Consider the following 72,089-nt stretch of genomic DNA (forward strand, 5'->3'; position numbering starts at 1 on the left):
AATCTCCCTTATGTAGATACTAGAGACCATACTCATCAGTCCCCTTAAGATATCTAAATATCCTCTTAATTGCCACCATATGAGTCTCTTTTGGATTTGCAGCAAATCTAGCAACCAAGCCAACTGCTTGTGCTATATCTGGTCTACTATGCACTACATAATGCAACTTACCGATCATGGATTGGTATAGTGTCTCATTCACTTCATTAGCCTCATCATCTTCGGAGAGCTTGCAACCTATAACCATCAAAGTTCCAACAGGTTTGGAATCTTCCATTCCAAAGGTCTTCAATATTTCCCTTATATATTTTGTCTGGCTAATGAATATACCTTTCTTTAGCTGAGATACTTGCAGACCGTTGAAGAATTTTATTTCACCGATCATGGACATTTCAAATTCTTTCTTCATTTCTTCTGCAAAACCTCTCCTCATTTCATCATCTCCTCCAAAGATGATGGCATCTACAAAAATCTCTGCAATTAGATGTTTTCCTTCTTGTCCAGTCTTCAAATACAAGTTACTATTGTCACTAGTTCTCATGAACCCTATACTTATCAGGTATGAGTGAAGCCTCTCATACCAAGCTCTTGGTGCTTTTTTTAGCCCATACATAGCCTTTTTCATCTTACATACCATATCTCTTCCATCTTCTAAATAAAACCCTTCTGGTTGCTCAATGTACACTTCTTCCTCTAGAACACCATTCAAGAATGTCGATTTGACATCCATTTGGTAGACCTTGAACTTCATGTAGGCAGCATAAGCAAGCAAGATTCTGACTCCTTCTAGTCTAGCCACCAGTGCAAAGGTCTCTCCATAGTCCAAACCTTCTTCTTGTGCATACCCTTTGCAGACTAACCTTGCTTTGTTTCTTACTACTTGATCTGTTTCATCCATTTTGTTTCTAACACACCCACTTGGTGCCTATTACATTTTTGTTCTCTGGTCTGGGCATAAGGGTCCAAGTTTCATTTTTCTCAATCTACTCCAGTTCTTCCTCCATAGCTTTGATCCAGTCTTCATCTTTTAGAGCCTCATTTATTAATTTGGGCTCAATTTTAGAGAGAAGACAGGTACTTTCCCTTGCTTTTCTTCTAGTCAATACTCTTGCATTTTTGTCACCAATAATATTGTCAGCAGGATGATTGTTTCTGACATACCTTGGTTGTACCGGTTCATTTCTTGGAGCTTCTTATACTAGTTGTGCAATTTCTACTTCACATGTTTCTTCATTTGTAGCTACATTAGGATTATCTACAATAGGTTCAATTGGTAGAGTGTAATCGAATCCTTGATAGTCCTCTGGTTCACTCTTGTTGTCATGTTCATTTTTCTTAGAGAGCTCATCTACTCTGACATTTGCACTCTCCATAATCTTACCAGTCCTTTTGTTCAAACACTGGTATGCTTTACTCTTTGTGGAGTAACCTAATAAGGTTCCTTCATCACTCTTACGATCAAAATTTCCAGAGTACTCATCCCTCTTGATGTAGCACATGCTTCCAAATACCTTGAAGTAACTCACATTAGGTGAGTATCCACACCATAATTCATAGGGAGTCTTATTTGTCCCCTTCTTCACCTATATCTGGTTCAAGGTATACACAGCAGCACTCATTGCTTCTCTCCAAAAGACATGTGGAATATCCTTTTGTATCATCAAAGTCCTTGCACAATCAATTAGAGTTTTGTTTCTTCTTTTAACAACTCCATTCAGCTGAGGTGTTCTGGGTGCAGACATCTGCCTCATAATCCCCTATTATTCATAGTAATTTATGAACTCTTAAGAGGTGAACTCTCCTCCTCTATCTGATCTCAAACATTTCAGACTCTTACCAGTTCCTCTCTCCACTCGAGCCTTGAAGACCTTAAACATGTGAAAGGCTTCAAATTTTTCTTTCAAGAATACAACCCGCATCATTCTTGAGAAATCATCTACAAATAGCATGAAGTACCAATCCCCATAGAAACTCTTAGTCCTCATAGGACCACACAAATTTGTATGCACTAAGTCCAACAAATTCTCATATGAATAATATTTGTTGCTGAAACTAGATTCGGTCAACTTTCCTAGTTGACATTCTTTGCACATAGCATTCTCAGGTTTCATAATGTCAGGCATACCTCTAACAGACTTCATTTTACTAATCTCCGCTATGCTATTAAAATTAACATGACAACCACAACCAACTATCTTCTACCTTTTTCATTAGGCAGCTTCCTACAGTGGTGTCTAGGTAGAACATATTACCTCTAGTTTGTTTACTAGTAGCAATTAGACCTCTTGATTTATCACTTATTTTGCATATTCCTTCATTAAAATCCAACCGGTAACCCTTATTGTTAAGTTGTGCAACACTTAACAAACTATACTTTAGCCCTTCTACCCAGTAAACATCTTCATAATTGGTTTTATCATTTAGGGCTATGGATCCCTTACCTTTTACTGCACAGGGAGCATCATTGTTGAATCTCACTAGTCCTCCATCACAGTCCTCCATGTTGAGGAATTTGTTCCTGTCACCAGTCATGTGGTGAGGGCAACCATTGTTAATTACTCAGTCTCCACACCAGTTTGAACTAGAAATCAGTGCCATATCACTTTCCTCTCTGCTATCTTCCTTTACCACTACAAATACAATCCCTTCTCCATCAGATCCTTCTGATTCTTTATTGGTAACTCCTTCTTCTACAAGATAGCACTCCTTGCTCTTCATATCTTCTAAATTTATCCTTCCTATCATTGTCAAGACATCTGGATGCAATATGACCTATTTTATTGCATGAGAAACACTTCAGGGGTAGTTTACCTTTGTACTTCCCTTTTCATCTTAGCAGCCTTCTTGCTATTAGAGCTTCAAGCTCATCTTGTTCATGTTCTTTTGATAACAAGTTGTCATGAGAATGAGAATGACCAGTTCTTGCAGTAGAACTACTTTCGGTTTCTTTTCTTCTCATTGTTGGTGCAAGTGTCATGGAAGATTTGAAGGCAACATCAATCTTTGGCATATTGTTACCATAGTTGCTCAATTCAAAGGCAGTCAACTTACCGATCAGGGAGTCAAGTGTAACATTAACTATTCCCAAATATCTAAGTTCCTGAATTGCATAAACCCTTATGGCATATTGTGGTAGCAAGGTTCTCAAGATTTTGTTGACCACATCATCTTCTTCAAGTTTTCCTCCAGCACTTCTGATGGAATTTACCACATCCTTTATTCTTTTGTTGTATTGTTCTATATTTTCTCCTTCTTGCATCCTCATCTCATCAAATTTGCCTCTTAAACTGTCCACCTCAGCCTTTTGTAAATGAGGATCTCCTCCATAAACAGCCTTTAGCTTATTCCACATCTCATAGGATGTTTTTCAGATCTTGAACCTCAACATACTCGTTATCAGATAAGAGTACTAGCAATCACAACCATACTTGCAATGTTATCTTGCCTCTCTTTGATCTGATCTGTAGTGAGATCCCCTGTAGGTTCATTGTACTCTATGCTTACATGATTCCAGTATTGATCTCCTAGGGTTCTTAGGTAGAGCTTCATTTTACCACACCATAATGTGTAAATCTCCTTAGAGAACTTGGGGCCTTCCTTTTGCATCATCTTGTATCTTTCCTTAAACTGTTAAGCTCTTCTAAATCTAAGGACCAAGGCTTTGATACCAATTGTTAGACCCAACTGGTGCTGAGAGGGGAGGGGTGAATCAACACTATACTGGTTAACTCAGATTTAACCTTCAATCAATGTTTCTACTCAAACTTAACACATCAGAATAAGCAACATTAATAAGAAACATGCACACATAAAGTCAATCACACATGAACATCGAGGTTTATCTCGTGGAAATCCAAATGGGAGAAAACCATGGTGTGAGTAGAAACTCACAAAATCTGCACTCTTTTGGAGTACGCCCAGTGAGGAGCCATCCTTGTTAGGAGATTATAAATACACTGTTAAGTGCCACCCGGTTAAGGGATTTTCTTCAAGGCCTATTAGAACCTTTACCCTGTTAGAGGTAGCCTTGCTAAAGGACTTAGAATCATCAATTAAGAAGTCACCTAGTTAAGGGATTTTACTCTTGTAATTATTAGAAAACAATAGAGAGAATGATCTTTTAAAATAGCTACTCTTAGCTTAATCAGATCCAATATGAACTCTTGGTTTTGACCACCAATTATGCTTTCTCTGCACTCTGCTGGTACTCTGCACTCCTTCTCCACTCTATACACTATTCAATCTCTGCACACTCTCTTCACCACTCTTCTATTCACTTAGTAGTTGTGCCCTTCTTCTCACCTTGCTGGATCACCTTGCTTCTCGATTGCACTTAGCAATTTCACAATCAAAACTTTTTGGTTTTCACTAAAAACCTTTATACCATATTTTGCCAACACACAATTGTTGTTTCCTAAAAGAGTTCAAGCCTAAAACTCGGTAGATTTGAAATTCAAATCTTCCCGCACTTTCTATGTGTGCTCTCCATCATTCTCACCAGTAACTCATCCTTATCTGCCACCACAATGCATAATTTTAGCAACTTCTGAGTCATGTTCTGACCCCTTTTTTTTTATTAATGTGAACTGGAAAATCTGCACAAATCATGCCTTAACTGGTTGTTAACTATTGTAAACCTCACTAGGAGGACATCTCTCCCTGACTGACTCACCTTTGGTCATCGCATCCAACTTACTGGTCACCGCTCTGAGATTCTTGGTGGAAAGCATCCTTCAACCTGTATCACCAATTCACCAGTGTAATTCTTCATCTTTTGCACGATCGCTGATCATCAAGCAGATTGATCACCTGTTTGTCCAAAATGTTTTGGTTATACATAAGACTACTCAATTGCAATCTGAGTCACCTCCTATGACTGCATCATCATTTCAACTGACAACTTGAGAAACTAATATCAACACTTATCAGATGCTTGACTGATCGGTCAACAACCCTATATATCCTTCAGCCGATTAGTTCTTTGACCAACACACTGCTTAAGTGTGTCAATAATTTAGATTAGGGAAGCACTGAATCCTCCATACTAATTGTAGCCATGATTAAACCATTGAGGTTTACCACACCTCCTTGCCTATGAGTTTGGCCTTATTCACCGGTAAGTGTTTGTCATCAATGACAATACTAACTAATGAACCGATTGTGCCAACACTATTAGTTATGCCAAGAGATCAAGCATGGGAGATTATATTGCCAAGGTAAGGGGCCTAAAACACGGTCAAAATTGCAAGGGGTGCAATTTTATGACGCTACAGTTTCAATGGTGAGCCCTTCATGCTCCCTAGATATCCTTCTAACAAGATTGTGCTAATGGAGATTGCTCATCAAATGACTGCAGTACATGAGTCCCAATCTGGTTCTCATAAGAGAAGTTTGAAATTATCTATTTCTACTAGGAGATATTCTATCAATTCTATTTTCAAGGCCAGAGCCATGGAGGATGAGATAAGAAGAGTCACTATGAGATTCTTCAAAGCCAGGAAGAATTTTGACTATAGGGGTATGAGAAACAAACTGAAGAAGGCCTATGTGCATGTTCATCAGATTGAAGATGTTTGGGCTGATTGTAGATCCGAGCATGATATAAGGAAACTTGATTATTGCCACTTGACAGTTGAGCAAATTGAGAAATTTGGTATTGTTGATGTTCCTGATGGTCTAGAAGAGGATGATGATATCTTGGATCCTTCATATGAAAAGAACAGGGTTTCTTCTACTCTTTTGCCTCTTATTAAATGGTAACAAAAGGAGTGTATTTCCATTAGAGCATGTTTTCATAGTATTCTCACAAATACTAATATTTGGTTATCTTTGCATGGTGTTCCCCTAAAACCTTTCTCATATATTTCTGATGATGACACTACTGGCCCAATGGGAAAGAGATCTGAGATAAGAACTAAGAACAAACAGGATGTTGTGGTTCCAGCAAAAGCTCCTAAATTGAAATTCATAGTTGGATCTTGTAAAGTGGAAAATTGGGAGCTTAGACAATTCTCCACGTGGGAAGTGTGGAAGATTCACTAAGCTCAATTTTCACTTGGGGGACTTTAAATTCAAAAGAGGGGGATGAATCCACTAGATCCAATCCCAAAGGATGCAAGGATTGAATACTAAGTATATTGGAACATAATTAACCCTCTTTTGTAAGTGTATTGATTAAATTAAGACAAAGTGTTGATTATGAAGACAAAGTATGCAAAAATAGTGGGCTATAGATTCGGGATTCAGTCGTGCACCTGGATCTGAGAAGTTTGAGATGATTTGGAGTTTCTCTGTGAAATTTGGCAAAACTTGTAGAGACCATGTGTCCAGATAGGGGCGCCTTCCTATCGGTCCTCTGAACTTTCTGCACATCGAAAAGGGTTTTTTTGTCTCTACAAACAAAGCTTAATTATAGAATTACAACTGCACACCTTCTTCCTGCACACGGAAAGAAGAAGAAAAGGGTTGGGAATAGGGGTTTGCCTAAGTCAAACCCCGGTTTGGAATCAACCTTGAAAGAAATACTACAAATACTTGAAATAAATGATGGAAAGGTATACCTTCAGATCTACAATAGATGATAATGATGCTTTGCTTCTTGGATGTAATCATGTATGTTGTATGAAATGACATGAACATGACAAAACCCTAACACACATACATGCTTGCAGATGAATGATATAATATTTCTCCAATGGATGAATGAAGAGTATGCAGCCTTAAGGAATGAAGAATGCTTGATGTAGACTCTTGTGATCGCTATCATGCTCTCACCTTATGATTGTGTCTTATTATGTTCTATCAAAATGAGAGGGCAAGACCTCCTTAAATACTTGTCCATCGTCAAATATTGTTTAATTTTTTGACATAGGCCAACATAGGGGATTATTTACTGCTCACTTTTAATATGGGTCCAAGGGAGAGGGGCCAAGATATGTCTCTTTTAGGGGATCCTAGGGTGCCACGCTCTAGTCCTACCCTATTTTGGGGTAGGATAAAGGTGGCCATGCAAGGTGTAAGATGAAAAATGAAGTTTAGTTGCATAAAAGAGGCAAAAATAGGTCGCAATCAAGCATGGGGATGAGACCGATAAGGTGAGGGCCCAAAATGCGATCAAAATATCAAGGGGTGAAATTTGAGGATGCTACATTTAGCCCCCACTTTAGTGGGAGTATAAGCTTACACAAATACTGACAGTAAAGTAGAAGAAAGGGAGATGAAGATGACGAATGCAAAGCAAAAGCACAAAGAGTATAAGATATCACTAATTTGAGGAACTAAGCCCCCAATCTTAGGATCTTAATTGACTCAAACATATGCAAGGGCACACAAAACAAGACAAAAACAAAGGCAAAAATACAAACAAAGACAAAAAGACAAACAAAGGCAAAGACGCAAAGGCACACAAGACCTGTAGTGCCCGCCAAAATATCTTAGAGAAACTAAGGGTCTAACATACTAAATAGAGAAAAAAAATTTATTTTAACATCTAATGTTGCACATCATATCATCTATGCAATGTGAATCAACATTCATTGATATTTAAGCTTAAGAACATAGACCATTACACATAAGTTCATTAACCTTTAACGCAAGCAGAATAACATCACAATATTTACAACTATCTCTCTAGGGTACCTTAATGTCACTACTTATTCAACTATCCTAAGCAAAACATACTACTCACTTAATTTCTACACTTACTATCAATCAAACCATATCATGTTCATATGCAACTGATATATTTCCTTCCATTATGATATGCAAACTATTTGATTATTTACCGTTATGGGATGCACTCTACTCTATCATCTAACTAACATGATATGCTTACTCTTCCAATGCAAGACTAATCCATTTTCTTAAGTTCATTTTATAAATCAAATCCAAATTTTCTTTAACCCTTAACCATTTTCTATCTACATGATCTTTATCCATCTATAATGATAATGTTATATCCAATGCATAGACATTGTTCTTTCAATTAAACTACCTTATCCAAGCTACACATGCATCTATATTCCTAGCATGATCTTTTCCTTAAACATGAACTTCAATGCATAATGCAAGAATCCTATTGCTTTCCTTAGATGCATGCCATGCATAAATTCATATCTTTCCAATGAAATCCACATAATGACATCATTACCTAACATGATATTAATTAACAGCCACAATTCCTACATTATGAGCATTCCATTGTCTTAAGGTTCTTTCACATATTATTCTATCTCCTAATTGAGAACCATGAAATTTTCTTCTAAACTACTACAATAATAACATAAATCAAATCCCTTACGAATATAAATTTATTAAAAAGATGGCATTTTTATGAAACCATTTACTTCCATTATACAAGATCATCACCATACATCTCAAAGTTTCCTTATTACAATTCATGTCATAATCCTAAGATAGCAACTACAATACAATTAAAATTATAAACATATGAATAATACATCATGAGCATATCTCTTCCCTGATACATGATTTTATCAACATCTTTTACATGATAACACAATTCATGAATTCCAAGATATACATTACATAAATCTGCTACAAGAAACATCCATATCTGCTACAACGATGAGGAATCTATATCCACGTATGAATAATCCATAAGGACATCCCAATGTTTTAAAATCACCAACCACCTGACCATGTGGAACCAAAGGAACCACCCCCGTGCTAGCAGTTGACATAAGGTCCCAACACACACTCTACATCTAGGCTGGAATTTGAAAACCAAAGAGACTATACAATGCAAGGACTCTCAAGCATGACCCAACTACAAGCAAACATGAAATAAATACTCCCAGAGGTGTACAAATCAACAAGATATAAATGAAAACCAACAAGGAATGAAATGCAAATCAACAAGGGGACACATGTAGGAGTGAAGTGTCATCACATGTCATCCTCTAACATAACAAATACTATAACACAAGGCACTAGCCTGATGGACATGTGGAGCCATCTCAACCTATGAGAGACTAAGAGAGATTGAATTGCCATAGCAATGGCCTTCCCATGCCTATCCTAAAAAATCCTCCCTAGGATCAAGTCATGGGGCTCGACTATTCATTATCTTGATTAGTGAATTATTTACCCATCCCATTAATTTATTATTATGTTATCACTTGTTTACATCATGGTAAACTTCCATTGTGCCTTGACAATCTAGACTTCATGCATCCTTACAAGGAACCTCATGCAAGCCTATCTGCCATGACCCTAGTCATCACAAGGAAGCCTACTCCCCCTAACATGGACCCAAACAATAATAAACCACAAGAGGTTCCAATCCAGTACAAAGATCTGAAAACATAAACATCCATATGTAGCCAATTACCTTCGTACATACTCTTGAATATATAAATGGTCGTACCAACAAGTAACAAGGGCCACAACAAGGCCATCCAAATCTACCATGAAATAGAAGATAAAGCTACAACAAGGCCTAATCACTTGCTGGTTCAAGAACAACAATACATCCATCTCTCTAACATGGCTCATCAACATGGAAGAGAGTACAAATTTAACAACAACAAGCATAGGAAAGATAAATGAGCATAAAATCATAGAAATATATCAAATCTGATCAAGGACCAATCTGGAAATGTCAATAGACCCTTAAATAAGTCTCTGGTACAAAAATCCCTCTGGAAAAATAATGACAGAATGAATAAAATAGTGAAAAACACATAACCTAGGCAGAGTCGCCCACACACACAATTTGGTTACGTATACACACAATTTGGTCACACATACACAAAATTTGGTCGCACATACACACAATTTGGTCGTGCATTCATTATTTTTGCGCATTTGTTCAAAATGACTCTGACGCTCAGAAACTTAGGGCAAAGAAATATAAAATCAAATACTATGCAATAAACTTCGATAAGTATATAAAAAGGGTCACTCAGACCTTAGGAACAAGTAGATAAAATCAAAATAAAGATTGATAGACTATAGGCAAAGATTTAACAAAACTTGCCTCACGGCTATGATATCCATAATACACTTGCAAAGACTCTCCATGAGTCCAGAGTAGACAAATAATAAACACAAATGAGACAGAACATATGAAAAATCCAAAGGACTCATAACACAATTAAAAATAATGCATAAGTATTGAAGAAGGATCTCTATGAAAGCTACCGTATGACATGGCCAGATGGAGAGTTTCATAGAGAGCTCCTCCAATACCCAACAACATAAATCTGGGTAGTGAAAATGATACATACATCTAGCAAGGTAATTCATAGTGCAAGATAGAAATGCAATCAATCTCCCAACCAAAACCAAAGAGAATATCGTGAATGGCACAACACAGAGAGTGCAAATATATTTTCGCAAAACTATACAAACAATTATATAACCCAAAGTTTCAATCCCCAAATATTTTCTAAAAACTATACAAAACTATATGAAATGAAATATCTTCTACCCAGCTTCCGGAAAACATTTGCAGGCACGAAGCATACAGAATAAACCAAAAACTAAAATGCAAAGGCAAAAAGGGCTCCAACTTGCACCCTGTGTGATGGAAGAAGGTTGAAGTAGAGCTCCCAAAACCAAAATCCAAACCAACAAAAGCTCCGAGAATCCAAACCAAGCTCCCAAAATCAAAAGTTGCAGAAAAAGTTCCAATAGAAGAACCCAAGAATAAACTCGAAAACCAACTAAAAAGCCATACAATAATCCAAAACCCCTAGCCACATTTCCAGCCAATCAAAATATTCCATTTTGGAATATATTTTACCTTCCCTCTTAGGTTAAAATTTTATTCCTCATTTCAAATTCAACCAATGAGGATAAATGGTAAGTGGGATTTATAATAAGGCATATTTACAAATATAAGTGGGACATAATAATATTATATTCTAAAGTATTTGTACACACCAAATACAAATAAAAGTCAAACTATATAAATAAATCATAAGCCATAAATTAAATAATCCAAATGGGGATTAATAACTAAATAACTCAAAAGCTCATAAAATAATTAAATAACCAAAACAAATATTGAACACTAAATAAATAATTAAACCATAAACAATAAATAAATAAACCACAAATATTAATTAAACAATAAATATTAAATAACCCATGAATCGATAATAATTATCAAAACATAAAATCATAAATAATTAAATAATCAAACATCAATTATCAAATAATTAATCTAGACATTAATAATCACATTATCTCACATATCAATAAACACTAGCATACTCACAACTGGGAGAAGACCAAGTTGATTGACTAACATGGTAGAATACGCCAAGATGCTAACGACTCACAGTAATCAACTTAGACCTAAAGTATGTGAGGGGAACTTATGTCAACTCCGAACCACATGCCATTGGCATTTAAAGACACGCTTATACCTGTGGAGCTAGGTGGAGTCGGTGTCTGGTACCTGCAAATCCTGCAGCCACAAAGAAACGATAGAAAATAAGAACACACACACACACACACACACACACACACACACACACACACACACATATATATATATCATAGCAGGCAAGTGATAGGGAATCACAACGTTACATCCTACTTGCCATGAGTGATGTGACATCGTCCCTATCACGAAGACAGACATTCAGTAATCAAACACCTTGTGAAATCATCTCCTCATATGTGATCAAGAAATAGGGTTAGTACATCTAAAAACATCATCGAATGCATGATCTATATAACCCATCAACATAGAAATGTACATGAGATCCATCAAGCATATGAATACACATAAGATCCATCTAACACATACGATCAATAATGTTGGTACCATAATTCATATAATCATCAAAATGATATAAGTCAACATAATGTCCAACATCATAAATGAGTAACTGAAACACACATAGCATCATAAAGAGTCTAAACAACTCTGTCATGCATGAAACAAAATTCCAATCAAGGGTGGACACTACAAGAACTAAAAGCTAAAGACCAAAAACAAAACCTCAAGTCAACTAGCCGAAGAGACCTCGATATCAAAATGTCTCAACAACTAATGTCATTCTTGAAAATTGTCATCTCATGAACACAAGTGATCACATAAAAGAGAAAAACAAGCACCATCCATGAACTACCAATAGCCAAGCTATGAGTTCATGAGAGGAATAAGAGAGAGCATGAATACACACTATATGTGTTTATCCAGGTGATCCATGAGAAGAATGATGAGAGATAACATGGACTACTCGCCCCTAGATGTTTTTATCTAGGTGATTCACAATAAGAAAAGGACATGGACTACTCGCCCCTAGATGTTTTTATCTAGGTGATCCATGGTAAGAAAAAGAACATGGACCACTCTCACCTAGATGTTTTTATCTACATGATCCATGTGGGGAGGAGAGTAAGAATAGTCTAGCTATTTTTAGCTAGTTCCACCCATCCTTGTGCGTGTGTGCAAGTGATGTTTGGTTTCAAGTGTATAGCACCCCGTGTAAGAGTCTTTGCTCTATTTTTTAGTGTGCTTCAACTTGTTTAATACATGTAATGTAAATGTAAATGTTAAGGGGTGATTGTGTGTGCAAATGTGTAAATGTCAAGCGGTGAAGATACATGCCTAGTTTCGAGGCCAACTCATTTAAGACTATTGTTTTTCGGTGATGTGTTAACCCCATCTAAGACATATATCAAATGTTACATCTAGTTTTGAGTGTGAAGCATCTCGCTCTAAGATTTTTTACTCTGGTTTCGAGAATGAACACCATGTTTAAGACATGCAAAAATGATATGCAAGAGCATATTATAATATGGTACAAGGGAGCGATATGGGTGCCCCCCCAATAAGATGTCAACATAGTTCCATGTTGATGTCTTAAGGAATCTAGAGACAAGGATACCTTACCTTCAACACCAAGGAGATATCCTTTAGGCAACAATGTCATAAATCCAAGCTAGAGAGGGATTACTCTTCAAGCAAGGATAAGATAGTTGAAAAAGAGATATCTTGCAACAAGTGTAAAGGGGATCCTTGGAGGAGAAGAGATCTTTTCTCAAAAGACATCTACCTCCAAGAGGAGCTATCTTTAACAAACATAACATCTTCTACCAAAAGAAGGGAAGGAGAAAAAGAATTCCTACCTTCCTCCTATTGCTAGGTGAAAGAGATTCTTGATGAAGGATGACACACTTTTGACCCAATGTGAGGGGTAAGTTTATGATAGATATACATTGCCAAGTGGAGAAGAGGTTGTATCCAAGGACTTACACCTCTTGTATAAGAGAGAATCCTTGAGAAAACAATAACTTCACACAAGGAATGACACCTAATCATGAACAAACATCACTCCACAAAGGAAAAGTAGATCCTTAGAGAGGAGAGAGATAGAGGAGGAGAAATCAATCATTGCCCCCCAAGTGTAAGGACAATGAGAAGAATTACACAATCTTTGAAGGAGAGATTAAGCATAAGGAAATGCACAATAAACTCACATGAATGAATATCCAATGGAAGAAAATACATTAGTTAATGTAAAATGCATCTCAAAAGAAGTGGTAATATTCAGAGAGAGAGAGAGAGAGAGATCACATATTCACCTAAGGAGGTATTAATCACAAGACACATTCCTTTGGAAGAAAGTATATCAACACATGAAAAATGCAACCCATAAATGGAATAGTGATATATTAGATATAAAGAGAGAGAGTGAAAAATCTATCCTTGCCCCACAAGCAAGAGGACAAAGAGGAAAATTACACATCTTCTAAAGAGAGTTTATTCATAAGAGACAATCTGTTTCAAATAAAGAATAGGTCCCAACCAAGGAACAAAAATGTGCTCGCATGAAGGATAAATCTATGCAAGAAAAGACATCAAGTGATGAATAACACAATACAAAAGAAGAGATAATTTTCAAAGAGAAAGGAAGAGGAAGAAGGAGGAAGGTTTATAAAAGTTCTCTAGGGAGAGATTATTCATAGAAGATGTACCATCTCAATCAAGAAATAGGTTCTGATCAAGGAACAAACATGTGCTTGCATGAAGGATAATTCCATGTAAGAAAGGACATAAATTTTTGAATAATGCAATCACAAAGAATATAGTGAAACCTCTTAGGAAGAGGAGAGAAAGAGGGGAAAATCATGTTGCTACCCCAAGATATTTGAAATTGAAGAAACACCACCTCTAATGACAAAGAGCCCCCAATTAAGTTTACTTCTTGTGTCATAGGGTGAGGAGAAACATGAGGGTGAAAGGAGTTCTAAGGCACTACCTTTTCACCTAGAAAGAGAGCAAGATCTGTTGAAAGACATATACGAGCACGATCGTATTTTTCTTGAACAAATTCCTTAAATGATTTACACTTTCCAAGAGAATGAGAACTACCATGATGAAAAATATAATATCCATTTCCTTCTTTATGTTTATTGCTAAACTTCACAAACGTAAAGACAACATTCTTATCATACTTCAATTTCCAAAAGATTCTAGTTGTTAAGCTTTCTTGGTCATTAATAGATGTAGGTTCATTATTTGGAGATTGGGGACAATAGTTGTTATTAAAAGAAGAAGGATTGTCATCCATTATTCTAACTTTACCACTATCGATGACTTTTTTTATTGAATTTTGAAAATCGGGACAATCATCGACATGGTGACCATGGGTTTGATGAAATGAACAAAAATGAGTATTTGAAGAAGAAGCTCTTTTACGAGCACTAATAGCTTGTTGTCTTGCAAGATGATTTTTGAAATCTTGAATCCTAAGGAGTTCATCCATATGAGATTTATTATCATTTCCTAGGCCTTCTATGGTTATTTGTATGAGAGGGTTTATAGGGACTCTAAATCCTTGTTCAAATTTTCCAAGTCCTTGTCCTCTAAAACCTTGTTTTGATATTATGTTAAATCCGCTCCTACAAGAGTCTTTTAGTTGAGAAGGCAGGGGAACATTATAATAAATTTCTTTGAAGTTTGTAGTGTAAGGATGTTTAGAAGGAACAAAAGGATTAGTAGATGAAGAAGGAATATCTTGTGGAAATGGACTTTCCTTTCTTTCATCATGCATATCCTCTTCGATAGATTGGGAAGGAAGATGCTTATCATCTAAGGCCTCATCTTTTCTTAATGTTATATGGGGAGATAGATCATGAATTAAATGCATGTCATCATCTTATCTACAAATGTTTTGATGTTTAAGATAGGCTCTAGGAAAATAAGGAGGATCTAGAGAGATAGAAACACTAATATTTTGACCTTGCCCCCCTTGCGCAAGGGTATGTGTATGAGAAGAAGATGGGGCCATGTTTCTCTTCAATGATTGCTCTCCATTAGAGAGATCATTGATAGGAGTATTATCTCTTTCTTCATTCACATTAGATACCCTAGGGGAGGTACAAGTATTAGGTTTCTCATTGTCATCTCTAGGATTAGGATCTACAAAAGCTTTTAGGTGATCTATGTATGAAATGCATTTGCCCAAAATATCACCATAGCACAACATAAATGAATAAAATGAAAGCTTTGGGATCTAATCTATGAAAAGGAATCAACTTGGAAATTCGAAAAATGCAATATGTCCAAGTGCTATGAATGAAAATAAGTAACATGAAGTGAAAGAAGCCATTATCCAACACATGATTATAATAAATGTATGTAAAAAGTAATGTAATGTGAAATAGCAAATTGGTCAAGTCCATTAATTGCCATGATGAATATTGAAATTTAAGTCCAAGCAAATTATTTGAAAATAAATTAGGGTTTTATAAATAAAATCACTTAATTTATTTAAATTAATGAGATTCAAATTTGATTTGATTTTTTAAAATTTTGAAAATTTGAAAATGAGAATTTGAAAGTTGAGATTTGGAAATTGGAATTTGAATGGTTATTCAATTTTTAAAAAATTATGCAACCTCCTAGGAAATTTAAATTTATAATTAAGGCCTTGAAAATAACCTCTTAATTTAAATTTGAAATTACCCACTAGAGGATTTGAATTTATCCAATAAAAAATTAATTTTAAAATTAGGGCTTTGTTAAATAACTTCTTAATTTTAAAATTTGAAATGTTGAAATTTGAGAATTGAAAGAATTAATTTAATTTTAAAACTTAGGGCTCTTTTAAGTAACCTTTAAATTTTTATAAAATTTAAATTTGAATTTGTCCACAAGAGAATTAAATTTAAAATTAGGATCTTGTAGAAAGAACCACTTAATTTAAAATTTAAATTTGAAAATAGTAAGATTGAAATTTGAAATTTGAAAAAATGGAAAGACTTAATTTAAAATTTAAATTTGAAAATAGTAAGATTGAAATTTGAAATTTGAAAAAATGGAAAATGTACAAGACTAATTTAAATTTAGAAATTAGGGTTTGTTTAATTAACCACTTAATTTTAAATTTTAAAATTGAAATTTGATCCTCAAGGTTGTATTTTTTAATTTGAATTTGAATTAGCAACCAAATTTGAAGGGGGGGAATTCAAAATTTAAACAACCCACAAGCTCAATTTTAAAATTTTGAAAAATTAAGGTTTTTGAAATTAACCACTTAATTTTAAAATTTGATTGTGAAATTTGACTTGTAGATGAAAATTTGAATTTACAAATTGAATGAATGCTCAAATCTGAAATAATTAATCCAAATTATGCAAGTCACAAGCTCAATTTTGAATTCAAAAATTAGGGTTTTAGTGAAATTAACCTCTAAATTTTTAAAATTTTCCAGGAAATCAAACTTGTAAATGAAAATTTGAATTTTAAATTTCACATACTCAGATCTGAAAACAAAAATCAGAATTAAGGGTGTAAGGAGTCAAGTTCACAAAAATGTAAAGTGGAAAATTGGGAGCTTAATTGTTGGCATTTTTGATGATTATGTTGTGATTGTCATTGATGGACACATACTTGCTATGAGATCACCTGTTGTATGTATGAGTTAAAGCTCAACCAGTATTTGTTCCAATCGGTATGATGTATTATAGTCTTTAGACTATCGGTGTTTTGCAGAAAGTGTTTACTGATCTCAAGCGGTATGAAGACCCCAAGCGGTTCGAGGATCTCAAGTGGTACGAAGGAACGAAGTGGCACAACTCATATTTCCCAGTCTTCATTTTTGTCAAACCGACAACCGATATTTTGCTTAAAGCGATATTTTGTTTAAACCGGTAATACTCTATGATGAGTTACCAACCGACATTTTGTGATGAGTTACCATCCACTGATTGTTTGGTGGTGCCGACACTCTGGCGGTGCTTTTTGTGTCGTGTTACCAAATATGTCTAGATGCATTGAACCTAGGAAATTGTATTGTAATCCTATTGGACCGACATGAAATCAAATTCCTTTATAAGGACATCATGTCTAGGGTTTTAGGTTGTTGCTAGGGTTTAAGGTGGTTGATGAGTTTTTGTAAGTGTGATTATAGAAGAGAAGTTACTATTTGTGAGAGAAGATAGAGTGTGAACGTGTTGAAGATTGAAGTAATGCTGGAATGCATTAGGAACGAGCTATCAAGGATCTAACCAAGCAATCTGTTCTATTTGCTAGATCACTCACTTGTTGATTACTCACATCTTTGACAAGTTTGAAGCCCTTAACCGGGTAGGCCCAAAAAGCCTTTTGTAAATCCTCTAACAAGGTGGTTCACATCTATAGATCTAAAATCCTCTACCAAGGTAGTCTTTAATCGGACTTATCTCCTAACAGAGATTGAGATTCCTAACAAGATTTGTTCTGGTAAAGAACATTGTATGACCTTAACCGGTCTGGTTCCTATTCTGCAGATAGTTACTTGTGAGTTTCATCTCACCGTGGTTTTTCCCATTTGGGTTTCCACATCAAAATATCTTGTGTTATGGTGATTGTGCTTCTGTGGGTGAATGCATTATTTGCTATTTGGTTTGCATGTGTGCTAACCGGTTTGTTTGCTAAATTGTTTTACCAGTTTACTATTAGAATAGTAAAGTGTTTAAGTACAGTAATTTTTGGCATACTAATTCACCCCCCCTCTTAGTATTCATCAATTGGTATCAGAGCCAACCTTTCTATAAGTTTAACCACTTGGAAAGAGATATGGAGGAATACACTGTGAGGGAACTTACTCATCGACTCACTCAGTTTGAGCAAGCCTATGATGATCTTATGGTCAAATATAAGGCCTCTTAGGCAAAAAGGAGAGAACATGCTGAAAAACTTATGTAGCTATCTGAAAATAGTTCTTCTGATGAAGCTGTCATGGAAGCCCTAATTCAAGAAGTAGAAAAGCTGAATGAATCCAATTCCAACCTAAGAAAGGAGTTGGAAGGATTGACTATTCGAATGTGCCAAGAGATTGAGAACTGGAGGAAAGCTGAAGGTCTGGTAAAAGACAAAGATCATGAAATCTCCAAGCTGAAGCAAGAGATCAGCGCACTTACCACTCACCTTCATGAAAGAAAAATGGAAAAAGAAGAAGTACAAGGTGAACTAAACATGGCTACTTCTGAGAATGCAACCTTGAAGGAATCCAATTCTGCTATTTCCAAAGAACTCACTGAGTCAAAGGAAATACTTGCCAAATTCAATAAGAGTATTGTCAAACTAGAACAAAAGCTTGAATCAGCTAAACCGGTAAAGAATACCAATGGACTTGGTTTCTCTGATTATGAGAAAGGTGAGACCTCTGGAACAAAAGATGGAGCATCAAAGAAACAACCGACATCAAAGGATAAAGGTAAGCAAAAGTTTAAACCTGTTTTCTTTAACTGTCTCAAGGAAGGACACACTACTAATGTATGTAGAAGTAAGGCTTACAATAATTTTCCTTATTTTCTAAATGATAAGCCTAGATCCAATAGATTCAATGGTAATTGTTATGCATGCAACAAGTTTGGGCATAGAGCATTTGAATGCAGGTCTGTCATGCACAATACTGGAAGGTATCCTCAAAGGAATCAAGGAGTTTTTCCTGAACCCTCTGGGAACCGGAACCCAAACCGGTTTAATACCTATAGTCATTAGTCAGGTAGTGGTGGCCATCAAGCGGCAACCAAAAGGAGAGAAAACTATTTGATTTGTCATTGTCATGGTCACACTGCTGCAACATACAGGAGGAAGAACGGTAACATGAATAATGGACCATGGAGAGCACTTGGAATGGTCTGCTATCATTGCAACAAACCGGGTCACATTGCCAGATTCTGCAGAACAAGAAAGAACATATCGGATGACATGTCGGTCACTCCGGAAGGAAAGATTGATATTGAAACTATTCAAGTGGATATGAACAAAACCTGGAAAAAGAAACCAGCGGTGTTGCATGAAGAACTGGTTTCTGCACCTAGTGTGGAAATCACGGAACCGACAAACTAAGCATCAAAAAAGCTTAGGGGGAGCAAACAGTGAAATACTTCGAACCCCCGGTTGACACCGGTAAAAGACCTTAACCGGTATGAGATGCCTGTCAGTCGGCAGAAGACCGGAAATGGTAAAAGGAAAATTAGGGTTTACGCCTTAATTATGGAGCATTTATTATGGTAGGTAGAGAACCTGTTTAAAAGGAACTTTCAAATCATTTCTCACTTATTATTTTTCGAGCGAAGAAGTTTTTCAAGTGCAAAGCGAAGAAAAGCGATTTACACGGCGATTCAAGGAGTCTATCAAAAACCTGAAGAAGAATCTGAAGCTAACATCTGCTGAAGGAGAGTAGAACGCAAAGCGATATCTCTGCAACCGAAGGAGTGTGAAGCGTAGTTCAAATTGCGAAGCCCTAAATTTCAATCTACAAAGGTATTCTTCAAAATTCTCTGTTTATCATGGCTTCCGCATCACATGATAGCTCTAGTACACTAGTTGATTATATGGACTTCATTAAATGAAAGTCGGAATACAATGCCTTGTCTCAAGTACCTGCTGGTGTTATAGTAGAAGGCATTTCCAATTACATAGACTGCAAAATCAAAGACCTAGGGTCTCTTGTGATCCATTCACAACTAAGCTTATTCTGTGGAAAGGATAAGAAGATTAAATCGGAATTCAACATTCTGGAAAGGAAGAAACTTCACAATGCAGTTTATTTTCTTGAAGAATTTTTGGATGATCACATTCGCATTATTCTAAGTAGGGTACACAGTGATAAGATGTACCTAGAGCAGACGCATGATATCACACCTAAAGCGATTCATGTCATCACCAGTTTCTGTAACACAGGGGAAGTGCCAGCCCTAAGGAAGGTCAGCAAGACTGAAATGTCCAAGCTCACTGGTTCAGTGAGCGACTCATGTGGGAATGATAGTCAACTCAATCAAGGATGATCTGGTCAAGTATGCCTGCATGGTGATAGGTTACTGGATGTTCTCTACTAGCATAATTAATTCTGTCTCTATTGCAGTGGTAAATGTCGCTTACAGGATGATCAAGGAAGATGCATCGTTTGATCTGTGCACTTGTATGCAAAGATAACTTATGTCAAATCTTAAGTCGATCAAACAAGACAATGCACTAAGATTTAAGTTCGGACAACTACTGGTTGGTTTGTTCTTTTACTTCCAAGGCTACTTTCCAGGAGTAGGTGACATTCAGTGGTCTTCCGACCAACCAGCGATAAAACAAATCAAGGAAAGTCTACAAGCAGTTGGAACTGGCTATCCGAAAGCACTGAACAAATACTTTCATGAGTTCAGATGCAAGATGAGCCAAAGGATAAGGATATCCGGTGATATAGTTAAAAAGTATGAGGAAGACATCTTCTTCACCATCAAAGTGGATGAATGCATAATGGAGGCTGTTGAGCCCAGATAGGAAGAAGTGGAGCATATGGGCTATGAGGTAATGTATGATATGTTGGACGGGTATGCTTCTACCCTAATCGCCTCACCCCTTGATCCTAAGGCAAAGAGAACCGACACCTATTTGGAAAGGGTTACACCGGTTGTAGAACCCTTAGAAAAGAAAAGGAAAGGCAGTGCCTTTAGCATCGACACCGGTTACTGCAGCCAGTTCCAAAGTGACCAAGTGGTCACCAGCTAAAAAGAAACTGGAAGCTGCACCTGCCAAAGTCTTTGAAAGGAAGCGGAAGACAAAAAGCAGTACACCGGACTCAGAAGAAACTGTGTCAAAAGAACCGCCTAAGAAGAAGACTAGGCAAACGAAGAAAAATAAAAAGAATGAACCGGCAACATCTGCACCGATAAATATTGATATTTCTTCTTACAAACTTTGACACATTGTCAAAGAACTATAAAGAATATTAGGAGAAAATTGTTGAATGATTTAATTGATTGTTTTGATGACTTCAATGATAATGAAAAGGAAGAAGTTGAATAGGAAATCATTAAGTATTTGTGTGTAAATGACCGATCGCCTTCATAAATTAGATCTGAGACACCAGATTCTTTGTATAATTCTTTAGACAACAAATGGCGCATTGCCATAGAAAAGGAACAGGAAATGAGGGAGGAAATATTTGCTCAATATTTTCTTGATGTATCAAATTCAGAACTTTTCGAAGTTATGAATAAATACAAAGGCCTCTTCTTCATGAGAAGAAGAAGACTCCTGTTACTGGAAGGAAAGGTTCATGAAGTGATAAAAGATACACATACTCATGCTCAAGAAGCTCTAAAGATGCATCAAGTGGCTGAAGCCAATAGGAAAGCTGAGCAAGAACCGGAAACTGGCAAACCGGATGAGGTGTATAACAGTGAAGGAGAACCGGTCATAGAACAAATGGACCCCATTGATGTTGACGCCTTAGATGGTGAAAAAGTTACTCAGGGTACACTATCAGAAGGAACAGGACAGGAGAAGCAGGCAGAAGAAGAAAAGAAGCAACAGGAAGAAGAGAAGAAGAAATAGGCAGATGAAGAGGATAAGAGACAAAAGGAGGAAAAGAGGAAAGAGGAAGAGGATAAGAAACAAAAGGAGGAAAAGAAGAAAGATGAAGAGGATAAGAGAAAAGAAGAAGAGAAGAAGAAGCAGGAAGAGGAGAAGAGAAAGAAGGAAGAGGAGAAGAAGAAGGATGAAGAAGAGAAGAAGCGAAAAGAAGAAGAGAAGAGACCAGAAGAAGAGAAAAGAAAGAAAGAAGAAGAGGAGCAAAGGAAGGCTCAAGAAGATAAGCAAAAAACCAAGAACAAGGAAGCAGCAAAAAAGAGCACACGGGTGGAGACCCTAATGGCAATCGGTAGTCAGGCTAAACTGGCTGACATTACCAGTCTTATTGACCTCCAGTTTGCAAATGAATCAGAGTTGTTGTAGAGCATTAAGCTTGCTCAAGAGCGGTTGGATGCTCTAAGGAGGAAAAAGGAGGAAGATGTTATCCAAGCTGTCATGGACACTCTTACCAGTTTGATACCCAGTATGAACCTTCCCAGTACCGATTCCTCACTTGCACAATTGAAGCTCCTATGTACAGTTGTAGAAGACTAGGTGCAAAGCCTGGAAGAGGTCGCAGAAGCAAATGCCAAGAAGGTACATCAAAAGGCTCTGGACACTGCCTTGGTGAGAAAATTAATAGAGCTCCGGTTTGATCTCCAGAAGGCACAAAAGGACATTAGAGATGCAATGAATGAGGGAAATCTACTACTCGGCAAGATTTGTCAACCTCATTTATTCTGTGATGATGTGCTCACTCAGAAGGACAAACTACAAACTGATATGTAGTCATTTATTAGCACCTTCAAGATGCCCTATGACTCCTTCTCCACATATGGTCAAACTGTTCATCGGCTTCAACTTCAGTCTACAAGACTAGAGGCAAAGATAAGCAACCAAACATAAAATTTGCAAGAACTTCAACTGGTCCTACTGCCAAGACTGCAAATTCTCCAGAAATGCTATCTAAATCTTGATGCCCTAACGGTCACTCAAGAAATGAGCACAATAGATGCCATGGAAGAACAGGTCTCCTAGATGCAAAAAAAGAAAGAGGTGCCTACATCCCTACTTGAGTCATGGTCCTTATCCATGAAGCAATTTTTGGAGGACTTTAAATTAGTTTTTGACAAGTTTTACTCTTTACTGTCATAAACACTTATTATTTTAATACTAATGAAATAGGGGTTAGTCTACAATATTTTTGTCATTGTTGGCAAAGGGGGAGAAGTACATAAATTTTGATGTTCTGATGTATACTTTCATGTTATTTCTATTAAGAAGTAGTATACATTGTATTTTCTGCAATAGGGGATAGTGTATATGCTTAGGGGGAGTAATTTTGATTATGGCATATTCTTTATTGTAAAACACTTAGATGTCAAAATTTTCCTAAGTGTTGCCATCAATGCCAAAGGGGGAGATTGTTGGCATTTTTTATGATTATGTTGTGATTGTCATTGATGGACACACACTTGCTATGAGATCACTTTTTGTATGTATGAGTTAAAGCTCAACCGGTATTTGTTCCAACTGGTATGATGTATTATAGTTTTTAGACTATCGGTGTTTTGCAGAAAGTGTTTACCAATCTCAAGCGGTATGAAGACCCCAAGCGGTTTGAGGATCTCAAGCGATACGAAGGAACGAAGCGGCACAACTCATATTTCCAGTCTTCATTTTTGTCAACCCGGCAACCGGTATTTTTCTTAAAGCGGTATTTTGTTTGAACCAGTAATACTCTATGATGAGTTACCAACCGACATTTTGTGATGAGTTACCATCCACCGATTGTTTGGCGGTGTCGACACTCTGGGGGTGCTTTTTGTGTCGTGTTACCAAATATGTCTAGATGCATTGAACCTAGGAAATTGTATTGTAATCCTATTGGACCGACATGAAATCAAATTCCTTTATAAGGACATCATGTCTAGGGTTTTAGGTTGTTGCTAGGGTTTAAGGTGGTTGATGAGTTTTTGTAAGTGTGATTATAGAAGAGAAGTTAATATCTGTGAGAGAAGACAGAGTGTGAATGTGTTGAAGACTGAAGTAATGCTGGAATGCATTAGGAATGAGCTATCAAGGATCTAACCAAGCAATCTGTGCTATTTGCTAGATCACTCACTTGTTGATTACTCACATCTTTGACAAGTTTGAAGCCCTTAACCGGGTAGGCCCAAAAAGCCTTTTGTAAATCCTCTAACAAGGTGGTTCACATCTGTGGATCTAAAATCCTCTAGCAAGGTAGTCTTTAATCGGACTTATTTCCTAACAAAGATTGAGATTCCTAAAAGGGTCTGTTCTAGTAAAGAACATTGTATGACCTTAACCGGTATGGTTCCTATTCTGCAGATAGTTACTTGTGAGTTTCATCTCATCGTGGTTTTTCCCATTTGGGTTTCCACGTCAAAATATCTTGTGTTATGGTGATTGTGCTTCTGTGGGTGAATGCATTATTTTCTATTTGGTTTGCATGTGTGCTAACCGGTTTGTTTGCTAAATTGCTTTACCGGTTTACTGTTAGAATAGTAAAGTGTTTAAGTACAATAATTTTTGGCATACTAATTCACCCCCCCCTCTTAGTATTCATCAAACCAATTCTCCACGTGGGAAATGTGGAAGATTCACTAACCTCAATTTTCACTTGGGGGACTTTACATTCAAAAGAGGGAGATGAATCCACTAGATCCAATCCCAAAGGATGCAAGGATTGAATACTAAGTAGATTGGAACAAAATTAACCCTCTTTTGTAAGTTGATTGATTGAATTAAGACAAAGTGTTGATCATGAAGACAAAGTATGCAAAAACACTGGGCTACAAATTCGAGATTCAGCCATGCACTTGGATCTGAGAAGTTTGAGATGATTTGGAGCTGATCTATGAAATCTGACAAAAGTTATAGGGACTGTGTGTTCAGACAGGGGCACCCTCCTATGGGTCCTCTAAACTTTCTGCGCGTCGAAAAGGGTTTTTCCATCTTTGCGAACAAAGTTTAATTCCAGAAGTACAACTGTGCACCTACTTCCTACACACATAAAGAAGAAGAAAGGGGTTGGGAACAAGGGTTTGCCTAAGTCAAACTCTAGTTTGGAATCAACCTTGAAAGAAATACTGCAAATGCTTGAAATAAAGGATGGAAAGGTATACCTTCAGATCTGTAATAGATAATAATGATGATTTGCTTCTTGGATGTAATCACATATGTTGTATGAAATGGCATGAACATGACAAAACCCTAACACACACACATGCTTGCAAATGAATGATGTAATGTTGCTCCAATGGATGAATGAAGAGTATGCAACCTTAAAGTATGAAGAACGCTTGATGTAGTCTCTTGTGATCACTATCGTGCTCCTTATGATTGTGTTATGATGATCTATCAAAATGAGAGGAAAAGACCTCCTTATATACTTGTCCATCATCAAATATTGTTTAATTTTTAGACATAGGGGATTATTTCCCGCTCACTTTTGAGATAGGTCTAAGGGAGAGGGGCCAAGATAGGTCTCTTTTAGAAGATCCTAGGGCACCACGCCCTGAACCTGCCCTATTTTGGGGCATGATCAAGGTGGCCATGCAAGGTGTAAGATGAAAAATAAATTTTAGTTGCATAAAAGAGGCAAAAACATGTCTCGATCAAGCATGGGGATGAGACAGATAAGGTGAGGACCCAAAATGGGGTCAAAATTGCAAGGGGTGCAATTTTAGGATGCTACAAATTCAAGAAAGGTAAATCTTAGGGAGAGCCTTCAAGTTCTAATGTTCAGGAGATATCAAAATTGGATGCACCAAATGATCAGGAGGAGGGTGAACTTCTCGATGAAGAGTTAGTTAATGAACATGAGGGTGATCAAGAACAAGATGAGTTGAATGTAGAAGAGTTGCCACAAACAAATGAACCTTTACTCTAGGTATATTCTCCTACATCTACATTGCAAGTTCCTATCTCTACTTCTGATCTTGAGCCTCTGATATTTGCAAGTGTTGTTTCATCAAGTATTATTCATGTATCTTCCACAAGTGCTAGTGAGTCAGCCCTGATGATTTTGATAAGTTTATCAAGATTCGGCTCCTAGGTCAAATGAATCTTCATTAGAAAATCCCACCAATGTGATCACCATAGCCTCTCCTTTTGTGACTACTACTATTCAGGATTCTATCAATCCTTCCCAAGATGTGGTAGTTAGTGGGGAAGATGATTCTACCTTGCCACCTTGGTTGTTTCTAATGCCCCGAAAAGGAAGAAGCAAGTTGTTTCCCCCAAAGATTTTGATTTTAGTCAACTTGTTCCTGTCAAATCCATAACTATCAAGAAGGCTAAGAATCTATCAAGAGTTAAGGTCGATAAGGATAAGAACAAATATGTTGAGGTTGTTATTCCTCCCCAAGTTGCAATTATTGGTCAAGTATAGGATACTGATTATACTATTCAGAGGGTTGAGTTGGGAAAACAGACTCATGATTCTGTTTTAGGAGATGCAATACGGCTTTGGAAGCTCTTGTTGCCAAATATGATGAAGACAAGGTTAAGAAAGATCAACTCAAAGCAAGGATCAAGCAACTCACTTCGATCTTGATCAAGGTGAATAAGTCTTCTGAGACTGTTGAGCCAATAACTTCTTTCTTGGATGAGTAGGTTGTTAAAAGAGTTGAGAAAGTGACATCTCGTGGTAGAGTTGTGGCAGAATGGATGGATCATATTTTGAGTCAAGGCACACGACTCATAGGTTCAACTAGTACCATCATCAATAACCTTGATACCATCAAGACAGAGATAGATAACACTATAGAGGTCTTCTCCCAGGAGCTTGAAGCACAAGAAATAGACTTTGAGGCTTGGTTGAAATTTGAAGATTATGATCCTGATGAACTCATACAGAATAATGTTATTCCTTCACGACGCATGTATGTGGACCAGAAAGAAGCCTTAGAACATAAAATGAACATTCTTGAGAGTCTAGTCAAGGATATGAGGAAATATTTAAAGGAATGTGTTGACAAGAAGGAAGAGATTGTTACAAAGGCTTCAAAAATCCCATGTGTGTTCCTTGATCAGGATGGGAAAGTGTTACTAGTAGATGAGATCATTGAAGAATTCAATTTACTTGTTGATGTAGAGCCCTACCCACACACCTAAGGACAAGACCAAACAAGATTAGACTACTGACCCCTCAAATGATCACAAGGGTCCTGCAAGGAAGGACTCCACACCTTGGATGAAACTACACACACATTCACTAGGCTTGGGCCTACTCAAGATGAGTAATTACCTCAATACCTATCCTATAAAATCCTATGGCTCCCTGCTCCTAAGGGCTTAGGATTTGATTCATTTATGGTTATTAGAAACTGGTCCAAGCATGGGTTTTGAGATTAGGATCCAATTCCTTATACCTCCTTTGGAAACCTACCCCCTAGGCTCGTAGCTCTAATTGGCGATAGAATGGACCTTAACTCAAAAAATTTCCACACACCCATACAAAAAAATTACCATTTCAAACACCCTTTTGGAAGTTGTACTGATCCCCAAAATGGTTTGACTAGGTCTGCAATTACAAGGTCTGATCCCTTTAGGGGCTAAGAGACCTAATAGGGGTAATTAGCCCTATTTTCCAAAGCAACTACCAATAAATGAATCCAAAATGGAAAAAAAATTCTATGGGAATGTGCGGGATGGTGAGTAACCTTTAATTCCAGGGTTGCACTCCTGGAATCCGCTGCTATGACTTTTTATAATGACTGTCCTAAATCTTGTCCTAGGTAGTCACATAAAGATGCCTACCTAATTTTGCTCCTTTCTCCACACAACCAAGTTTCCCCTACAAAAACCCATGAAAAATCTAAAGTAAAGAGTCTTATCTTGCATCCCTCCAAAGGAAGAGTCTTCTAATGGACTAGAATGCAAGATAAGGCCATTTTCATCTAAAACCCTCTCCAAACCCTCAAATTTCAGGTTGCAGTTAGAAGAATGGAGGGTTCTCTCTACTCCGGAACAGTTAGGACCTCAGACCACCACCAAAATAAAGATACTTCATCCCCCTATCTATTCCATGGATGGTGGGATTCAAATCAATCCGCACAAGCACGTGCAACTCCCGCAAACTCATAATTTATGAGAAAATTATAGTTTTTTTGTGTATTATTGCTTCACAAACTCCAATTACAACAACAAAAACCTTGGGAACCATGTCCACAAGGATTATAAAACTCTCCAATAGTTTCCCACCGAATTTGGATTAGGTTGGAGCTGTTGAAAGGCTTCCCCCAACCGATTTTCAAAAAGTTGTACTTTTGCTCCCAAAAGTTGCATTTTACAAAAGTTGCATTTTTGCAATTTTGCACAAAAATTTGTCATATTAGCTAAGGTTGGAGTCCACATACATGGGTCAACCAAACCCTCATGAAACATTTCTAAAACCTATCAAACACAATTCTAGACCATCTACTACCCCTATTGACCACATGGTCCCAATTGGTTTCTCAAATTGCCTAATTGGTGACATGGGCTTACATGGTGGGGTTTATTGCATACATGAAACACAAGACACACTAAGACACCCTAATGATCCTAGTCTTCATCCTTAGGGTCATGAGTATATTGTTGATGAGGTGCTCCTGCACCACTTGTAACTACTAAAGTTGACAAAGAGGATTTCTCTTTATCCTCGATTGATAAATTGGTTGACCTTCAATTTGTCTTGGATTTCTTAGATACTATTATGAGAAATCATAAGAAATGTTGTACTAATTCAGAGGATTCCATTACTAGAATCAAGATCATCACCAGTAATACCCAATGACCTAATGCAGTTCAGTTGAAGCATTCTTTCTAGAAGTTTGAGGAATTTCAAAAGAATTCTACCTAAGGAAAGTGACACTTAGTCATTTTCATGATTCTCCAGTGGCTTTTTGTTTTATCCAGTGACACTTCAAGTGTCTTTTTGTAATTACTCTTGTGCACTTGCTGAGTGCACAAGTCCTAAGTCAAATCGAACTCTTCTTTTGACTTAGTCATAGAATTAGTTATATTTTCCTATTTTCATGTTGCACCCCTCTTCTATATATATGAGGGTTTTTATTGTAATAAGGATTTTTTTCCATCTTTATTTTATGCAACAAAACTCTGCCCAAGTGAAGAACAAATTGAGACTTTGTGTTCTTTTTGTGAATTTACAATTTAATCAAGAAGAATTGAAGCTTGGCATTCAAACTTTGTTTTGAATTCAATCTTTGTGTGATATTTATGTTCTTATGTCATTTAGTATCATATGCTCTCAATTGATTAAAGTTGGTGAAAATTTATTGGTGGTATATATTGAGGAACTTGGGATTTTTATAAATAATCTTTGAGTTACTTTGAAGATTCAATAATTGGAATCTAGTTAAGATAATATTGTTTCAAGTCTTTGTGCTTTTGCAAATTATTCCTCGAGTTAAATTTAAAAAGATAGAAAGTAAAGTCTTTGTGCTACGTAGACTATCTAGCTAGAGTAGAATATCTTTCACTATATCTATCAGACTTTGAGCTAACAGTATATTTGGGTTACAGTGGTGATAGGAGTTATAACACATAAAGAGAAACTTTGAGTTTTCAAGTGTGTGTGTTCCTATCCCGAGGTCATTTTTAGAAAAAAAGGAAAGTAACGAGAGACTTTGTTCTTTCATGGACACTTTACTTTCCAAAATAATTAGTTTGAGTATTACTACAAGTTTTCAAGCTATTTAAATTAAGGGAAAAGTTTATTCTTAAGAGATAATTAGATGGAACTGGTTCTAAAAAAAGAGAACTAAGTTGTTGTTGTGCCTTTGATTACTGTAAAGTTAGCAGGTAGAAGAAAGTAGAATAATTGCAGTAGAAAGGGGGAGCCTTCCCTTATAATTAGGAGGGAGCATATCTTCCCTCCTAAGAGATATTATCCTGAGTGTTGTCGTGAAACACTCTTTTTGTAACCCTTTACAAGTTTACAAAATTTTCACCCAACAAAATAATATAATGAGATGAATCAAACAAGGAAAAATATAAGAGAAACACCTTAACTTTAGAGCTCAAACCACTCCAATTTAAACACCATAAATATAGTCTTTGGTTGATGCAAATACAAGCCAACCAATCCTTCAATAAAGCTTTCCTTCCATTTCTTTCAATTTCCCCAAGAGAGGGGGATTGAGATCATTCCTTTCAAAATGTAAGAATCCATTAAATAGAAGCCCCTTTTCCCCACTTTTCCCTTTTCCTTTTCTAATTCATTTTCACTTTTTCTTTTTACAATATAAAATTAAAAATAAAATTTCATCTAATAAATTAAGGCATTTGAGCCAATTTTATCTTTTTTAGTAGCCATCAATCCATTGATGCACATTGCAATGCTAGTTTGGTGTTAAAATTCCTCTAGGTGTGTATATGTAGTACTCTCCCTAGGGATAGCCAAACAAACCTCTTAGGATAATAAATCATAAACTAGTAGTGCTATGTTGGAAAAGAGTCACATTAGGGTGACACTAAAACTCAACCCCTATGAATATAGAGCATGTGGCAATGACTAACACTAGTAGGGGTTAGGTTGATTCATTGCATGCATGCAATTTCATTCATCCAAAGAGGCTAGTGAAAAATAATATCCCCTTAGAGATTGTTTTGTTATGTGATTTCTTCTTCTAGATAAAAGCATGAATACAATGAGAGAGCTATGATGCCTTGAACTTGGATATATGTGTCTAACAATATATGTCACGAGACTAGGCCTTTACACTCTCCAATAATCTCAAAATTAAAGATCAACATTTTGTGTAGCAACATATTAAATTAAGTAGTGCAAATGGAGATATATCTATGTCCATTTGGTACTTGTTACATGCAAAAATTATTTATAATGATAGAGCCATTAGATGATAAAACATGTGATTAGTGTGAATCTAATATGTTGACGTTTATTGGTATTATGTGAATGTATAAATACATAGGTTACATGGGAAAATATGTTCTTGTGATCAAGTAGGAAAAAACATTCACTTGATTTATTAAGCCACCTTGAAGAGTACAACTCATGTTAATGGTGGTTTTGCCAAGTTATATGCATAGGCCCATATTAGAATGTATTCTACATAGTGAGCTAGAGATATGCTCTATCTCTAAACTTGTGTATATAGGTTATATTTATATAGTGGTTATTAGCTAGTATGACACGTAAAACGTTGATAGATGTCATGTATGCATGCTGTGCTTCCCATTTGGCTAGGGCTATGCTAGGTGTTGGATCCATATGATTCTAGTTGGTTGATACAATCATGTGGAGCTAGGTTTTGGATGCACATGGAGCTAAACTAAATGTATTGGTCCACAGGCATGTGCTACCAATGTGTAGGTCACACGTTAGTGTTCGAGGTCGAGACTTCACCTGCTTGGTATTTTGATCTATATAATTTATGCTTTATGTTCTTGCAACCTAAATATTTTATCATTATGTACTTTCAAGTTATCAAGTATTTCTAGTTTACATTCATAGTTTAGTATAATTAAAATTTAATTTCATAGCACCTTATATTAGTTCACTTGAGCTATGTTGCTCAAGGTAGTTGAGAGTTATTTGGTCTTTTAGACATCATTGTCTTGAGAGTAGTGAATCCCCTACTACACATTGATGTATCATAATGAATAATTGGTGTAACTACAACAAGTGAGGATGTCATTTTATAATTTCTATCAATTACACCATTTCTATTCATTGTTTCATATCTACAAATGACCTAAAATGACATCTTTAAATACACAGAATGTGAAAAATTGGTATTGATACTTACACATAACAACCATAATTTTAAAATATCAACTATTTAAATTCGAAATTAAAAGCTAATAAATATATTGTTAGAAGTTAATCTTAAGAAAACAAAAGAATATAATATTAAATAATCACCATAACCATATATTGAAGACATGATCCCAAATATAAACTTTATGCTCTACAACAAATTAACAGCTCAATCCAATTAGATCACCTTTAGATGTAAATTCGTTGAATATTGACAGCCGCCCTCTTTAATTCGTCCACAAGTAGAGACGATTTAAAGCCGTCAGTCACATGGGCGACCCAAAAAGTGTGTCGGTAATTCAAGCCATTGGACAAAAGCTGTTTTGCAAATGGCCGCCGGTTCCGGGAAGACCAAAAAATGACGGTTTTCTGGGACAATTCGAAGTTTCAAAAATGGCCGCGGGTTCAGGAAATCCAAAATGACGGTTTTGTGGAACTATTGGTGGTTTTCTGATGCATACAGCAGAGGAATAAGTTCGTAGCACTCATTACTAGATTCCAAGCGTACGAGGCAAGGCAAGGAAGGAAGTTTCTTCCCTTGCGCTATAAGGACTCGGCAGCGACGTGAGCCCCACAAAAAGCATTATATACACTCTCCCAATTTAACTATTATTGACAAAGAGCGGATCGCAACTGAACACGACGAAGAAAAAGCCATTTTTTAAATCTATCGAGGTAAAGATCTGGACAAGTTAGGGAAAAACTGTTAATTTTTTGAAATCAGTTACGTATTCTAAATATTTCCAATGAAATCTGGGGCTTGGTCAAGGGATCTATTCCCCGAAGAAGAATCATGGTCAAAGAGATTAAATGAAAATGATGATTAAGTTAGGGTTAATTAGTATTCCTCAAGATTGATTGATACATCCGCAAGTTTAGCTAGGGTTAAGGACAATGTTGACGTTTTCTGACATTTTTAGGTTGAACGAACACAATCGGTGGTTTGATTGATTTGAGAAAGCTCTAGGGTTTGGAAAAGGAATCCAAGCTTTGGAAGGAAATCATGGTGTGAGGTTATAAATAGTTTAGTGAATTAATTCGGGTTTAAGGTTTATCGTTCGGACCAGAGAATTTATCAAGGTTCGGGACATGTATGATGAGTGCTATTAAAGAAAAGAAAATTAACTTTTACTGTGAATAAATAATTTTCTTTTCCGGGGGGTTAAAGTATAGGTGCTCGTAAATTTAAGGGTACGTGATTTTTTTTTTCTTTTGTGTATAATTTTGGCGTGTGTGGCGTATTGGAGATCGCGTGTTTGAGTTTCCTGGCATTTTCTCTCAACTTTTGTGCTGTTCTGTCTGGAGTGTTTTAGCGGTAATCATTTTATAAGGCTTTATTTGAGATTCAGCATTCATAAAATATTTTCTCTGTAAAGCGGGAATAACTGAGGTATTGCTTAAGTCTCTGACACGGGCGTTGGATTTTTGAGGCTTTGAACGAAGATCCGCTTTTAGAGGTTCCGTCTGTTGTGCTTTTTTAATATTTTTCTGTCGAGTGCAGTGATTATAAATGGGGATTTAATGAGCATGATGTTTGATGCACTGTATTGTGTTTTTGTAACTGGATCTGATGTCGGCTCATCTCTGGCAGCGGCAGTAAATGCCATTATTTATTTCGGGTGCTTGACGGGCTCATTAAAATCATTTTTATCGCTCGACGGGTTCATTAAAATCATTTTTATCAAGTAAGAACGCTATTTTGATCCTCGGGAAAAACAGGTGACAGGTGATTCGGAGTTTTCTAAATTTTAATGATTATTTTTTTTTTCCCCCATTTTTGATTAGGAGATTCTGAAGTCAGGCATTTGATTAACATTTGAAGAATATGGTTGCCCCTGTGATGCAGGTTTTCTTTTTGTGGAGGGATCTTCCATAGAGAGCATAGTTATGGTGAGTTACCGTGTCTGCAAGTTGTTTGAAGATGATTTTGTTTTTCTGCTTTGCCTTCTAATGTTGAATCTTGGCAATTAGAGACATGGCACATGCACGTGAGCACACAATGAGACACGAACTAATCGAATTGAGGATGTGCTTCTCTTGTGATCTGCCCTTCTTATCAATGTTATAATAGCTTCATGGCAAGATTTAATTGTTTGGGATGTTCTGTTCAAATTTCATGGACTTTATATGCATGTCCTTCGCCATTTATGGTTATAGCTTCTGAGGGATTCCTTATCCCTTTTGTTCACTTCACAGGTGATTGCCATTCAGGTCGTGTAGATCACGTCGGAAATTTAGTTTGTTTTCTTTGCCACTGATATCCACAGAAGCTTCTTACTGAAGTGAACTATGCAATGTATACAGAGGGAGAGAGACCTAGATTTAGACACAGTTACAAAAGTATGGAAACATACATCCATACATACAGATACAGATGTGGATATATAATACAAGTATATTCGCCCCTCCTTACTATCTCAGTTCAAACGGAATATTTAGTGGATTTGTGTGAAAATATTTTAGTATTGTGCTGCTTATTAGGTATAGCTTTAGTCTTAACCTCTAGCTTTTGGTAACTGTACCGTATGTTTTTTTTTGTAATCTGCAAAACAACTATCCAATGTAGTCTTAGTTTTCAAGGCTTTTCAAGATCGCATGAAACCATCTCTGAGAAACAGGAGTGTTGATTGTGTTTATATGAAATTATTTTAAAATTGGGGACTGCCAGAGCTTTAAATTGCTGTGCAAGTTTGTTAGGGCAGATTCTTTGCTAATCCACAAATCATATTTTGTAGACTTGTTAAATTTTGTAGATTTGTTAAATTGGGTTTCCGTAAAGAGATTTTATTAATTTAGGTCTTAATGGAGCGTCGAGCATTTGTGAGACTAGACTTATAGATGGCTCTGCTACTAATAGTTATGGAATAGCTATTGTGGGTTTATTGAATGTTAAGACGAACTTATATTTTATATATCACTTGTAGGAATGGTAAACAGCATGCCATGTCTTATGAGTCAGTTGCTTTAGGCACTATTCCTTCCTTTGATAGCTAGCTGTATAAGTTTTAGTCTGCTTGTTTTGTTTTTGTCATATGTGATTTTCTTCTTTTATTAATGACTCAAAAACTTTACACATAATCTGTAATAAGAGTGGCTATGGGCCTTTCGAGGTTTAGAACAAAAAGTACTTTTGATGTATAATTTTGAAGACCCTAGTTCTTTATAGAGTTTGTATTGATCTCTTCTCAAGTTTTAAGTCATCTTGTCATTGTTTTGTTGTTGTTTTCATTTGAAAACTATGATTGACTTTCTTATTTTTCACTTTTCTCCATAGATAAAACCTAAGTTATGTTGATGCAGGGGGATTTGCAACGATGCATTGAGGAAGATTATATAAATATCTTGGGAAATGGAAATTGTCCAGAGGCTAGATCTTTTCACTCATCTACTGCTGTAGGTAAAAGAATAGTAAGTATCCAGAGATACCAAGGAGTTGTAGATGAGCATCTGCAGTTAATGTTTTCTTGAGTATTACATGTTTCTGAATCCTGATATTCTTTTTTGTGGAATTATGTACAAGGCTTCCAAGTAGTCATTGTCCTTTTGCCTTTTTGACAGTATATATTTGGAGGGGACAAAGGAGGTATTTTGTCTAATGATGTACAGATTTTTGAGACCTCGACTGGAAAATGGTAAAACAAACTGACTGGTTCCGAGTCATCAGTGGGCTGGTTCCACTTATCATGACACAGTTTATATCTGTTTTGGCAGGATTACTCCATTAGTCCTAGGCACTAGACCATCTCCTCGTCGGGGTCACTCTGCCGTTCCTCTGAACAATGACCGGATACTGATTCTTGGTGGCAGCTCCAAACCAAAGGACAATATCTGGTTTCTTGAGGTCAGAATCCTATTGAACAATATGTTTAATTAAAATGAAGCTTGACAAGATCAATATTGACTTGTATGAATATGGGTAGGTTGACACTTCTTTTGTCAAAGAACAAAGGAAAATTCAAGGCAATGAAGTTGTAGCATGGAGCAAGGCAATTATAGGTGATACTCCTCAACCTGTGGTCATTAGTGGACCATCCGGTGTTGGAAAAGGAACCTTGATAAACAAACTCATGAAAGAATTCCCAGCTACCTTTGGATTTTCTGTAAGTCATACAACACGAGCTCCAAGAGAGAAAGAGATGGCTGGAGTACACTATCACTTTACCCAACACAAAGTAATGGAAATGGAGGTTCAGGAAGGAAAGTTTCTCGAGTCTGCAAATGTCCATGGCAATATGTATGGAACTAGCATTGCAGCCGTAGAGGCAGTAGCTGATGCTGGGAAGGTATAGAATTGGGTGGTAGTCATTGTAAAGTAGATTAAATTTTGGTTCACCAAAGAATTTCTATTTGCTTTGGTTTCTGACTGTCCTTTTCCATTCTGATGGGATTTGTCTGGTAGGTGATATTGGTGTAAATATACTCCAAATTAATCTTATGTGGAAGCGCCAATGGTGGTTTTCTTTGCTTTGCAGAGATGTATTTTGGACATTGATGTCCAAGGGGCAAGGTCTGTGAGGAATAGTACATTAAATGCCCTGTTCATCTTTATCTGCCCACCTTCACTTGAAGAGCTAGAAAAACGTTTGCGTGGGAGGTAAATATAAGAATGCTAACTTGCTTTTAGTGTCTTGGTCAAGCTCTTGTTTTGCTCTCATAGAAGGGAAATGTGTAATGTTTTGGAATTTTATATAAGGCTCTTATTTTGTTCCAGAGGAACAGAAAAGGAGGAAGATGTCCAAAAGCGTTTAAGAACTGCCAAGTCAGAACTCGAACAGGGGAGAAACTCAAATCTATTTGACCATATATTGGTTAATGATGACTTGGATGCATGCTATGACAATCTCAAGGTAAGCTACTGTTGGAGGGAATTTTTTGTACTTGGGGTTTTGGTTTGGATGCAAATTTGCTTATAATTCTGCTTTCTTCTTTAAAGGATTTTCTTGGCCTCAGTAATGTGTCCTTTCCATTGGGAGCAGCCAATGGTCTTCCTGATCCATGTGCGTACCTACCTTATTCAGTTTTTTTGTATTTTCATTGTTTCTGTCTGGATGGTTGGCTATTAGATGCGTACTAATTGTTTGACATCCTTCTCTGGCATATAAAACAAATACAGCAGTGGTAGATGTTGAATTCCCTTATGGTCATTCTGCATCATTAGTGAATCAAAAAGTAATAGTTTATGGTGGTATTTCAGCAGAAGGAAGAGGAGCAAAAACAATGTATGTAGCCCCGTTTGTATTATTATCAGTTTCAGGGTGTTGCATTTTTAATAAAAAATGTAGGGAATTAATTTCTTTTGATTGGTCTCCTGCAGGCATGTCCTTGATGTGTCTTCCCTTGAAGGTGGAGCTCCAGGAAGAACTCGAGGTGTAAAGACTCTGGCAGTGGATGAAATCAGTAATCCATGCATCTGGCTCAAATAAAGTCCTCCATCTAGAGAACAAGCAAAGAAGTTTCAACCAGAAGTTTGTCTGGTTACAGGGAATGGTGGGGTCAATCACTGATAAATTTTGTGATGATCTGGATAAAGATCTGTTTTAATCGCAAAGTTAGTGATTGTGCGGCTTTATTGATAACTAATAAATCCAACTAGAGGAGTGAGGTGGGAATTTCATGTTTACAATGTACTTGATATTTTGTTTCAGATTAGTAATTGAGAAAATCCATAATTTCTGAGAATTCTTTTCAAGCGACAAAGAGCATTCATTTGCAAAACAAGCTTGTTTTAGATGAATATCAATACTAACAATGATGGTTATGTGGCTCCAAAGTCGCAAGTTTCTTGATTCATTGGAGATCCATAATAGCAAGGATGTAATAAAGGTGTTGCCATAGTGGGGTGCAGATCCAGAGCGCTCCATGCAGTTCTCATTTCTGCAATTTTGTGATCTTTGGAATCGATATGAAAAATGTCTGATTCCTATATACAACAATCATAAGAGCATATAATTTATACTGATTTTACAATGGCCATTTTAGCGTTATGTTAGTATTGGACTATGAAGACATCATTTACAGACATGTACTCCACTTGATTCAGATGATATTCGCTACTACATTCCTTGTTTATTTTATATGGTGGTCAAGAGCATTCCTGCAATGTTTTATAATTAAATTGTTGCATTTCTTCATCGGCAGAATCAGCTTTTTAAATGCAAGACAACAAAGAACTGTTTGATCGATTATCCGACAGAAGTAAATGTATTATTTCATTTAGCCAAGTTATTTGAAGACATGTCTTTTTAATGTTTGAAAGTTTTTTAAATGATGTTTAGTGCCCTGCCCCCCCTGTGAACATGTGTTACCCTGAGTTTTGCAGTGCATGTAAGATAGAGAAATCTAGGGCTGTGGTAGCTTTACAGCAATCTAATGTGGGGGAAGATTGAATTCCATTGTTAGATGCTATATGCATTTTGGTGGATTGAATTGTGTCCTTTTCTGACTTATGGTGGTCAGGGCCATTCAACATGTTGGTCCTTTTTCCACTATTTGATCAGATGTTGTGATCACATCTTACCAGTCTGTAACGATGGCAATTCAACAATACTAAAGTTCTACTCTGCATTAGAGCTCCCCCATTAGAGACTTAGAGCCAATCGAAGTGTGCTAATATTCAAGTTTTCAAGATATTCCTGCTATATCTTCTCTGTCAAGTAGAGATACCATAACTGCCAAAACATAATGACCTTTTCTTTGCCAAGTCGGGATGCCATTGTTGCCAAAACAATATGTATACACACCATTAAAGACCGTTTTTTAAGGGTAAAAGCAAACGAATTACAATATCATTCAACTATGTATCCAGTAGTAGTGAAACTACTATGCTTTTTCTTTTTAAATTTTCTTTTTTGGTGAAACTACTATGGTATTTCTCAAGTAGATTAAAAGAGTGTTTCATACAACCAGTTTATGTTCAAACATACCATTAAACAAGTTTTATGTGCGAAACGAGTTAAATAGGAATGTTCAATCGCTTGGTTTACCAAGTTTGCGAACTAGATTGTTGGTGCCAAAAATATCATGTGTCATGAATTGAATATTGTAATCAATGCGCCAAGAATAAGCCAAGTATATACCAGAACTAGAAGATAACTGGTTTATATTCATTATATAAATGGTTATATAAGAACCATAAATGGTTTGGAAGACTTTAGGGGTTAACTTGTTGGAGAATAAAAGCCTTTAATGCTTTTCAAAGACTTTGGAGGCTTTGAGAAGCGACTTCTCTTTTCTTAGGAATGTGACAATAATTAGGGGATAGGATTAAACTAATTACGAATGGTTTAGAAGAATCTAGAAGGGGATTAGAAGGCAAGTGGGTTTGGCGGGTTAGGGAAAATAGGATTTTAATTAAAATAAAATTCATTTATTTCAACTAAAATTGTGGAACTTGCATTTGTAGGAGAATGCAACTTGCTTTCCCGCTCTGCAATTTTTTGAATTTCTTGCTATGCCTGTTGTTTCTGCTGGGGAGGGCCAGTCCTCCCTAGACCCTGACCCCCCCCGGTTGACCTGCAGATTTGTTCAGATCTAGCTCTTGTTTTGCATGCCCAAGGTGATGGATGGGCTCCCTCAGTTGTTGCTTGCAATGAGATCCTGCACGAGGCCCCCTGCCTTGCGAAGCTTCCTCTGGTGGCCCCCGACTTGGATTCCCCCAAAAAGGGCCCCAAGAATCAAGAGGTGGGTCCTTTGCCTGGGGAAGCTCAAGTGAACTCCTAGAAAGGTGCCCTTGTTGGCAACTCCAAGTCAAAAATTCCGACGTTGCTGCCAAAAGTCACTAATGGTGAGGAGGGCCCCGAGATTTGCCTCCCAGACAGTATCATCGATAATATTGCTTCCTCCCTCCACCTTTGCCTGGTAGGAAGATTCCTAGCCTTCAGACCCACTATAGATATGGTCAGAAGATGGGCGGGCTCTAGATGGAAAATCAAAGGTAGTGTCTCGGTCTCTACTATGCCTGGCAGACTCTTCCTTTTTAGATTTACTGCAGAAGAAGACTTCATCTATATTATGTCTGGTTCATGGTCTTATGGTAAGCATTGCCTTACTCTCTCCAAGTGGAAGCCGAGATTTGGTCCAAGTGCGGACCTCCTTAGACTGGCACCGGTTTGGATCAGATTCCCGGGCCTCCCCCTGGAATAACAGCAAGCTGGATGGTCTTGTGGTTGGCTCTTCTCACAACTTTCTTTCCACCAGGTTCACTATGAATAACTTCTCTTGGTTCTTTTTTAACATTTATGCTCCTAATACTAGACACGACCGGGTTCTGATCTGGGAGGAAATCACTACCTTCCTGACTAACAATAAGGAGGACTTGTTTATGTTAGCTGGGGATTTCCACACCCCCCTTTATCCTTCTGAAAAGATAGGAGGTCTAACAAACTACAGTGAGAGCACGCTTGACTTTGTTGACTTCATAAAAAATAATGAGTTACTTGATCTTGACCTTCAAGGGAACCCGTTCACTTGGTCTAACAATAGAAAAGGCTCCAATCTGATTGAGGTCAAGATGGACATGTTTCTGATCTCTGCCAGGTGGAACATTGGAACTAATTCCTCGCTCTTATCTCTCCCATGCACTCTCTGACCACTCCCCGATCCTCCTCTCTTGGGTTGACAAGCTGACCTTCGGTCCCTCACCCTTTAGGTATGAGATCATGTGGCACTCCCATCCAGACTTCAAAAAATGCATACAAAACTGGTGGAACTCCCCTGTTCAAGGTACGACTATGTTCATAATTTCTAAAAAGATGGAAATTATCAAAATGGAGGTGAACACTGATGAATACTAATGAACAACAAATACCCTAACTGGTACTGAGAGCGGGGGGGGGTGAATAAGTACACACAAAAACTTCTCCGCAACTTATCAAGTTAAAACAATGCTAACTGGTTATCTTTATTACTGAACTTAACCATGGCAATATCGGTTAAACATAGTAAGACTTCAGACAACTTAAACCAGTAAAACTGAATACTTCAAATATCATTCAATACTTGATAACTACTTCACCCATAAACATATGCATGTGGTGTATCAATAATACCATAACCATTAGCTTTGCATGCATAATCACCTAAACAAAGAATACTTAATCATCACATGAAAAATGCACAACTCATGACACACAATTTTTTCACGTGGAAACCCAAATGGGAAAAACCACGGCAGGGATGAATACCCACAAGCTTGTTTTGAACTCTTTTGAAGCTCACTCTGTTAGGAGCCTAGTTCGGTTAAAGACTTTACAATAAGGTTCTACTAGGAATCGATCCTGTTAAAGATCACCCGGTTAAGGGAAGGCTATATACCCTATTAAAGGTTGAAACCCTGTTAAAGGTTACCTCGCTAGAGGATTTAAAGAACTCAATGAACTTGAGTCACCTGGTTAGAGGATTTACAGTAAGCCTATTAAAGCTACCCGACAGAGGGATTTTCCTTTTGTTGAAATGGTTAGAAGACAACAGGTAAAACTCTGATCTGATAACAACACTATATTCTAAGGCAGATCCTTTTCAGTTCCTCTACTCTGCAATCACACTCTGCAGTTTTCACTCATTGGTCTGGCAAGTATCTCATCACTCAGATACACATACAACTTTTGCCAACAACAACAATATCAAAACTCATCGACCTTATAGACAAGAATTAGGTCAGTAACATGAACCCTAAACCCCAAGTATTTTAGGTTTACAATTACAAGCGGTCCAATCCTAACCGTCCAAACACTTTACATAGAATGAAACAGTCTCAAACAGATCTCAAGTCATTCTGCATCGTCCATTCTTCACCGCACAAAGAAATTAGTAACCCATCACGCTTTCTTCTCATACCGCTAAGAAGAATGTTCATTCCTAAGGTAGACAATTAATGCAGTCGATCTTCACATGCAAGATCCTCAAGGAAATCCTTCATGTGCACAAAACTGACATGGCATCTCGATCTCATCCTTATTTCTTAGCTAACTCATCACATAATATCATCGGTTGCATCGCACAAGCTGGATTGCCAAACCGGAAACCCTAGAGTTGAGACTACCAACCAGTAGTCACACTCAGTGAAACCCTGACACTGGTTCACTACATCTCTTCATACCGGTTGACTTGTACCGCTTCCAATCTTCATACCGGTGTACCTGCTTGAGCACATATTGACATCAATGACAACATACTTTGTCACCGCTTCATCATATGCCAACAATCTCCCCCTTTGGCATTGATGGCAATACTCAGTGTATCATTGCAACTAAAAACATCATAGACCAGTGCATCTAAAATATCTTCATTAGATATCTTCTCCCCTATCATACATCTTCTCCCCCTTTGACAACAATGCCAAAGTGGAGGCACAAGCTTCCACACTCCACTATGCTGCTCCCCCTATGGAGTAACATCCTTCAACACATCAATCTTGAAAGATTTGTCACTATAATACTTGACTGATGTGGAGCACACATCTTTAGATTACTTCATGAAGGGGAAAAACCCCTAATTCACCTCTCAAATAGGTAAATGTAGTCTTCGGTAAGGGATTAGTGAATATGTCTGCTAGCTGCTCCTTACTGGAAACATGTTGTAATACGAACTCTCTGTTTTGAACATTTTCTCTCAAGAAATGATACTTGAGCTCAATGTGCTTAGTTCTAGCATGCAATACCGGATTCTTGGAAATATTGATTGCACTAGTATTATCACAGAAAATACTCACCGGTTCAGATATAGGTACTTTGAAGCCATTCAATACATGCTTCATCTAGATTGCCTGAGTGTAGTTCATAAATGCTGCCACATATTCTACTTCAGTGGTAGACTGAGAAATACAGCTCTGCTTCTTGCTTGTCCAGGAGACTAGTCTTCCACCAAGGAAGAATGCTCCACTGGTTGTGCTCTTCTAGTCGTCCACATTACCTGCCCAATCTGCATTGGTAAACACTTTGAGATTAAAATCACCATTGTATGGATACCACAATCCATAGTCAACAGTCCCTTTCAGGTATCTAAGAATCCTCTTGACCGCTACCAAGTGGGATTCTCTTAGACTCTTCTAAAAACGAGCTACTATGCCCACTGCATGAGCAATATCTGGTCTGCTGTACACCACATAGTGCAGCTTACCGATCATTGACCGGTACTCCTCATTCACCAATGCTGAATCATCTTCCTTAGTCAATTTATAGTCGATCACCATCGGTGTACCAACCGGTTTTCTCTCCTCCATGCCAAAGGTCTTCAATACCTCTTTGACATACTTGGATTGGGTAATAAAGATACCCTCTTTCATTTGCTAAATCTGTAAACCAATGAATAACTTTATCTCTCCAATCAGAGACATCTCAAACTCTTTCTTCATTTCATCTGCAAATGCATGGCTCATTTCATCGTCTCCTCCAAAGATTATGTCATCTACAAATACTGCACAGATCAGAATCTGATCACCTTCAGATTTCAGGTATATGTTACTGTCCTCACTTGTTCTCTGAAATCCAATTTTCACAAGATGAGAGTGTAACCATTCATACCATGCCCTTGGTGCTTGTTTCAATCCATACAGGGCCTTGTGTAATCTACACACCATGTTACTATCTTCTGATAAGGAAAACCCATCTGGTTGCTCAATATACACTTCCTCTTCTAGGATTCCATTGAAGAACGCAGACTTCACATCCATCTGGTATACCTTAAATCCCTTGAATGCTGCGAATGCAAGTAGCATTCAAACACCTTCTAGTCTAGCCACATGAGAAAATGTTTTTCTATAGTCTTCTCCCTCTTCCTGAGCATATCCCTTGCATACAAGTCTTACCTTGTTCCTTACAACTGTGCCTTCTTCATTCAGCTTATTCCTAAGGACCCATTTCGTACCTATGACATTCTTGTGTTCTGGTCTGGGTACCAAGGACCATGTTGCATTCTTTTCTATCTGGTCTAGCTCCTCTTCCATTTCCTTAATCCAGTCTTCATTTGTAAGTGCCTCTCTAGTGGTCTTAGGCTCAAATTCAGAAATCATGCAAGAGTTCTCTTTCACCTTTCTTCTTGTGAGTATCCTTGCATCTTTATCTCCTATGATCTACTTCAGATCATGATGTAGTTTCACATATCTGGGAATGACTCTTGCTGGTTCTGCTTGCTTTTCCTCTTCTTCTTCATCTCCATATTCTTCTTCACCTACTGTAGCTTCTACCAGTACAGGATCGCTGAGGTCTTTGCTTGTTTCTTTCTTAACCGGTTCCCAGAAGGCTACACCCGGTTCATCTTCCACTTTCTCACTGCAAGTTTTCTCAGGTTCCTCAGGGGATTCATCAACCCTGACATTGATACTCTCAACAATTTTCTATGTTCTATTATTGTAGCACTTGAGAGCTTTGCTCTTAGTGGAATATCCCAAAAATATTCCTTCATCACATTTAGCATCAAACTTGCTCAGATGCTCACCTCTCTTGATGTAACACTTACTGCCAAATACTTTAAAATAACTCACAGTGGGAGTCTTCCCGGTCCAATACTCATAAGGGGTTTTATCTTTACCTTTCTTGATGAGTACCTGGTTCATAGTATAAATTGCAGTTCTCACTGCTTCTCTCCAAAAAGTGTGAGCAACCTTTCCTTGGATCAGCATAGTTTTGGCTGCTTCAACTACAGTCCTGTTATTCCTTTCTGCTATGCCATGCTGTTGTGGTGTCCTTGGGGCAGACAATTGCCTCTTGATACCATTCTCTTCATAGTACTTGTTGAATTCATCAGAAGTGAATTCACCTCCTTGACCAGTTCTTAGGCATTTTATCTTTTGACCACTTTTCTTCTCTACTAATGCTCTAAAGGCTTTGAAATTTCCAAATGCCTTAGACTTGTCTTTCAAGAATGTGACCCACATCATTCTTGAACAGTCATCGATAAGAATCATGAAATACTGATCTCCCTAAATACTTCTAGTTTTCATAGGACCACACAAATCGATATGCACAAGATCAAGTAAGTTCTTTGCTGAAAAAGACTTACCTTTGAAAGTTGAGGAAGGCATCTTCCCAAGTGGACATTCTCTGCATAAAGAATTCTCCAGTATGTTCAGCAAAGGCAATCCTCTTACTGCCTTAATCTTACTAGCCTTTACAATATTATCAAAGTTCATATGACAAAGTCTCCTATGCCATATCCAATTGTCATCAAACTTCACCATCAGACATCGACTAATCTTGGCATTCAGCTGAAACAAGTTACCTCTAGTCTACTTATCAGTAGGAATAAGTTCACCACTCTTTCCAATTATATTGCAGACTCCACCTTTGAATTCCAGAATGAGTCCTTTATCATTTAGCTGAGCAAAACTCAACAGATTATGCTTAAGACCTTCTACCTAGTAGACATCATCCGCATTGATCTTTCTATTCAGTGAGATGGATCCTTTACCTTTTACCAAGCAAGGTGCATCATTGCCAAATCTGACAACACCTCCATCATAATCTTCTAGAGACAAAAACTTCCCCGATCACTAGTCATGTGGTGAGAACAACCACTATCAATAATCCACTCATTAGAGTTGTCAATGCGAGAGACAAGTGCTTTCTTGTCAGACACTTCTTCCTTTACAACTACAAACACTATGTCCTCATTCTCTTCATCCTCAGATTCTTCATCAGTAACACCTTCATCCATTGCAACAAGACAATTTCTTCTATTTCATCCTTTATACTTTCTAAACCTCTCCGGTTTATCCTTATTTTCATTGTTAGGACAGTTAACAACTATATGTCCTATCTTATTGTAGAAAAAACATTTTAAAGGAAGCTTACCTTTGTATTTTCCAGTGCCTTTTGGAAGTCTCTTGGCAAGAAGAGCTTCAAACTCCATCAAAATCTCTTCATCATCCATATCTCTGCTTTGCTTGGATTCATAACTGGTACTTCTTTTCCTTTTCTGGTTGGTATAGCAGATGCTCTAAAGGCTGACTTAGTCTTCTGAACACTGCCATCATAGCTATTCAACTCATATGCAGTCAACTTTGCAATGATAGAGTCTAAGGATACCTTGGTTTTGTCAATAGACCTTAGCTCCTGAATAGCAGCAACTCTGATTGCATAAACCGGTAAAAATGATCTCAAAACTTTACTGACAACGGTGGCATCTTCAATTGTTCCACCAATGCTCTTGATATCTACAACCACAGTCTTGATCCTTATGCAATATTGGCGAATGGTTTCACTTTCAACCATCCTCATGTCTTCAAATTTTCCTCTAAGGCTCTCTTCCTTAGCTTGCTTGACATGCTCATCACCGCCATAAATAGTTTCCAATGTGTCCCATACATCCTTAGGAGTGTCCTTATCTTGTACATCAATGAACTCAATATCAGACAAATTGCTAATAAGGGCTTCCATGACTTGCCCATTTTCTTGAATCTCTCTTTTTTGATCATTGGTTAGAGTGCCAGTGGGGATTACATAGACATTCTCAACATAGCTCCAGTGTTGAGCACCCAAACTCTTGATATAGATCTTCATTATGTCCTTCCATGTTTTGAAGTTATCTCTACTGAACTTAGGACCTTCCCTCTTCATCATTAAGGCAGGATCTTTTACCTCAAGTGGTTAAGCTTATATCATCGAGGACTTGGAGTAGATCTGATACCAATTGATGAATAATGATGAACAACAAATACCCTAACTCATACTGAGAGGGGGGGGGGGGGGGGGTGAATCAGTACATACAAAAACTTCTCCGCAACTTATCAAGTTAAAACAATGCTAACCGATTGTCATTATTACTGAACTTAACCATGGCAATACCGGTTAAACATAGAAAGACTTCAGACAACTTAAACCGGTAAAATTGAATACTTCAAATATCATACAATACTTGATAAATACTTCACCCTTAAACATATGCATGTGGTGTATCAGTAATACCATAACCATTAGCTCTACATGCATAATCACCTAAACAAAGAATACTTAATCATCACATGAAAAATGCACAACTTATGACACACAAATTTTTCATGTGGAAACCCAAATGGGAAAAGCCACGGTGGGGATGAATACCCACAAGCTTGTTTTGAACTCTTTTGAAGCTCACTTTGTTAGGAGCCTAGTCCGGTTAAAGACTTTACAATAAGCTTCTGCTAGGAACCGATCCTGTTAAAGATCACCCAGTTAAGGGATGGCTATATACCCTGTTAAAGGTTGAAACCCTGTTAAAGGTTACCTCGCTAGAGAATTTAAAGAACTCAATGAACTTGAATCACCTGGCTAGAGGATTTACAGTAAGCCCGTTAAAGCTACCCGACAAAGGGATTTTCCTTCTGTTGAAATGGTTAGAAGACAATAGGTAAAACTCTGATATGATAACAACACTATATGCTAAGGCAGATCCTTTTCAGTTCCTCTACTTTGCAATCACACTATGCAGTTTTCACTCACTGGTCTGGCAAGTATCTCATCACTCAAATACACACAACTTTTTCCAACATCAACAATATCAAAACTCATCGACCTTATAGACAGGAATTAGGTCGGTAACATAAACCCTAAACCCTAAGTATTTTAGATTTATAATTACAGGCGGTCCAATCCTGACCGTCCAAACACTTTACATAGAATGAAACAATCTCAAATAGATCACAAGTCCTTCTGCATCGTCCATTCTTCACCGCACAAAGAAATCAGTAACCCATCATGCTTTCTTCTCATACTGCTAAGAAGAATGTTCATTCCCGAGGTAGACATTTAATGCAGTCAATCTTCACATGCAAGATCCTCAAGGAAATCCTTCATATGCACAAAACTGACATGGCATCTTGATCTCATCCTTATTTCTTAGATAACTCATCATAGAATATCATCGGTTGCATCACACAAGATGGATTTCCAAACCAGAAACCTTAGAGTTGAGACTACCAACCGGTAGTCACACTTAGTGAAACCTTGACACCGGTTCACTAGATCTCTTCATACTGGTTGACCTGTACTGCTTCCAATCTTCATACCTGTGTAGCTTCTTGAGCACATATTGACATCAATGACAACATACATTGTCACCGCTTCATCATATGCCAACAAAAGCCTAGAGTCTTTCTTCCTTTGGGGATATCTTCAAGAGAAAAAAGGAGGCTGAAACCAATTTGGACTGCATCCAGAGGACCATTGTGGAGGGGAATTCCTCTATGGACACTCACATAGAGGAGGAGGGATGGAGACACAAATGGAATGAAATCATGAATCTTGAAGAAATTTACTGGAAGCAAAGATCCAGGATCCAATGGCTAACTGAGGGGGATAGGAACACCTCTTTCTTTCATAGATCGGCCTCAAAGCATAAAAGGAGGAACAATATCCGTTCCATTCTCAATAACAAAAATGAGGAAGTGGTGGGGAATAATGAAATTGGTAAATGGGATTCCCTTCACTTTGCTAATGCCTACTCGAATGATAGGATCATGGAACCTACTGAGATCAGTGATAAACTCCTTAGTCTCATCCCTCAAGTCCTGGATGAGGTTGATAATGAGCTACTGATAAGCCATGTGTCTAAAGAAGTTAAAGAAGCAGTTTTTGCTATGGCTGCTTTTAAGGCCCCTGGTCTTGATGGCTTCCCTGCTGCTTTTTTCCAGGTTTTTTGGGAAACTATGAAGCATGATCTCACTAAAGCTACCAGGGACTTCATTCGCACTGGTAAACTCCTAAAGAAGTTGAATAACACTTTCATTATCTTGGTGCCCAAAGTTCCTAATTCGAAACTCACGACTGACTATCGGCCCATCAGCCTATGCAACCCAGTTTATTAAATTTTCTCTAAAGTTATTGTCAACATAATCAAACCCCTCCTTGATAAATGTATCAGTCCCTCTCAAAGAGGTTTTGTTCTGGGCAGGCAGATCCTTGATGTTGTCATTACTCCTCATAAGGTCATTCACTCCATGGAGAAAAGTCGCAGCCCAGGTATGACTCTCAAACTTGACATATCTAAGGTTTATGATAAAGTTAATTGGAAATTTCTGTATGCGGTCCTTTCTAAGATGGGATTCCAAGAAAGATTTATCAATATTATCAGGGTGGTGGTGGAAAGTGTTCACTATTCGGTGATTTTCAATGGCACCCCCTGGGGCTTCTTCAACGCTGGGAAGGGGCCACGATAGGGTGACCCTCTCTTACCTTATTTGTTCATTATGGTAGCTTAAGTATTGAGTAGGAATTTCTCCAATTTGATAAGGACCAATAGAATCTCGGGGGTAAAGGATGCTTCCACTCTTCCTCCTATGGTTATGCAGCAATTTGTGGACGACACCTTCCTTTTCAGCCTATCGTTTGTGATAGAGGCTAAAGAATGGAAACATCTGCTAGAATAGTATGCCCTTGCCTCTGGTCAACTGATCAACTATTGTAAGAGCAAGGTTTAGTTCTTTAACATGGACAAAAATTCTCCAAGATAAACTTATTCAAATCCTTGGATGTAGTGCTGCTGATCTCCCTGATTCCTACTTGGGTCTCCCCCTCACTATCAAAGAGGTCACCTCCCACTTTTGGGAATCAATCCTAGAAATAATGCAAAAGAAACCTGCTGGCTAGACTAGTAAAACTTTGAGTAGTGCGGGTAAACTCCAACTCCCGATGACCTCCCTTCAAGGTGTTCCTATCTACTTCCTCTCTCTATTCAAGATTTCCAATTCTATGGCTGAGAAACTCGAGAGAATCCAAAGAAGCTTTCTGTGGATAGGATTGGAGGAGAAGGCCAGAATCAACTTAGTCAACTAGGAGAAGGTGTGCAAATGGAAGGTCATGGGGGGCCTTGGGATTAGAAAAAACTCTGATCTGAATAAGGCCTTGTTGACTAAAATTAGATGGATCCTTATGAAGGGCAAAAATGACTGGAGCATGATTATGAGGGCCAAGTACTTCAATCACACCCCTTCCCCTCCCTCCTCTCTTCCAATGAGCTCCCTCATGGGTCTAAAATTTGGAACAACTTTGTTAAGAACATGAAACTTCTCAAGCGGGGTCTTAAGTGGCAAGTTGGTAATGGTGAGAAAATTAGATTTTGGGAGGACAACTGGATTGGTGATAGACCCCTTGCCTCCTCCCGGTTCAGTTGCCTCATGGTCACTCTCAAGGATTCGATTGGCTCCCTTGTGATAAACTACATCTCTCCTTTCTGCTGCTGGTTAAGGCTTGCAGATAGTCTGGGAAATACTCCCCAATGGTTTCATTTGGCTGAAGAGCTGCAAACCCTTCTTAAGGGGATCAGGATCCCTTGTTTCACTCACACTGATAAACTTGTTTGGACCGCGAATCCCTCAGGGTCTTTCAGTGTTAAATTGGCCTACAATCTCTTGGTTGCCTCCTTCAATGATTGCTATAGCTGGAAAGAAGTTTGGAACTCTCAGCTCATCCCTAAAATTATCTTCTTCTAGTGGACGACCCTTCACGGGAAGATCCTTACTATTGATAATCTGAAGAGAAGAGGATTTACGATTGCCAACAAATGTGCTATGTGTAATTGTGCTGAGGAAAGCATAAATCACCTCTTTATTCATACCCCTTTGCGTCCAGGGTTTGGTACAAAGTTCTACAGAAATTCAATTTGTCTTGGACATTCTTGGAAAACTTGCAATAGTTTATCAACAACTAGAAGTGCCCCTCCGCACACTCGCCAGTCATACTTTTTTGGAGACTTATTCCTCCCCATGTCTATTGGCATATTTGGAAGGAAAGAAATAATAGGATATTCCGTGACACCAGCAACTCGGTTGACACGGTGATTGACATAGCTGAGAATTACCTCAGGGAGAACACCCTCATCAGCAAGTGGAAAACCTTGCAATCTGGCCTCATGGCTTTGGATCGGCGGTGGATTAAAACATGGAATTTGCCAGATAGCTTCCTTCAATATGACAATTCAAAAAAAGATGGAGAGGCTTAATATTAGATGGTCAACACCTCCTCCCCCTTGGCTCAAGCTCAATTTTGATGGTGCTGCTCGTAGTGGTTTTGCGGCAGGGGGCATAATTATCAGGGACAGCTTGGGCAACTTGGTTTTGGCCTATGCAGGAAATTTTGACTCTGTCTCAAGCAACATGGCTGAAGCCCTTGCTCTATTTTGGGGGCTTAAGCTGGCTCTTGGCACCAATATCAAAAGACTGATCATTGAAGGGGACTCTAAACTGATTATTGAGGCCACTAAAGGCGTTTCAGGGATCAACTGGAGAATCAACAATGTCATCAAGGACATCTGGTCCATGATTTTCTTGCTGGAGGAATTTCAAATTTAGCATATCTATAGAGAGGGGAATGCGGTGGCAGACTCACTGGCTGCGACGGGACTGGAGATAAAAGGTATGAGGTGCTGGAGGCACCTAGATTCTCTCATTGACAAGCAGAAGGACCTTATTAGGAACACACAAATCGCTTCTATCCATCAATGAAGTGCCACTTTCCTTTCCTCAACAGGTTGCTTTGGGCCGGCTGCTATGCTACGCTGCTAGCGGGAAATTTAAATTCAAATTGGGTGGGCTTTTCCATGCTAGCTTCTTGTGGTCCCCACCTTCTCTGCCAGATGCTGACTTGGCTGGCCACCTATTTCTTCGTCGTTGATGGGTTGGAGTGCCAACTTTTGATCAGTAATCAGAACAAGGACCCTAATTATTACCTTAACTAGAAACTTAGAACTCGCCATAATGACGATCTTTACAAGTTGGCAGAGATATCAAGTGGTATCCCTTCACATGCTTCCTGGACCTAGCAGACACATGCCTTGGGAAACACCACCAAAAATCATTATTACACCTTGCACAATATTTTGGCTAGTTATCGTTTGTTTTCTCTTAACTCCAGCTCTAGTTTTCCTCTCTGTATTTCTCTTTTCAGGCTTGCACAGTATCTCAACTTCACTCTGGAGGAAGCTAACATGGGAGGGGATTTAGTCCGGGTAGAACCAGACATTATTGATGACTTTTTTCGCAACGACCCGTGCATCTAGATGTATGCTAAAGGAGGAATCATCCCGTTCATGGAAGCCATGAAGGGATTCGACGAAAACCTCTCAATGCAATTTATCAATAGTTGGAAGGACATGAGGGTGGTCATGGAGGACATTTCATTTTAAATCAGTGAGGAAGTTATCGCCCAGGCTACGGGTCTCTCTACTGAAGGCAGGAAATGGAAGAAAACTAGTAGGGTGGCGGATGAAAACAACATGGACCGCTTCTTCAAAAAGGGTGAGGAACCGACCAGAATGCGTGGGGGTTTCAACAGGGAATGTTTACCCTACCCGTGGGATCAGGTTTGCAAAATCATAATGAAATACTTCACCCTCGAGGGAAGGTATGGTGTGTTCTACTATTATCAATTCCCGCTGCTAAACCACTTTCACAACCATGACACCATTTCTTTTCCTTTCTTTCTGCTGCATGCTCTTGAGTCTACTATCAAAGATGTCCGCAATTGTATGAGTCAAGAGGGTAATTTTACCATCCTCCACCAGGGGCTGATGTTTAGGCTTTACAATTTTCATAAGGCCCTTTGCCCCCCTAAACCTATCTCGGTTCAACCCGCCCCCTCCATTCTGGGTCCCCCTGAAGGCTCAAAAAAAGGCCTCAAAAAGTCTTCAAAAAAGCTGACGACTCCTTGTCAATCCCCTGACCAAGGCCCCCCTGCCCCCTCAAAATTGGGGAAAAAAATAAATGCAACCCTTCTGCTGCGAAACCCACCTCCAAGAAACCCAGAAAGGAGCCCAAAATCCTCCTTGTTGAGTCTAATGCAGAGGAGGGTATCACCCCATGTAGATCCCACAAAAACAAACCCCAGATGAAACAAATGGTTGTGAGAAAGAATTATGCTAACGAAGAAGAGGATGATTATGAGAAAGCGGAAAGTGAGAAGGGGGAGGAGGATGTGGAGGCCACAGAGGGCTCAGATTCCTCCAATTTGGGCACCACTGTCCCCGACTCAGAGACCATCAAGGAGGACATCAAGAACACCTCCCCTCATTCTAACACTTCCCTGCCCCACACCTCTGAGGGGGATGGTAGACATTCTGATGGTAGGAAGACTACTGCTGAAGAAGGGGAGAAGGAAGAGGCGGTGCATTGTTCGGGTTGCAATGCTATCTTTGAATATTTAAATGGTGTTAAGAAAAAGATGGAGCACCTGGAGTCCTATGTCAAAAAGATTGGGAAATTCGCTATCAAAGTGATGCACTCGTCGGCTACCTCTTTGTGCTTGATCCACCAGGATAAGGTTGATCTGGACGGGCTAGGAAGTGACACCACTAAGGAACTGTTCTAGTTCCTGGCTGACGACTGGACTGAGCTTATGCTCTCTAAGCACACGGGTGCTGATAATTAGGTTGTATGGTTGGTTTCCTTCCTTTATGCTATAGTTTTTGTCGCTGGAACGCCTGGTTCCATGGTGATATTGCTACTATTAATAGTTTTTATAATATTGACATTATGATGGTTTACTACTGGTTATGGCGCTTATTGGATGAGAATGGTTTCAATCTCGGGTTATCCAATAGTGGTAGGCAGTTTTTATTTTTGATTACTAGAGTAGGGATTGGTTGACTGTCGCGTGTCTGCGGTGTGTGTGCTGGTAATGCTTTTTTCTGTTTCTTTCGGGTCAGCCCCCGGTTTTGGTTGCTTTATAATAAAAAACAAATATGCTTTATTCATTTAATTAATTGTTAGAGTGTGGTTAATGAATTAATTTAAATAAATTGAATAATTTATTTAGTTAATAGGAGAAGAGGTTTAAGGATGAATTAATTAAATATCAATTTAATTAACCATTGACTGATGGTTAAATAATCAAATAAATACTAAATATTCATTTAATTAAGTGGACAGATTTATGTATCTACATTTGCCCCTCTTTGAGACGGTGCAGTTTATCGCGTCGTTTCAAAGAAAGAAAGATAGGTATGAGAAATATGCCCCATAAATGTTAATTTAGTGGGTGGTATACCTCCTTAAGAGAAGGGCCATTTTTTTTTGAAAAATTGGGCGATCTCTAAAAAAAGAGAAAGAAGTTGGAGGGAGGTAGAATAGAAGAAATTAGAAGGAATGGTGAAAGAATGGGAGAAAACAGAGTTAAAACGGAGAAATGAGAGGCTTTCAAAGTTCACAGGGACCACGACGGTGAGCAGGGTGAATTAGGGTTAGGGTCGGGGAGGGATATATGGAGGGGAAGGGATAAAATGATCTCATTTGCATCCATCTTCCTGGCAGTTTGGAGCTTTGATAGTGCTCTTTGGCGAAGGAGTGAGAAGCAGTCATCATGGTCGTGCCTATAGCAGATCACCAGCTAGAGCGGATCCGTCGATACCAGCAGCCAGAGGACTACGGACCAGTGGTATGTAAATTTTGAATTTCGTTTTTTATGCATTTTTGTTATGTTTTTTCAAGCGTCAAAGTCCAAGTAAGACAATAGCACTAAACTTGTGTTTTAGCGCTTTTGTCGCCTAAAATAGCACTATTGTGCCGCAATGGCACTATTGCAGAGTTGTTGTAGCATTGTTGGGTCCTAGTTATGGCGCTTTTGTAATTTAGTGCTGTCGGGTAGGTGTTGTAGCACTCTTGTGATAAATAGCGCCATGTTATAGCTGTTGTAGCGCTATTGTTGTTTTAGCGCTTTTATGTCATAGTAATAGTGCTATTGTCAGCAGAGTAGTGCGATTGTGGTAAAATGCTCCAGGGTTAGAAAAAATATCTCCTGATGCCTGTGTTGATTGATTGATTGGTTGTTTTGATGAATCATAGCAGCCCCGTTGAGACTAGGTCATTATGATAAATGCCTATTGTAGTCTAGGTTTTCCATAATCGATTACCTGTTGAGACTTGAAGATACTTGATTGAAAAAGCATCTATTGATAGTCTAGGTTGAAACTTAAGAAAGTTTGTAGCAAAACAATTGATATGTGTTGATATGTGTAGGAGGATCTTTCTATCTTACAGATGCGGGAGTGACACCCTACGACACAGCAGCTGCGGGAGCAATTGACTGAGGTGGAGATAGATTGTATATGTGTAGCTGGATTATATGACATGATGTACCTACCCGTGATTCAGATGAATCATGGACTATTGATAATGTTGGCCGAGCGATGGTACAACAAGACGTGCTCCTTTCATTTGGTGATGGGAGAGATGGTGACTTTGGAGGACACTTCATATCCCGATTAGGGGGGAGCTTGCGACATATGATCGACACCTAGGGATGACAGTTGTGCAAAGGATATTTGTCGATGATGTGTACATTGAGGATGGCTCTGTGACATAGGAGGATATAGCAACACTTTATGAGCCTCTACCAACAATACTATCAGGAATCGTCAAGGGTTTTCTTTGCCCTGATCGACGTTCGCATGGATTGGCCCTTGGTTGGGGCCAAGTAATAGACCAGATGGTGACAAAGGGGACCTGCTATGCATGGGGGCCATGTGTGTTAGCGCACCTTTATAGGGATTTACATGAGGCAGTGTACCGAGAGACTAGATCAGTAGGGGTAGGGATCACTTTGCTACATATTTAGGCTTGGGAGCACCTGCCAGTCACACAACTGGTATGTTTGAGGTTTAGGGTGATAGATAAACCCTATGTTTTTATGTATGGAGGTTTGATGAGCTAGCCCCATTTGGGGAAGTTGGAGTTTTGGCGACGGGCATTGAATGACTTAGATATGGTCATATGGAGGCCATACCTTGGTTGTGAGGTTTGGGAGGATGATGGAGAGGCCTTACCATATGTGTATATGACGCTTTTTTTGATTGGTTGCACATCCTATGTGGTGGAGAGACAATTTCCATAGAGAGTGATGAGACAGTTTGGATGGAGGCAGAGTATGTCGAGGGGTTCAGGGGAGTATGCACGAGTAGTGCAAGAGAGATGGTAGTGGGGGCCAGTTTTACCCTATGATCAGGCCCTTGTAGAGTTCTGTACATTACAGGCAAGACCATGGCAGATGAGGCCAGAGATTGTAGATGTAGGGGTAACAAAGGAGTATACATAGTATTGTGCTGCTCATTCGATTCTACAGATTTAAGATGTTGTAGAGCCTATACCACCTTTTGAGGATGACAGAGGACGACGACGGAGGAGGAGAGGCGGCAAAGGTGGCATAGGTTTTGGAGGAGGAGGAAGAGGGGGAGGTGGAGAAGGTTTTGGTGGAGCAGGAGGAGGGGGAGGGCGTGGGAGAGGTGGATTTGGGGGTGGAGGTGGTGGAGGAGGATGGTTACAGAGGAGAGGCAGAGGTTGGAAACCTTTGCGACTATCACAGGGTCCATTGATACAGGGAGCAACAAGAGTAGGAGGTAGAGATGGTGGTGGGGGAGAGGAACCTATGGAGATGGAAGAGGGAGCCACAGGTGGTGGAGAGGATCCTATGGAGATGGGATAGGGAGCTGTAGGTGAAGGAGAGGGAGACCTGCAGGAGTTTATGATATTACAGTTGCAGACTCGGTTGACAACAACCGAGGCATGATTAGAGGATAGAGAGGCAGAGATTGCAACCAGGGATGTCCAACTTTTTGCACGGGTCCGAGTTGACGGTTTTGATGCAAGAGAGAGATGATCTGGTGGATAGATTGAGGGAGCTACAGGATAGAGGACAAGTTGTGGTAGGAGCATAGGGTCTGAATGGGGAGGTGCTGAGGGATATGCGGCAGGCTCAAGAGGAGATATATTAATGGTGGGGATTATATGAGCAGGTGGTACCGAGTAGTCAACAAACACTGAGCTACTCCCAGATGCGACGAGCAAGATTAGAGAAGTCCCAACGGGTTCAGAGTAGTCCCAAAGGGTTCAGAGCAGTGGTGCTATTATGGGTCCTCCTCGGCGAGATGGTGAGGGTGGTGGGGGAGCAACATCTGGCCAAAGTGCTGTTTGAGAGATTTCTGTGCATTGTTATTTTGTTATTAGACTGATACTTGGATGGCTCTTGGTAGCCGATATTTCGGACACCATTGTATTCTGATACATGCATTTTTTTATGGTGCGATATATGATGCGATATATGATGAGATCTCATTTTTGGCGATGATATGATATGTATGTATGTGATGACATGTATGTTTTTATGCAGGATGATGATTATGAGTTATGCTTAGATACACGATACGGATATGTTTTTACTTTCTATATGTATATGTTGATGATATGATTTCTATATGCATGCTATAGATGATTTTGCTAATCATGTGGATGCAGGTTAATAGATGGATGATGCGTTTGTAATGCTATTAATGTGATGCAATGATGATAATTTATGATGAGATGAGATAATAAATAATGATATTGTGATAGATAATACTATACATGTTGAATACGATAAGATGATGATATGAGTAAATGATGCATGTTTTTAAGATGAATTTAAATGAATTAAATGTTTATGAAAATGTTATGTATGCTTCTAGATGAATGTATTGAAATGAATGGCTGAATGTACTTAATGAATAAATGAATTTTAAATGATAATAAATGTATGCACTTAATGCAACTAAATGATGGAATGACTTGAAAGGCAACTAAATGAATCTAAATGAATGAAATGATGTGAAATGCAACTAAATGATAATAAATGCACCTCAATTATTAAATGAATGCACTAAATGGATAGATGAATGTTCTTGATGATAGATAAACAAATGCACTTAAATGCAACTTAAATGATGATAAATGAGTTGGTGCAGGAGCACCTGAGCACCTGAATGCTCAAATCCTAGCAGGTATAACATTTTATTGCAAATTAAGCATGTGTGTCTATTTTATGCTTCTAGTAGGTTTAATAGGTTTGTTTTGTGGTGTAATAAGGTTTGGAACTCATTTTGTTTAAGAGTTTCCAAGATTTTTGGTTTTTTTGCTCGGTAGGCTAAAAATTGTCAATTTTGGGTCCAAATGAGCATTTTTGAATTTTTGATGTTGTAAAGCCTTGAAAGGCATTGGAACATGTTTATTTAGTGTTTCTAAATGATGTTGAGTCATTGGTTTGAGTGCCAAGTCACCGGAAGTCAAAATGCAATTTTTGAGCAACAAAAAGTTGTCAAAAAGTTGTCAAAAAGTTGTCAAAAGTTGTCAAAAAAGTGGTTTTTGGTGGTTTTGGTTAGTTCCAGCCTGTACCTGTCCATACAAGGACTTCAATAAGTTGGCACATGTATAAAAACCATGTTCCAATCATTGTATGTTTTGTTCATATTGGAAAATTAAGAAAAATACTTGTTTTGCTTTTGTTTTCTGTGAGTTTTAACTAGTTTTCTGCACTTTTGGAGAGTACAGTCCGTACCATGGCTCCATGAGTCCGTACTACTCCTATTTTTAATTGGTTTAATCTCCTTTTATGTTTGAGTAGTTATTTGGAACAAGTTTTGTTTGGAGTATTCTTGAAGAAGGCATTGTTTTGTGGTTCCAATGGAAGATCTTTCATGGTCCAATTAATTTCTTCAAAGTCTCTTCATCCATGGCTTTGAGGAAATTTGTTGGACCCTTTGTACATACTGTATCATACATCTATTTTCCTTTTTCAGCAATGCACAAGTGTTTGTAAGCCCATGGCAAGTGTGTGAAGTGAGCAACTTGGCTTGGGTATTCGTAAACTTGTTTGAATGGTACTTTGCTGTTCATAGCACTGTAGTTTTGAAAGGTTGAAGAAGAGTTAAGTTGGCAAGAGTTATCATTGCCTTTTACCATCCTTGTCTCTCTCATGACTTGGTTGGATGCAAGAAGCAAAAGTGTAATCAGACTGTAAAACAACGAGTCACTGTTTTCATTGTTAAAACCTCATTGCCAATCTTCCTAGAAGACAGTATGGAATGATGGATTCTTGTTTTTATGCATCATGGAATGTATTTGTAAATGTATTCAATGCTAAGAAGACAAGGTGCACTATTTGGTTGTAAAGGACCTAAATAAGGATCCTAGAAAAGTGTAACCTCTGTCACAGTCATATAATGCTGTCATGCTTTGTGACATCTTTTTAAGTATTCAAACCTACAAGATCCTTGAAGAGGATAAATGCATTATTCTATCATGACTTTAACACCTTTTTGTAGGCTAGGGACAGAGTGAAGAAGTGCATCAAAACAAAGAAAGGAAGTTAAAACAGTTTTAATACTGTCAAAATGCAGTGAGGCGGGTAAATGACCAACAGTCATGAAAAGAATCCTTTCCTACTTGTTTGCAGGTTGCTCCAACTACTATCAAGACATTGTTGCATCAATATGTGATATACTTTCATTGTATTTGCTTTATTAATGTTAATAAAGTATGTAAAACCTTGAAAACATCACTGTCCCAATCATCTAGACTGTTATTTCTGAGTAAATGCAGCAGTATGACATTTGTTTTACATAATGACAATATTAGTAGATGAGGTTTGAATCCTTGAAAGTGTTTGGTATATGTTATAGCAAGGTTTTAATCATTTAAATTGGTCTACTATCATGAGGAAGACTTGTAAATTGCAAACCCTCACTAGAAGCCTCAAAAACCCTTGAAAAATGCCCATTTTGTGGGACAGTCCTCAAACAGTCCATACAGTACTTTCCATAGCAAAAATATTTGATTTTGCATCATCAATTGACCAAATCTCCAAGGGTTTGTCATGAAGTTAAGCAGGTTGAGTAGGGTGAACAATTTTCATTAAAAACTAGGGCTAATTCTAGTAGCCTTTTTGGAGCAAATTTGACCATTTCATGAAATCGGTAAGGAAGGGTAAGCAATTGATTGTTTCAAATCATCAAGATTGATGAGTAAAGACCTAAGAAACCCTACTACAAGATCCACAACATTTCATTAAGTCATTTGACCAAAATGACCACTTGAACCTAGAAGTTGCCTTGAGTAAACCAACGTTCTTTGCATCCAAGTTGGATATTTTCACTATTGAAAAGGTGAAGGACAGTCATCATACTTTGCAGACCTATCTAGATGCTCAATAAACACATTAATATGATTGAAATCCTTAAAGGTGAAAACAAGGTTAGGTAAACCATGGTTCTCCAACAGTTGCCCATTCCTGGAAGAGAGGAGATTCAGCCAGTTGGACAACCAAACTGGTTCATTTTTGGTGACACTCAAGAGGACCTCATTTCAGACTTGAATGCCTTAGCATGGAAGGTAAGGAGGAGTGATGTCCAATACAATAGGGTGCAAACAGTGTTGAATAGAGAGGAGGAGATAGGAGAAAGGTTTAGAAGAATCCCATTTGTGCCTAGGGATTGATTTGGGAAGCACATTGAGAATAAAGCCCACCAACCTCAAAATAAGACTAACTTCTATTCTACCTCCTCATCATGAGTGTACTAAACAACTAAATGATGATGAATGATTGTTTATGAATAGATGAATGCAACTTAATGATTGAGATGCAACTAGATGATAAAAAAATGTACCTTAATGACTAAGTGAATGTACGCCAATGACTAACATGTAACTAAAATGGAAGTAGATGAATGAAATGATTTGAAATGCATCTAAATGAGAATGAATGCTTCTTTATAACAGATAAACAAACACACTTAAATGAAATGATAAAAAATGCACTTGATGTTTTAAATGTACTAAATTGATGGAGAAATAAATGCATTTAAATGAATATCTGAATGGATTTAATGAATCTAAATGCAAGTAAATGATAATGAATGCACTTTATTGATGAGTAAACAAATGCACTTAAATGAAATGATAAAATGCAAGTAAATGATAATGAACTAAATGCATTTGATGCAACTAAATGATAATGCCATGCCTTCATGATATATGAATGCAAGTTGGTGAGAAATTGCAGATGTGGAATGAAAGTGTGAGATGATGTATCAGAGAACTCCATCGTGATTGTACCCAAGACAAATTTTATATTAGGTTCTTTCTCATAGAAACTTGAATTACTTGCATTCAAATAACAAATATGAATAATGAATGAGAAAATGGATGGGTGATATGCAACATAATGCAATATAAACAGATGAGATGAGATGACGATCCATAGATTATTCACAGTGATTTATTTTCATCATCGAGCATGGTAGTATCATTCTTGGCTGAGGTAGTAGAACCATGGTTGAGCATTTCACCTATAAGGAAACATCACAGACAAGGAAAGTTCCCCTCCATTCTGGTTCATGTGCAAATGGTCGAGGTATACGCTGTAGTCAGTAAGCCATAGTGATCCATAACTATATTTTTGCATAGGATCACGTAGCTTAGTGAACTTCCCACATAGACACCATTAGTACATGCCCCAAAACTTCATTGGAACAATCCACAAACAACAAACAAAGAAAAAGATATCAGGAACCATCCTGACTATGCTAATCACTTGTGGATATCCTGGAGTAGCGTAGGAACTTGATATAAATAAACAAATAACAAATCGACCAAGTACTTATTAGCCAAACCAAATTTTCTTGTCAAAGAAAATGTTATCATGTCTTGTCTGTGAGGAAGGATGCATCCTTGTGAAGACAATTGTGTGTAGATGTTTTGATTGGTTGGTTGATTTGAGAAGTGATCATTGTTTGAGTAGCTCAAAAAATGTTTGTTTGGTGTCGTTTGTGATGTGTATGTACAAGGAATAACATATGGTGCAATGTTTTTGATTATTTTTTTTTAGATGTTTTTGTCATGTTTTGGATTATTTGAATGTTGTGAATGTTTTTGGTATTTATCTTTAGGAAATTTTTGAATGATCAACTCAATGAATCACAAGTAATTTAGAATCCACTTCCATCAGTAGGTTAAGCGCATTGCACCCAGTTAGATGTCGCTATGAAAGCGGGATGCAGGACAGATGAGGTAATAACCCTGATTGTAGATCAATAACAAGCCATGGTATAAATGATGGGTGAATGAATGCAATGGATGTGATCGCAATGAGTTTGAAAGACAATGGAACCATAGCCTTTACGAATGGCACCTGTTTACTAGGTTTTCACCATCGTACTTACCCAAGGCACCAACGAAGTGGTTTTCACTGTGTGGATGCATGATTTTTATTTACTATTTTCTTGATTGATTGATTTTTTTTTTTTGTATTTTGTATTTTGTTAAGGACCCTTTTTTGAATGTTTTTGGTATTTTTTGATATATTTGGAGGATCCTGATGCTCTGCATAGCTTATGTATGAAACCATTTGAGGTGCATGCTGTTGATTAGATCTGCTAGTGGTTCTCCTTCTGAAGTTGCTAACCGATATGTTCCAGACCCGAAGACAACAGTGATGACATATAGACCCAACCAATTTGATTCAAACTTCCCCTGATGTTCTTTGTTCGGTTGGTTGCGAGGATTCTCCCTGAGAACAAGATCTCCTACCTCAAATGTGTGAGGTTTGACCCAATGATTGTAGCTTCTGCTCATGCACTACTGATAGGCTTTTAGGTGGTTGTAGGCAACTTGTCACCTTTCATCAAGCAGTTCCAAGTCCTGAAGATGGGAGACTCGGTATGCTTCATCATCTATCAGATTGTGCAAGGAGACCTGTAGAGATGGTATTTCAACCTCAATAGGTAGGATGGATTTTTCTCCATAAACTAGTGAGTATGGGGTTGTGCCTGTAGGGGTTCAAATACTAGTTCGATAGGCCCATAGTACTAGATTCAATCGAATGTGCCAATCACAACCTGTTAGGCCCAATATGGAAAGCTAATGTACTAAGAGGGGAGGGGTGAATCAGTACATTAAAACATTTCTTCAATAATAACTTTACTGTTATGCATAAACCGAATAGTGCAGTAACATAATATAAAGCTAAAACAAATAGATAACAATCATACATGATTCACTCCATAACACATATATTTTGGTTACGCAGAAACTCTTGGTTAGAGAGAAAAACTGCGATGGGGATGGCACCCACAACTTCACTACTGCAATAATAAAGAGTGCTCGGTTAGAGCTACATGTTTAGCTATTTCTGATAGCTTACCCTGTTAGGAGTAACAAGATCTATTAGATCTACCTTGCTAAAGGATTTTACAACACTTAAACTAAATGCTGTACCTGGTTAGAGGCTTTACAATTTATAGACTTGATTAGAGTCTTTTACCCTATTAAAGGTTTCTCTTACAACTTCAAAATATTACAATAAATCATTACAAATATCTGTAACTTTACATCTGGAATGTTATAGCAGATTCTATGTGCTCAGAATAGATTACCTTGCTTATAGCATACCTCAGTAACCCATATAGTAACTCGGTAAACCCTTCTGTTTACTCTATTCTTTGACTTTTCTTTGAAAACCTTCTCTGTGACCTCTGTGTCTCTGTAACAGTCTTCTTACACTCATGCACACACACACCTTTTTAATTCTTAACTCATACTGTATAAATAGATCTCTTATGTTGGTGATCCATTCATTGCTTCGATCTTACAAACATGTTTTATCGAATGAATAACCATGCAAAATATTTCATTGGTTAGATGACCTCAAAATCATACACAATCTTTAAGTGCAATTTCCAATGTGATTACGGTTAGATGGTCCTCGATCTTGTAAGACGTTTTCATATGTATGTCCAGGTTCAATGAATCTGGTAACATGTTTCACTCGGTGTATAACAACTCGGTGTGTCATCTTTGCTTCTCGGTAGACATGAAATGATACTCAGTAGACAACTTGGTGTAAACTACGTTCTGAGACTACTTTCTTCAATAACCGACTAGACTGTGCATACCGACTGAATATCTCGGTAGAGATAACCGACTAGAGTATATAGAATAACTTTAAACATAAAACTAATGGCAACTTGATAAGTAGTAACATGACCAGGATCATGGACTGTATTTTTGAGGATCCTCAATATATTCTTGTTTGATATGGAGTGGGAAAACGGTGTTGGATATGAAAATTCTCACAGAGTTCATAGACATCCCGATTTTTGAAAGGGAGCTCGTTATCTGTGATAATGGACATGGGTACACCATACCGATAGATGATGTAATTGAGGATGAATGAGGTGATCTTCTTGCTGGTGACTTGGGTAAGTGGAACTACTTTGATCCACTTTGTGAAGTATTTGGTGGCGGTAATGATAAATTTATGACCATTGGATGAAGATGGATGGATTTTACCCACAAGGTCAAGTCCCCATTGACAAAAGGGCCATGGTGTTGTGATAGGTTGCAATTTTTGTGCTGGGGCATGTATCAGATCTCTATGAACTTGGCACTTCTTGCACTCTCTGACAAAGTAGTAGGAGTCTTTTTCCATGGAGGGCCAATAGTATCCGACTCGCATGATTTTCTTTGCTAGTGAAGGACTGCTTGAGTGAGCCTTACAAATTCCTTCATGTACCTCTTCCAAGGCTTTTTTTATCTCATCTTGTTCGAAACATCGAAGGAGAGTACCATCAAGGCTGCACCTGTATAGGGTTTCGACAATGATGGTGTATCGAGCGGTTTGGTGGATAAAAGTTTTTCGTTGGTTTTTTGATTGGTTAGAGGGAAGTGTGTGGTCACGTAGGTAAGTGAAGAACTCACCATACCATAGGGAGTCAAAATCAACAAGGCGACATATCATTTCAGTTTTAGGGATATCATACATGGGGATCCAAAGCTGTTCTACCAAGAAATTTTTGTGGAAGATCCACAAGAGATGCAATTGTAGCCATTGCGTTGGCAACTTGATTCTGATCTCTTGGTACTTTCTCAAATGTGATAGTTGTAAATGATTATTTGAAACTATCCACCATCCTTTTATACAACATGAGTTTATCATCCTTTGTTTGGTATTCATCTATGACTTGTCAGATGACTAGCTAGGAATCTCCCTATAGCTCTTTCAGATTCCATTGTATAGCCAATCTGAGTCCCGTGATCAAGGCCTTATATTCTGCTATATTATTCATGCATGGGAAAGTGAGCCTGTATGACTTCGAGATGCTGTCACCTTGACGTGTGATAAAAATAATACTTGCCCCCAAGCCATGTCTAGTGTATGAGCCATCAAAATATAGCTTCCAGGGTTGTGTAGCCGTGATCATGAAGATTTCTTCATCCAAGAAGTTGGAAACAAGAGGATGGTCACCTTTGAGTGGTGCATCAACTAACCGATCTGCAGTAACCTACCCCTAGATAGTTTTGCGGTCCACATACTCAATATCAAATTCACTCAAGATCATAATCCATTTGGCCAAGTGGCCTGTCAATGCTGCCTTGCAGAGTAGGTACTTGAGTGGATCTATTTTGGCAATGAGTTGTACCTTGTGCGTTAACATGTAGTGCCTTAATTCGGTGGCTGCCAAGATAACTGCTAGGAAAGCTCACTCAATAGATGTGTAATTAAGTTCATAGCCTACCAGTGTTCGAGCGATGTAGTTGTCGTGCCTTTGAAGTGTGATACCTGCAACTGCAACACAAAACACTCAATAGATAATTACAAGAATGATTAGAAAATAATAAGCAAACAAAGATGAACCATGACAAAGCGACCTATCGCCTCCTAAGAGATGAGAGTATGGATTTTCTCTCATATCTAGATAAGAAATCCCAGTGACTTGACTGCACCTAGATAGAGGATTTGAAATGATAATGATATGCAAAGATAAGATTGATTATGCTAGATTGATCCAAGAGACTAATTCATCTAATGATATGCATGATTAAGCTATGATGATGATGCAATTAAGCTAGAAAAGAAATTGATTAAGCTACATGATTCAACAATTATGCTAGAAAACAATCAAATTAAGCTAATGCAATTGCCTATAACAATAATGCTCAAATGATATGCCTATAGTAACAATGCATAAGATGAAATGAGATGGGATCTGCCTATAATAACAATGCATAAGATGAAATGAGGAGGGATCTTTATTTCTCCAAAATGAGGGATATTTATAGGATTTCCAAGGCCAAGGGTGAGGTGGCAGGAGTCAATGGTCAAGATTGAGTCTGAAGATATCAAGGGTGAAATTGGAGGAGGTTGGAGAAGAGGTTGGAGGAAGAGACACTTGTCATCTTTGTGGTGACAAGTGTCAAGGAGCTTTTCTCATAAAAGGGCAAGTGTCCAAGAGAGGAGACATGTGGCCAAAGTGCCATGTGTCTCAAGGGAAGAATATCCACACCATAGGAGGTTAGGATAAGGAGGTTGGAATGTGCAAGGTAGGATAGGGTTAGGCAAACCCAAGATTAGGTAGAATGGGTTAGGTTAGAGGGATGGTTAGGTTAGGTGGTTAGAAGTTAGGAGGCATGTGGGTAATTTGAATTTAAAAATTCAAATAATAGGAAAAGACTAATTAATTCTTAACAACTCATTAATTAATTAGAGGATTAGAAGAATTGATTGAAGTGGGGGGAGGATTAATTAATTTGAATTAATTAATCAAAGGGGACTATGCAAATGAACCTATTAAATAAATCCTTAGATTTATTAACAAATGAAAGGGAGAATTTAATCAAATTGCCTAATGAATTCAATTAAATTAGGAAGGGGGATTAATTAAATAATTGCTTATTTAATTAAATATCTTCAGACCATTTTTAAGTGTATACATTTTGCCCCTCTTTGAAGCGAGGTGTGATGACACGTTGATTCAAAGAATAATCTCATTTTGATGATGATATTAGTTCGATAGGATGCCCCAGACATTGATTGATAAATTGAGGTATGATGATGCCCCCTTGGGATATCAATTGAGATAGCTGACCTTTGGAGTTTTTGGATGTACTTCTTGATTATTGATAAAGCTTGATTGATTAGATTGATAAGATTGAGATTTAGTCTGGTTTCAGGAATGACACCTCTTGTATAAGACAAAGATGATCAAAGCGTCTAGTTTCAGGAATGATATATCCTGTATAAGACATGATCAGAACATCTGGTTTCAGGAAAGATACATCCTGTATAAGACATGATAGGATCGATTTAGATGCGATTGATTAATAGAATTGATAAGGTTGATTGGGTATAGAACTAATAGTTTGTTGATACCTTCAGACCATTTTCAAGTGTATACATTTTGCCCCTCTTTGAAGCGAGGTGTGATGACATGTTGATTCAAAGAATAATCTCATTTTGGTGATGATATTGGTTAAAATGTCATGCCTGTGAAGTGTGATACTTGCAGCTGCAACACAAAACACTCAATAGATCATTACAAGAATGGTTAGCAAATAACAAGAAAACAAAGATGAACCATGACAAAGCGACCTATCTCCTCCTAAGAGATGCAAGTATGGATTTTCTCTTAGATCTAGATAAGCAATCCCAGTGACTTAACTACACCTAGACAGAGGATTTGAAATGATAATGATATACAAAGATGAGATTGATTATGATAGATTGATCCAAGAGACTAATTAAGATAATGATATGCATGATTAAGCTATGATGATGATGCAATTAAGCTAGAAAAGAGATTGATTAGGCTACATGATTTAACAATTATGCTAGAAAATGATAAAAATAAAGTAAATTTAAGATACAATTGGTTAAAACAACAATGCTCAAATGACATGCCTATAGTAACAATGCATAAGATGAAATGAGATGGGATCCTTATTGCTCCAACATAGGGGATATTTATAGGATTTCCAAGGCCAGGGGTGAGGTGGCAGGAATCAATGGTCAAGATTGAGTATGAAGATATCGAGAGTGAAATTGGAGGAGGTTGGAAGAAGAGACACTTGTCATCTCTGTGGTGACAAGTGTCAAGGAGCCTTGCTCATAAAAGGGCAAGTGTCCAAGAGAGGAGACATGTGGCGAAAGTGCCATGTGTCTCAAGAAGAAAATATCTACACCATAGAAGGTTAGGATAAGGAGGTTAGAATGTGCAAGATAGGATAGGGTTAGTTAAACCCCTGGTTAGGTGGAATGGGTTTAGGTTAGGTGGTTAGAAGTTAGGAGGCATATGGCTAATTTTAATTTTAAAATTCAAATAATAGGAAAAGACTAATTAATTCTCAAGAACTCATAAAATGATTTGTTTTAATTAATTAGAGGATTAGAAGAATTGATTGAAATGGGGGGAGGATTAATTAATTTGAATTAATTAATCAGAGGGGACTATGGAAATGAACCTATTAAATAAATCCTTAGATTTATTAATAAGTAGATGAAAGAGAGAATTTAATCAAATTACCTAATGAATTCAATTAAATTAGGAAGGGGGATTAATTAAATAATTGCTTATTTAATTAAATAGCTTCAAACCATTTTTAGGTGTATACATTTTGCCCCTCTTTGAAGCGAGGTGTGATGACATGTTGTTTCAAAGAATAATCTCATTTTGGTGATGATATTGGTTCGATAGGATGCCCTAGACATTGATTGATAAATTGCGGTATGATGATGCCCCCTCGGGAGATCAATTGAGATAATTGACCTTTGGATTTTTTGGATCTTTGCGAAATTGATATCTCGATTAAAAATGATTTGATGTCTGCAACTGTGGTTGATGAAAATGCGAGTTCTACGATCACGGTGATGTGGTTTTTGATTATTGATAAAGCTTGATTGATTAGATTGATAAGATCGAGATTCAGTCTGGTTTCAGGAATGACACCTCCTGTATAAGACAAAGATGATCAAAGCGTCTGGTTTCAGGAACGATATATCCTATATAAGACATGATCAGAATGTCTGGTTTCAGGAAAGATACATCCTGTATAAGACATGATAGAATCAATTTAGGTGCGATTGATTAATAGAATTGATAAGGTTGATTGGATAAAGAACTGACAGTTTTTTGATATCAAGTTGCAGGAAGATTTAGATATGCTGATGTTGGTTCTGTTGAGGGGGGAAATATAAGATTTTTGCTGGGTCGATAATATCTGTAGAGAGATGAGTAATCATCCTGATTGCGTATACACTTATGATGATACCTTGATGATTCCTGCGATAGATTTAACCTTGGATAGAATGAGCATGTGAGATCCCATGCAAGAATGAAATGCAAGCTAAATGCAAATATCAATGCAATGCTACGATCGGACCAGTCACTGGGTTATTGCGTTTTGTCATCATTGAGCTTTTTAAATGTGGGAAGTGAGTGCAAACATCAATGGTATAATTAAACCATGATGACCTAAGCACGAATTTCTTGCATTTTTATATGGCAAGTTATCACAAGCATCGAGGTATAATTGAACCAAGATGACCTAAGTGTTGCTTGCGTAAAACAGGTAGTATTAACCATTTCAATACGCAAATCGGAAATGTCTTCGATGATACTCTGATGATCATGTCCTGAGAAAAATTTGCACATATTAATGATTAGTTTACAGACAGCAGACAAGAAAAATATCATGTTCCTTCCTTGTTCCTCTAGTCAGAGACATCCTAGAGTTACTCAGAAATCATGATAGCAAAAAACAATATAGAAAAGTTGAACAAGCATGTTAAAATCATTATCCAAAAGATATCATCCATTGAAAAGTGTGTAAATGTGCTGAGACTGACTCTCTGATAGTTTGATGGTTGATAATTTGATCTCATGTTCAACATTGGATGTGTCTTAGTTTTTGCTTGATAAGGGTTGCCTAACTGTTGTTCTACCTGTTTGATTAAGCTCAAAATGATCAATTTTTTTTCCCCCATCTAGGTGCAGGATTTTGCCCCAAGCCTAGAAACAAATTCATTACGATATATCTAATGATCCAAACCATGGCAAGAAGCCATCCAGGATGCCTGCGTATGTATAAGGCTTTATTATGGATACAAACAACACTGAATGAATGCAAGAAGAAGGATGCATGAACTAATAGATGGAAGAGCTAGCAGATAGATAGTGCCTGTTTGCCAGGTTTTCACCATTTTTTTTATTGCACTTTTTCTCATATTTGATTTTTTTGATTTTCTTCTTTTTCACTTTTTTTTTTGTATTTTCTGCTTTTTCACTATTTTTGGGTTTTCTACTTTTTCAGACATAAAACTTCTTCCGATGCATGCTATTGATGGGTTCGTCGAGCTGATCTCCATCCTGTGTTGATAGTTGATATGCTCCTGACCCAAATAATATTGTGACCACAAATGGACCTAACCAGTTTGGTTCGAACTTTCCTTTCTTTTCTCGATTTGCCTACTAGTTCTCCAACTTGAAAGACTTGTGGTTTTACCCTGTGATTATAAATTCGACACATTCTTTGTTGATATACCTTTAAATGATCAAAGGAATTTTGTCTTCGTTCATGGATCAATTCTAACTCCTGCAATCTAGAGATTTGTTGTTCTTCATCTAGGATAAGACCTTTTAATGATACTCATAGAGAAGGTATCTCTACTTCTATTGGCAGTATTGCTTCTAATCCATAGACAAGAGAGAAAGGTGTGGCACCTTTTGGTGTGCGGATACTGGTATGATAGGCCCATAGAGAAGCGTTCAATTGAATATGCCAATCTCTTCTAGCATCATTCACTATCTTTTTGAGGATTTTCAGAATAGTTTTGTTTGATGCTTCTGCTTGCCCATTCCCTTGTGGATAGTAGGGTGTGGAAAATCTGTGTTGGATCTTGAATTTCTCACAAAGTTCTTGTACATCCTGATTCTTGAACAATCGCCCATTATCAGTGATAATGGTCATGGGTAGTCCATAGCGACAGATGATGTAGTTCAAGATAAATGCAACAATTTGTTTTCCTATGATATTTGTGAGAGGTACTGCCTCAATCCATTTTGTGAAATATTCTGTAGTGACAAGGATGAATTTGTGACCATTAGATGAAGACGGATTTATCTTTCCTACTAGATCAAGACCCTATTGACAGAAAGGCCAAGATGTTGCCAAAGCATGAAGTTCTTGTGCTGGTGCATGAATCAAATTCCCATGGATCTGACATTGTTTGCATGTTCTAGCTATCTAAAAAGAATCTCGTTCCATAGTTGGCCAATAATAGCCCAAGTGTATGAGTTTTTTTGAAAGGGTAAGACCACTTGAATGAGTGCCACAAATTCCGTTATGGACTTCGTGTAAAGCCTTCTCAGATTCTTCTTGTTCGAGACATCTTAAAAGAGTACCATCTAGACCTCGTTTAAACAGGGTATCTGCAACAAGAGTAAAATGAGAGGATTTGCGAATAAAGTTTCTCTTTTGGTTCTTTGATAAATCGAGAGGTAGGGTGTTATCTTTTAGTTATGTATAAGTTTGGCCACAACGGGAGGAATCATGCCAAAAAAGGTGACATATAGTTTGGGAATTAGGACAATTATGAGCAAGGTAAAACAATTCTTCCACCAGGAATTCATAACGCTATTGATTTTCCCGTGTCTGAAGGAGAGAAGCAAGTGTAGCCATGGCATCTGCTTCTTTGTTGTCATTCCTTGGAATCTGCTGAAAAGTTATTTCTTGATATCATCAACCATCTTTTTATAATGCATTGACTTTTCATCCTTTGTTTGATAATTGTCATTGATTTGATTGATGATGAGCTGAGAGTCTCCAAAGACTTGAAGTTGTGTAATGTTCCATTCTTTAGCCATTTTGATACTTGTAACCAAAGCTTCATATTCTGTTGTATTGTTGGTGCATGGAAAAATTAATTTGTATACTTTTGGAATTGTATGACCTTGTGGTGTGATGAATAAAATGCCTGCTCTTGATCCATGTTGTGTTCTATTATTGATACTTACTTCTGGACTGATATTCAGGTGATGTATTATAAGATATGGATCGAACCCTAGAATGTCTGCATATGACCAGGTAAAATTGTTTTGCCTTCTTTTGAAGGGTTCAAAATATTTCTATACTTCATGTTTTGATAGAGAGATTGCTGGATGTAGATCAGTTGTGCCAATGTTAACTGCCTCTATCGGTTCTATCAAAATAGATGACCTTTCTTGATATAATTTAGGTAAAGTGTCAAATCTCCCATCTTTCGGTGCCTGGAGGAGGTTTTCACCGTTAGATGCGTCCTTTCTTTTTACTTTTTCTAGGTCTAGTGTTGCCAATAAATGGTTTTCAACATTAGACCTAATATTGTTTTCTTTACTTTCCTTTTTGCGACTAGTAGATTTGGCACCCACTTGACTTGAAGATACATTAGCAAAATTCTGGGTGAAAGTTGTTGCAGGTTCAATTGCATTAAGATATACAGATATGGCGTGGTCATTAGGAAAGATATCAATGGCCGTATGTCCTTCATTTTCCTAGTCCATAGGTTAAGGAGGGATTAAGGATAAAGGATCGTCATGTTGAATTATGTCAAAGATATTAGGGGTCATGATAGAGATGTAAGAGATTTCCATATGCGTTTCAATGTCTAGAAGAATACTCTCGTTAGAATGACCTCTTGCAAGTAGCTCCTGATCGTCCTCGATTAAGTCCAAGTCAATTGAATGTGATTCTAATTCAAGTGGGCTAGTTCCTAATGTTTGCCTTGCATACACATGAAATAGATCAACATCTACATCTTCTTCTTTCCTTTCAATTTCATGCTGCTCTTGTTTATTTTTCCATGATAGTAAATATTCTCCGTTCCCTCGATCTCTTAGCTGCATTTGTTTTTCCATGCTTGACAAAATTGATGCAAA

At 37.7% G+C, this 72,089-nt stretch overlaps 2 protein-coding genes across 16 annotated transcripts; both read left to right on the forward strand.

Annotated features, from left to right (window-relative positions):
• Positions 1–32,028: 32,028 nt before the first annotated feature.
• LOC131034421 (guanylate kinase 1) lies at positions 32,029–37,610 on the forward strand. Of its 15 annotated transcripts, none has more exons than XM_057965897.2 (13): positions 32,029–32,312; positions 33,229–33,363; positions 33,484–33,527; positions 33,834–34,030; positions 34,938–35,045; positions 35,196–35,269; positions 35,349–35,478; positions 35,558–35,920; positions 36,110–36,231; positions 36,349–36,484; positions 36,571–36,634; positions 36,751–36,856; positions 36,952–37,610. In XM_057965897.2, the coding sequence occupies exons 4-13, from the start codon at positions 33,932–33,934 to the stop codon at positions 37,058–37,060; spliced, it is 1,311 nt and encodes a 436-aa protein (XP_057821880.1). In that variant the 5' UTR covers positions 32,029–32,312; positions 33,229–33,363; positions 33,484–33,527; positions 33,834–33,931; the 3' UTR covers positions 37,061–37,610. The 15 variants fall into 15 exon arrangements, with proteins under 15 accessions (XP_057821880.1, XP_057821888.1, XP_057821882.1 ...); XM_057965905.2 differs by having other exon boundaries at positions 33,229–33,322; XM_057965899.2 differs by lacking the exon at positions 32,029–32,312 and adding an exon at positions 32,546–32,828.
• A 14,828-nt stretch (positions 37,611–52,438) lies between these two features.
• On the forward strand, positions 52,439–56,017 carry LOC131034423 (uncharacterized). Its single transcript, XM_057965913.1, has 3 exons — positions 52,439–52,705; positions 53,851–53,974; positions 55,674–56,017. Exons 1-3 carry the CDS (start codon positions 52,439–52,441, stop codon positions 56,015–56,017), a joined length of 735 nt encoding a protein of 244 aa, XP_057821896.1.
• Positions 56,018–72,089: the final 16,072 nt, after the last annotated feature.

The sequence above is a fragment of the Cryptomeria japonica genome, chromosome 5 (assembly GCF_030272615.1).
Source record: "Cryptomeria japonica chromosome 5, Sugi_1.0, whole genome shotgun sequence".
In the NCBI taxonomy this organism is placed as follows: domain Eukaryota; kingdom Viridiplantae; phylum Streptophyta; class Pinopsida; order Cupressales; family Cupressaceae; genus Cryptomeria; species Cryptomeria japonica.

Coding starts and splice junctions, on each gene's coding strand:
- LOC131034423 (XM_057965913.1), top strand. CDS start 52,439: ATGGTTGTGAGAAAGAATTATGCTAACGAAGAAGAGGATGATTATGAG. Junction 52,706..53,850: donor AAGGGGAGAAGGAAGAGGCG/GTGCATTGTTCG, acceptor TCTTCCTGGCAG/TTTGGAGCTTTGATAGTGCT. Junction 53,975..55,673: donor CAGAGGACTACGGACCAGTG/GTATGTAAATTT, acceptor AAGATGTTGTAG/AGCCTATACCACCTTTTGAG.
- LOC131034421 (XM_057965897.2), top strand. CDS start 33,932: ATGTATACAGAGGGAGAGAGACCTAGATTTAGACACAGTTACAAAAGT. Junction 36,232..36,348: donor GAAAAACGTTTGCGTGGGAG/GTAAATATAAGA, acceptor ATTTTGTTCCAG/AGGAACAGAAAAGGAGGAAG. Junction 36,857..36,951: donor GGAAGAGGAGCAAAAACAAT/GTATGTAGCCCC, acceptor GGTCTCCTGCAG/GCATGTCCTTGATGTGTCTT.